The sequence below is a fragment of the Camellia sinensis genome, chromosome 4 (genome assembly GCF_055761805.1).
Source record: "Camellia sinensis isolate YWXY chromosome 4, ASM5576180v1, whole genome shotgun sequence".
NCBI lineage: Eukaryota > Viridiplantae > Streptophyta > Magnoliopsida > Ericales > Theaceae > Camellia > Camellia sinensis.
The window spans coordinates 110,376,604-110,448,692 of NC_138964.1; the positions used below are offsets into that span (position 1 = coordinate 110,376,604).

Sequence of the window (72,089 nt, forward strand, 5' to 3'; positions counted from 1 at the left end):
AAAAACACACAATCCAAAATTTTATTAAAAACACAAAAAATTTAAAAAAAAAATTTGAAAATAATTTTTATTTAAAATATAAAAATAACAGGTGCAAAAAAAATAAAATAAAAAAAAAATCACTGTTCCGGTCAACCAGCCGAACCTCCGGGAGGACGTCCAGGGGTATAATCGGGTAGACGAGTTTTCAAACGCAAGTGTGGAATTAATTTTTGAAAGTTGTATCCAAACAAAGGATTCACGTGAAGGGGTAGAATTATAGTTAGAACACTGCACCAAACATAGCCTAAATTTTCAATTCTAGCCTCACTATTTCACACAATAGGCTTGGATAATGATCTACATGCTAATCTATATGTTGTATAGTTAACAAAATACTCAATCTCTCTCCTATCACTACTATAAAAACATTGAAAGATAACGGTTAATCATGATCTTTCATAAACAATCTCAACTTTTTCTTTCTCACTAAGCATGATCTTTGAATGTGGGATTGTTTATGGTTACAATTTATCACAGTTTTTTAACCATAATCTTACCTCCAAAAAACTGTGATTCTATAGCGATCCTGGTTGCCCCTTTACTGTTCAGTTGTACTCCGGACTCCGTTCCGTGGAGTTAGTAGCTGTATCTATCTTGTTGTCGTCCTTTAAATCCATTCGTTTGAGTTTTGGGATGTGTTGGGCTTGGTTGTTACAGGTTGGTAGAGCTTTGGCTCCCATTGTTGCTGCCCAGTTTTTGAATGGTCCGCTCGAGCGGGTCATTTTGCGCTCGAGCGGGGTCTACACCCTTCCAGCATTTCGTGTCCCTGCAAAACTTCTGCAGGTGTGTTTTCTACGCTCAAGCAGGTTTCTTGCTCTCGAGCAGGTTGTGCTCGAGCGGGCTTGTTGGCGCTCGAGCGGGTAGTACCTTGTTGGTGAAAGTTCTGGGAGATGAAAATCTACGCTCGAGCGGACTGGTCTTTCGCGCTGGAGCGGGTGTGCTTTGCCTTTGTGTCTTGGCGCTCGAGCGGGAATTATTGCGCTCGACCGGACCCAGTTTTCTGTTCTTGACGCTCGAGCGTCCTGTTATCCGCTCGAGCAGGAGTGTCGTATATCAGTTGGCAGCAGGGCGTTTTAAAATCACTTTTTACACACTCTCTCTTACTTTCTAAAAACCCTTTTTGAGAGCTTCTCTCTCTAGGATCTCCCTTCTCTCTAGGGTTTGATCTAGTTAAAGTGTCCCCCTATCCTCCGGCCTTTGTAAAAAGTGTGTTGATCGTCGAGAGCTTCGTTTTGATCCATGGATCTTGGTATTTGGAGCATTTTGGTTTTCTTCAACTTCTTCGATTGAGCTCTAACTTCGAGGTAGGGATACCCTAGTCCTCTTTATGATCTTTGTCTTTAAATTTTGGCATCTTGATATGTTGGGGTTGGTTGGGTAATTTTGAGAAAGTTTGGGTCTTTGTGTAATTTTACAAAAGATGGGGTTTTATTTATAATCAAACCTATATGCATGTTTGGCATAGAGAAATGAGTTAGATGATGAACTATGGATGAAAGTGGAACCTTGGGGTTATTATATTAATTATGGGAAAATGCCCTAATTAGTTGGATAAATTAATTTGTATAATTAATTTTGAGAAATGAGAAATTGAATAGGAAATATTCAAATTGGAAAGGTATGGGATTAAAGGGGTGTAGTTGGATCATTTATCACTCACCTAGTTGAAATGTTAATATTTTATCCATTTGGTGCATTTATTTTCCGTTTAGAAATAACTGCTTTGGGCTATCGGTGGATGATAGTCTTGATTGTTGTAGACAATGCATGATGATTAGGCAAACTAAAACTAATCAATTGAGTAAGCCATTGAATATGGTGGTCAGTACAATACAGCACTAAAATGCGTATTGATTGATTGAATTTGTATATGATAATTGTTTCTATACATTGTATTGTGTGGGAGGAGATGGGGGATGTACTCCACGGTTTATTGAAAGATGGGGGATGGACCTCTAAACCGGATTGTGTGTGTGACATTGATACAGCACTACAATGTGTATCAAGTGTTGATTATGGAAGTGTTTACATTGATTTGATATAGCACTAAAATGTATATCGTTATCAATTATGAAGTATAGAAGTGTTTCTATGTTTTGTTGATACAGCACCAAAATGTGTATCGTTCGTATAGTATGGAAGTGGGTTATGTGTTATTGATACAGCATCAAAATGTGTATCCATCATGAATTTTGAAAGTGTTTTAAAAGATGAGTCTTATTCTCATTAAGTTATTTGGCTAAGTTTTGAGCCTTGTTTTCAAACTCAAGGTTGAAAAGAGATGAGAAAGGAAATGTGACATGGACTTAAATGTCATGAAACTGGAATGTGATATAAGTGAGTGTATCGGTGTTGACCATCTATCAACTGCTAATCTTTAGTCATTGTTCATAGCTGGTTTAGTGTATTTCTGATGGGCTGTGGCTCACCCTATATGGGACATCATTTTCAGGTACAGGTAGCATGCCACCTCCAAGGACATAGCTTGGGAGGCTAGAGGCAGGCAGACTTTTTGTTGTTTTGATTTTCTTTTGTTGTATTACACGTAAATTTCAAGCCAAGGGCTTAATATGTATTGAGTTAGTACTCTTCTTTTTGTAACCAAGTGTTAGCTTGGAAAGCTGTAAGCCCGTAGTGCATTTGCTTTTGTTGTTAACATCTAATACTTTTGTAAGAACTACTCTGATGAATAGAAGGATGTTTATTTCTCTTGTATTATCGCATGTCGAGAATGAGGGGTTTTATGTATTTTTTTGAGGGCGTTACAACTTGGTATCAGAGCGTACCGGTTTGAATACTTTAGGTACGTGGGAAGTGATTAGTATCACAATGGGTTTGTCTCGCTTCTTAGGGACTTATGTGTAATGTTTTATGCGTATGTGATAACATGTTTATGTGACTACTTGGGTATGGGATTTAGTTTCTAGGATGTTGATTGGATCCTTGGGTTTGTGTGAGTCTTGTTGGAAAAGCACTTGATCAATGCTGTTTCTAACCGGAACTCTAGTAACGCCTCGGGACTATCATTATCCGGAAATGAAATTCGTAAGTGCTTATGTGTTTATGTGCTTACGTGGAGTGAATTACAATTGTCCATGTATTAGGACGCGAGTGTTTAGTTTTGGCACACTTATGAATGTGCTAAAGTTCTTCGTTACCTTTATTAGGATGTCAGGACGAGGAAGAGGTGGTAGACGTGGCAGACGTGGTAGGCAAGAGATGCCTTTACCGGATGATATTCCAGCACAGCAGGAAGGGGTTAGCCAGGCCAATGTGGCCGAGCCAGCAGGTCAGGAGGCTATGGGCGCTTTAGCCCGAGGGATAGCCGATGCTTTGAGGGAGTCTATGGGTATTCTCAGAGCTGAGAATCCAGTTCAGACTCCACTGCAGGCCCAGGTTGTTGAGGCAGGGCCTTCCTTCTTGAAGAGGAAGTTCTTCCGGTCTAACCCGGACAAGTTTGTTGGGGTTTCAAAGGAGTCACTGAAGGCTGACGAGTGGCTAGAGCAAATGAGTAAGACGTTCGAGATGCTTGGCATCGAGGACGGAGCATTGAAAGTGACCTTGGCATCCTTCCAACTCAAAGGGGGTGCGGGTCAGTGGTGGAAATACATGAGGGGCTGTATTGCTGGCACGTGGGATGCTTTTGTGGAGGCTTTTCAGGAAAAGTACTTATCTCCAGCAGTCAAGGAGAAGTTGAGAGAGCAGTTTAGCCAGCTTTTTCAGTTGAGTTCTTCAGTGGCCGAGTTTGAGGCTTCTTTTACTAGCTTGTCTAGGTTTGCACCTGAGTTGGTGGTGTCTGAGGAACGCCGTTGCATCGAGTTTGAGAAGAGGTTGAGGCGCGGCGTCAAGATGAGAGTTAGAGGTTCTATAATCCGAGATTATGGGCGCTTGGTTGATGCTGCAGCCCATATGGAGATCATGATACAGGAAGAGGAGGGGCAGAGAGGCTCCAAGAGGAGCCAGGATGGTCAGGGTGCTGGCAGGAGAAAGAGAGGTGCTAACCCTCAGCAGTCTCAGGGGGGTGTTACTAGATTGACCTTTCCGGTACCGAGTGTAGGCTCGGGGAGAGATAATCAGGGAGATTTCACCTGTTACAAGTGTGGCTAGCTAGGCCATAAGGCTTCAGTTTGCCCACAGAGGGGAGGAGGTCAGAGTGCTGCTTCATCTTCAGCTAGACCGCAGAGCCAGAGTCAGGGCAGAGGCCAGTCTTTGTCTTATTATCAGTGTGGTCAGCCTAGGCACCTGAAGAGGTTTTTCCCACAGTTGAGTGCCACTTCGGGCGCGTCTGGTTCTAGGCAGACGCAGGGTTTTCAGCCAGCTCAGTCTGTGCAGGCCTCGAAGGCCAATCCGGGAGCTTCGTCGTCCCAGTCTGTGCAGCAGTCGTATGCTCCGAAGGGTGAGCAGGTGGATCAGGGGCCTACTGGGCGCGTGTATGCTGTTACCGCACAGGATCTTGTACCTATTCTGTAACGCCCTCAAAATAATAACAATAAACCCATCAGATAAGACATGCGTTTATATTTAAATTAACCGCATTCCTTTCATTCATTAGAATTCCATTACATAAGTATTACATGTTAATCTCATAACAAAATGCCCTACGGGCTTACAGCTTTCCAAGTTAATACTTGGTTACAACAAAGAGATCTAACTCGTTTACACATTAAGCCCTTGGCTTGAAATTACATGTAATACATCAAAAGTACAACGACAAAACTATGCCCGCCACTAGCCTCCCAGCTATGTCCTTGGAGGTGGCATGCTTCCTGTACCTGAAAATGATATTCCCATATAGGGTGAGCCACAGCCCAGTAGAAATACACTAAACCAACCATGGACAATGACTAAAACATTAGCAATTGATAGTTGGTCAACACTGATGCAATCACATAAATTACATATTTATGTCAACGACTTACAAGTCCCAATTACTTTTCATTTTTCCCTTTAACAACAGATAAGCATACTAGCTCTATCATCATTTCCACAGATATGTATAAAAACTATATCTCACATTCAGATAAGCATAAAAGCTATATCCACATTCTCAACAGATATGTATATCAACAATATCCACAGATAAGCATACAAGCTGTATCCACACTTCACAAAGATAAGCATATGAGCTCTATCTTCACTTCTCTAGACAAGCATATGAGCTCTGTCTACGGAGTTCATCCCCTATCTCCTCCAAATACCTATCCGGTTTAGAGGTACATCCCCTATCTTCCCCTAAACCGCGGAGTACATCCCCTATCTCCTCCTCTACACATAACGTATATAAACACATTGGTTCTATATACAATCACACAATACACACAATTAATGTATTCTATCAACCGTCAAGTTCCATGACACATTCCATTGATTAGTTTCCGTTTACCTAATCATCATGCATTGTCTACAACAATCTCGACTATCCTCCACCGATAGCCCAAAGCAGTTATTTCTAAAACAGAAAATAAATGCACAAATGGATGTTCAATCAACATTTCATTTCCTCATTTCTCACCAATTAATTGTCCCAATTAATTAAACAATGTAATTAGGCCATTTTCCATAATTACCATTTCAACCCTTAGGTCCCATTTTCATCAATGATTCAACAATCATTCTATTTTTCTATCCCAAACATGCATCTAGGTTTATTATGAATAAAACCCCAACTTTTGTAAAATTACACAAAAGCCCCAAACCTTCACAAATTTACCAAGCCAAGCCCAACATCTCAAAATACCAAAGTTTAAAGACAAAACCCATAGAGAGGAGTAGGTTATCCCTACCTCAATTTCGGAGTCCCAAAGGAGAAGACGACAAAACCCAACGTGCTCCAAAACCCGAGATTTTCAGATTAAAAAGAAGCCCTCGACGATCAACAACTTTTTTGTAAAGGCCAAAGGTGAGTAAATCACTCCTACTAGATCAAAACCTAGAGAGAAGGTAGAGTCTAGAGTGAGAGGCTCAACAATGGTGATTTTGGAAAAGTAAGAGAGAGAAGAGAAAGTGAAAAAGTGATTTAAAGAGTCACAAATTCGGGACTTTAACCCAGGTCTCCGCTCGAGCGTAAAACACCCCGCTCGAGCGGCCACTCACAGACTTCCGCTCGAGCGGCCAACCTCCCGCTCGAGCGCAGAATGCACTCGCCCAGCACTTTTGCAGAACCAGGCCTCCGCTCGAGCTCCCAACCCTACGCTCGAGCGTACAACGCTGCACAGGAAAATACTGAAAGGGTGTAATCTCCGCTCGAGCGCCAAAATCCCCGCTCGAGCGTACAGGCCAAAAATCTGGGCAACTAGTTTTGGTTTCTAAACTCAATCAACCTGTAACAAATCCGCCCAACACATCCTATAACTCAAATACGAAGTAAAAAGGATGCAAACAAGATAATAGTCAACTACCAACATCTACAGACACAAGTCTGGATCACTATACAACAAGGGTAAACCCGAGATCGCTATATATTCCATCAGTTGTCAGAGGTACCTTCTTGTTTTGCAACTCGGTTGCTAGTGTGTTGATTGATACGGGTGCATCTCATTCTTTTGTATATGCTGCATTTGCATCTGTTTTGGGATTGGAGTTGGCACAGTTAGCATCTCCTATTTGTGTAGTGTCACCTATTGGGGGTGAGTTGATTTTGAAACAAGGATGTAGGGGTTGTGATATAGAGGTCGCCGATCGTTGGCTTCCGTTTCCTTTTGTAGTTATGCCCATGTCAGGATTTGAAGTTATTTTGGGTATGGACTGGTTATCGTCATGCTGGGCTATTATTGATTGCTACCGCCAGAGGGTCACGGTTTGTACCTTGAGCGGGGAGTGTTTCCATTTCTTGGGGGACCGGGTTGGTAGTGTTTTGCCACCAGTGTATGATCTGCGAGGGCAGAGTGAGCTTAGTGGTCTACTTGCTAGCTTTTTGAGTAGTGAGCCCGGTGAGACCCAAACTGTGTTGTCGAGAGTGGTTCATGAGTACTCGGACGTCTTTCCCGAGGATCTCGTTAGTTTGCCACCTCATCGAGAAATTGAGTTCTCTATTGATCTAGTACCCGGCACGGCCCCGATTTCTATGGCACCTTATCGTTTTGCCCCAGCCGAGTTAGTTGAGTTGAAGGTTCAGCTCCAAGAGTTGCTGGATAAGGGCTTTATTCGTCCAAGTGTTTCGCCGTGGGGAGCACCGGCCCTCTTTGCTAAAAAGAAAGATGGTGCCTTGAGACTGTGTATCGACTACCGGAAGTTAAATCGGGCTACGGTGATGAATAAGTACCCTATGCCCCGTATAGATGATCTGTTTGACCAGTTGAAGGGTTCCTGTTGTTTCTCTAAGATAGACTTGAGATCGGGTTACCACCAGTTGAGGGTCAGGGAGGAAGATATTCCGAAGACGGCATTCTGTACGCAGTATGGCCGTTATGAGTTTCTGGTGATGCCATTTGGGCTCACCAATGCACCGGCAGTCTTTATGGATTTGATGAACCGGATATTCCGAGAATTCTTAGATCGCTTTGTGGTCGTTTTTGTGGACGACATTCTCATCTATTCACCTTCAGAGGAGGAGCACAAGGAACACTTGAGAGTGGTGCTCGAGTTACTTAGAACCCATAGGTTGTATGCCAAGTTTGGGAAGTGTGAGTTCTAGCTAGGAGAAGTCAAGTTCTTAGGCCATGTGGTTTCCGGAGAAGGGGTGTCTGTCGATACATCCAAGATTGAGGCAGTGCAAGATTGGGCACAGCCTAAGAGTGTGTTTGAGATCTGTAATTTTCTGGGATTAGCTGGGTATTACCACCGTTTTGTGAAGGATTTCTCCAGCTTAGCTTCACCGTTGACTAGACTTACTCGGAAGGGAGTCAAATTTGTATGGAATGAGACTTGTGAAAAGTCGTTCCAAGAGTTGAAAGTTAGATTGACCACCGCTCCGGTTTTGATTATTCCGGAGAGAGGGTTAGGTTATGTGGTTTATTGTGATGCCTCATGAGAGGGCTTGGGTTGTGTGTTGATGCAAGAGGGGAAGGTGCTACCCTATGGCTCACGTCAGTTGAAAATACACGAGAAGAATTACCCTACACATGACCTAGAGCTAGCAGTAGTGATCTTTGCCTTGCAAATCTGGAGGCACTACCTTTATGGTGAGAGATTCGAGGTGTTCTCGGATCATAAGAGTCTGAAATATCTGTTTACACAGAAAGACTTGAACTTGAGGCAGATGAGGTGGATGGAGTTTATTGAGGACTATGACTTTGAGTTGCACTATCACCCGGGAAAGGCCAATGTAGTGGCCGATGCCCTTAGCAGGAAATCCATTAGTGATGTAGCTTGTATAGCCATCCGGGAGTGGGGGGTGTCGGGTGCACTTGGCGAGTTTGATTTGCTTTTGGGCGAATCCGTTGAGGTTGCAGCCTTGTTTTCGGTTGTTGCGCAGCCTACACTCATGACTCGAGTGTTAGAGGCACGGGGAGGTAACCTTGAGGTAGAGTCTTTCAGAGAGAGGATTTCCAGCGGAAAGGTTGAGAAGGGTTTGACGGTGTATCCCGTCCAGAGTGTGAGATACCGGGACCGTTTGTTTGTGCCGGAGTCTTGCCGAGAGGAAGTACTCCGAGAGTTTCACCATTCACGCCTTGTGGTGCATCTAGGAGGCACTAAGATGTATCGGGATTTGGGTCGTCAATTTTGGTGGCGGGTTATGAAGAGAGATGTGGCAGTTTTCGTGTCTAAGTTCCTTACTTGTCAGCAAGTGAAGGCCGAACATCAGAGGCCAGCAGGTTTGTTATAACCCTCGCCTATTGCCGAGTGGAAGTGGGAGCATGTCGCTATGGACTTCGTTGTAGGTCTTCTGAGGACTCAGCGAGGTTGTGATGCTATTTGGGTGGTTGTAGAACGGTTGACTAAGTCGGCGCACTTTATCCCTATGCGCGTGAGAGATTCGGTAGATCATCTTGCCGACTTGTACATTCGGGACATAGTGAGGTTGCACGGGGTCCCAGTGACGATCGTCTCAGATAGAGATCCTCGTTTTACTACCAGGTTATGGCAGAGCTTGCAGAGTGCCTTGGGCACTAAGTTGACCTTTAGTACGCCTTATCACCCTCAGACTGACAGGCAGTCCGAGCGTACTATTCAGATCCTTGAGAATATGCTCCGGGGTTGTGTCCTTGACTTTAGTGGGACGTGGGAGAGGCACTTGCCATTGGTGGAATTTGCCTACAACAATAGTTTTCAGTCTAGTATTAGTATGGCACCATTTGAGGCCTTGTATGGCCGACCGTGTAGGTTTCCAGTTTGTTGGGCCGAGGTGGGCGATGCACCTTTGTTGGGCCCGGAGTTGGTGAGGGAAACGACGGAGAAAGTTGAGCTTATCCGTAGGAGGCTTGTTACAGCCCAAAGTCGTCAGAAATCTTATGCCGACCGTAGGAAGAGACCTTTGGTGTTTGAGGTGGGTGATCATGTCTTTCTAAAGATATCACCTAGGCGGGGATTTATGAGGTTTGGGAAGAGTGGGAAGTTATCCCCTCGGTTTATTGGCCCTTTTGAGATCCTTGAGAGGATTGGTGAGGTTGCCTATCGTTTAGCTTTGCCGCCACAGTTGTCCGGAGTTCATGACGTGTTTCATGTGAGTATGCTTCGGAAGTATGAGTCGGATCCATCGCATGTATTGGATTGGACCGACTTAGAGGTTGACGAGGATGCCTCGTATGAGGAGAGACCGGTTCGGGTCTTGGATAGGCAGGATCAAGTCTTGCAAGGCAAGACCATTCCCTTGGTAAAAGTTTTGTGGAAACATCACGGAGTGGAGGAAGCCACTTGGGAACGTGAGGCGGATGTCCGTGAGAATTATCCGGACTTGTTTGTTGATGTATAATTATGTATTGAGATTTTGTAATATTGTTGAACTTAAGAGCTTTATATATGTCTTAAGCTGTAAAACATTGAAAATGTTTTGGTTTAATGGAAGAATTTTGAAACTTGCCTCGAAACGGAAGTTTAGTGTAACATTGTATATGTTGAGTATATTGTAGAAATGGAAATGTATCATGAACATTAGTTATGACATGAAATTGTTGGAACTGGAAGGAAAATGCATAATGTTAATGCAGGTTGAAATATATGTTGTTTTGCATATTGTGAAATGCCTCTTGATAAGAGACGGAATGACCGGTAATGGGTCGAGTTATTGAATGTTGAGATGCAACATTGTTTAAATTGAGAAAAGAACTGTTTTCGAAAACTTGTGCTTAATTTCGGGGACAAAATTCTTTAAGGAGGGGAGGTTATAGCGATCTACGTTGTCCTTTTACTGTTCAGTTGTACTCCGGACTCGGTTCCATGGAGTTAGTAGTTGTATCTATCTTGTTGTCGTCCTTTAAATCCATTTGTTTGAGTTTTGGGATGTGTTGGGCTTGGTTGTTACAGGTTGGTAGAGCTTTGGCTCCCATTGTTGTTGCCTAGTTTTTGAATGAACCGCTCGAGCGGGTCATTTTGAGCTTGAGCGGGGTCTACACCCTTCCAGCATTTCGTGTCCCTGCAAAACTTCTGCAGGTGTGTTTTCTATGCTGGAGCAGGTTTCTTGTGCTCGACCGGGTTGCGCTCGAGCTGGTAGTACCTTGTTGATGAAAGTTCTAGGAGATGAAAATCTACGCTCGCGCGGACTGGTCTTTCGCGCTGGAGCGGGTGTGCTTTGCCTTTGTGTCTTGGTGCTCGAGTGGGAATTATTGCGCTCGAGCGGACCCAATTTTCTATTCTTGATGCTCGAGGGTCCTGTTATCCGCTCGAGCGAGAGTGTCATATATCAGTTGGCAGCTGGGCGTTTTAAAATCACTTTTTACACACTCTCTCTCTCTTGCTTTCTAAAAACCCTTTTTGAGAGCTTCTCTCTCTAGGATCTCCCTTCTCTCTAGGGTTTGATCTAGTTAGAGTGTCCCCCTATCCTCCGGCCTTTGTAAATGTGTGTTGATCGTCGAGGGCTTCGTTTTGATCCATGGATCTTGGTATTTAGAGCATTTTGGTTTTCTTCAACTTCTCCGATTGAGCTCTAACTTCGAGGTAGGGATACCCTAGTCCTCTTTATGATCTTTGTCTTTAAATTTTGGCATCTTGATATGTTGGGGTTGGTTGGGTAATTTTGAGAAAGTTTGGGTCTTTGTGTAATTTTACAAAAGATGGGGTTTTATTTATAATCAAACCTATATGCATGTTTGGCATAGAGAAATGAGTTAGATGATGAACTATGGATGAAAGTGGAACCTTGGGGTTGTTATATTAATTATGGGAAAATGCCCTAATTAGTTGGATAAATTAATTTGTATAATTAATTTTGAGAAATGAGAAATTGAATAGGAAATATTCAAATTGGAAAGGTATGGGATTAAAGGGGTGTAGTTGGATCATTTATCACTCACCTAGTTGAAATGTTAATATTTTATCCATTTGGTGCATTTATTTTCTGTTTAGAAATAACTGCTTTGGGCTATCGGTGGATGATAGTCTTGATTGTTGTAGACAATGCATGATGATTAGGCAAACTAAAACTAATCAATTGAGTAAGCCATTGAATATGGTGGTCAGTACAATACAGCACTAAAATGCGTATTGATTGATTGAATTTGTATATGATAATTGTTTCTATACATTGTATTATGTGAGAGGAGATGGGGGATGTACTCCACGGTTTATTAGAAGATGGGGGATGGACCTCTAAACCGGATTGTGTGTGTGACATTGATACAGCACTACAATGTGTATCAAGTGTTGATTATGGAAGTGTTTAAATTGATTTGATATAGCACTAAAATGTATATCGTTATCAATTGTGAAGTATAGAAGTGTTTCTATGTTATGTTGATACAGCACCAAAATGTGTATCGTTCGTATAGTATGGAAGTGGGTTATGTGTTATTGATACAGCATCAAAATGTGTATCCATCATGAATTTTGAAAGTGTTTTAAAAGATGAGTCTTATTCTCGTTAAGTTATTTGGCTAAGTTTTGAGCCTTGTTTTCAAACTCAAGGTTGAAAAGAGATGAGGAAGGAAATGTGACATGGACTTAAATGTCATGAAACTGGAATGTGATATAAGTGAGTGTATCGGTGTTGACCATCTATCAACTGCTAATCTTTAGTCATTGTTCATAGCTGGTTTAATGTATTTCTGCAAGGCTGTGGCTCACCCTATATGGGACATCATTTTCAAGTACAGGTAGCATGCCACACTACAAGAAAATCAAGTTTTAGCAGTGTTTTTTTTTTTTTGCAGTGGCCCGAAAAATGCTGCTATAAATGGGCTATTGTGATGGTTGTTGACCGCCATTACAAATAAAACTTTTAGCTACATTTTTTTCTTAAAGCGCTGTCATATATTTTTTTGTAGTAATGCTTTGAACACAACCGCTACAATAAGCCAAGAAAAATAAAGGCGCCAAACAAATTCTAATTTTGTGCTTATCCGAATTATTTTTTTTGGTGAATAACATATCAGAATCAATCCCAAAAAACCGTTCAACTCCTTGATTTCAATTTTGTGCCCTAGCCTATCAACACTTCTTTTACGAAGTATCATTGCGCCTTCGTTCATCCTCCACCGATGTATCGACGACGTCAAGCTACAGCACCACTGTGATTTCAAGGTCAGTCTGCTCTCTCTGTTTCTCTTTCTCTACCCCTCTCATTCTTCTGGTCTCTCAGTTTCTCTCTCTACCCATCTCTCTTTCTTCTAGTCTCTCAGTGTCTCCTTTTCTACTTTCACTGTCTTCGAACAAGTTTGGGTACTTGCCATTCCATTTATATTGCTTCTAATATCTCCAAAATTTCTCTATTTTGAAGGATTTCATGAACATCTTGAATGATTTTGATTTGGAAAAATAATTTAGAAAATAGATTGAACATATTTTGTATTATGATTATGATATTCACACATACACACACACATAATATATATATTTGATCATTTATGACATTCATATTTTTATGAATAGCACTGAGGAATCATTATGTATGCTAGGTATTTGACAAAATGCCACAATGGAGTAATAGTGCCTACCCTTTTCTTTATTGGTTTGTTCTGTTTGTTCTGTTTTTGTTTTTGTTGAGAAAATTGTTGTCCATGATTTTAACGCACAGTTTGTAATGTTTTATTGGCTTAATAATGTGATTAGAGGAAATTCAACATTTATGTACACCATTTTTTTGTTGAATCTAAAGACACAATTCTTGAAGGAAGTTACTAGCCATTCCCATATCACTAAAGACCTCTAGTGCTTCCAATATATGGCTTCTTTGCATTACATAAAAAATGTATTAGTATTTACTTGAAACTAACATGAACATGCATACATCTACCTTCTTAAGCTTTAATAGCCAAACTGAAACAACAGAAAGGAAGAGACATTTTCATAATATAGCATTCAAAAATCAAATTATGACATCCATTTTCTGCTGTCTAGGACCTCCATACAAACATTACAAGTCAAAACATGTTATTGAATTACAAGTATCCAAGCCCATGCTCCTTAAAGCATTTGAAGTAAGGAGCATTGTGGCAGTAGTTTCAACTGTAGACATTATGTCCGTATGCTTCCTTTTCAGCAAGAGGAAAATTAAAAAAAAATAAAAAATTAAGGAGAATAGAGAAAAATATATATATTAGTTGTCAACCTGATACATGCTAAGAAATATATCTAGGCCATCCTAAGAAATATTTAAGATTTTTTAGCCTTTTAGGGTATGTTTCCTTTTTACATATAAGAAGTTCAGAAATTTCTTTTGAACCAATCTCAGATTATTTTCAAAAATTTACATAAAGATCAAAAGTCCATGTTGATGCCAAAAAAAAGTACTTCAGAGCACAAACACACTGGGACTAAATCTTACAATTTATCTATATGCATGCACAAACACACTGTTGTTGTTATGTTTTAGTGTTGCAATGGAATTTTTTGTGACTGAATTTATTGCTAGAACAGAGAAGAAACAGAGCTTGCTTTTATTTTGTACACTGCTATATTTGGCTAGACTTGATTGAGCTTGCCCCACCTTTCATTCATGTATTGTTGATGTAATTGTAAGCTTATGATTTATCAATAAAGATCTTTTTCTTTTGTTGATTTAAAAAAAAATGCTCATTTAATTTGATTAATATGTTAGCTTTTTATTTAAAAAAAGTACTATGATGAGACAAAGACAGAAGCACAAAAAGTAGCTATTGCGCCTTTAACGGTTAACCGTGAGCACTATGTTGACCTTGTCATGTATTGGTTTTCAAAGGAAGGACAGGTATGCATAGATGTATGTTTTCTATCAAATAATACAATGTCATTATATCATTTTTTTTAAACATACTCCCTAAAAATGGGCCCATTAAATAAATAAATTGAACAAAAATTGATTTCGTGGTTTATGTCAAATTTGATAAAGGATGTTAAATGTCAAATAAGATTTTGATATTTTTCTTAGAGCTTCCAGCACTTTCTCACATGTCATTTTAGATTTACATTATCCTTAAACCCTTGAAGATGCTCTGACATTGTAAATAAACTGTTGACTTTTTGTGTTGATGGATAATGATTATTGACTGAATAATTGTTAATAATATAATATAATTGGTTGGAGCATAATGAGATAGATGTCACAAGTAACATCCTTGTCCTGAGTAGTCATCTCTTAAACAGAGGTTGCTACTATTTATTGAATGATGTTGTTGTATGATTTTTGGGTTCAGGGGATTTGTGGCCATAGTTGCATTTTGTTTGGCTCTATAGGGTGGTTTTAATTATAATGTATTTTTTTTGTGGTTATGTTGGTTGTGATTGTGATGTTTTTGTGTTAGGATTTGTTAGTTAATTGGTTCTGTATTGTAAAATTGGCTGATAATTAGTTTTTGGGTGGTTAGTTTAGCATTTGTTTGGCTTGAGTATTTCTACCAATTTAGTCAGGATTTGTTAAGCGCTGAAGTTATTTTACCTTAGCTCCCTCTTTTGATGTAATTATGTTCTACTCTTTATAACATCAAAAACATTTTCCTTTTGCTGAAAAAAAAAAAAAAAAAAAAAAAGGCTACCAGTGGTTTTCTTAGAGGTGTTAGAAGGTAAAAAAACATTGTAGTTCTATATATCGACACGTGTTTTGTAGTTTAATAATATTGTATTTGGAGACAATGACATATATATACTTCTTTAACATTTTTCATTTGAAGTACTTCACTTAAAACATTGGCCACCAGTGGTTTGTGATTTTGTGTGTCAACTCAACATATCATACCGGGTTTTGTATTTTTATTCTCTATTTTGACGTGCTTAAGATATATCTTTTGGATTTATGAGTGAAGGAACTTAGTACGACCAATAAGGAAAGTCGGCGAGAGCAAACAAGTGCACATACAGTAGGATTTAAAATTTATGCACAACATGCATATGATATGGTATTTCAAACTTCATTCCTTGTTTTATATTTTCAATTTGGTTAGTACATTGTATAATGATTTTATTCTCAAATGATATGATTGTTACATAGGAACAAAAAGATAAGATTGCACTAGATCGAGCAAAACTATATATACCGCTTCACAAAAAGGAAGGATGGGACACTAGTCAACAAAGAGGCAGCTACAAAAATTGTATGCACACCTAATAATTTACATTTTCAAAATTATAATGTGTTTGTGGCAAATAATTGCTCTTGCTCTTTGTCTTCTTCATATTTTTTTTTCCCAATTATGTTTTAGAAAACATTAGATGATTTGAAAACACTACATCTTCAGCCCCTTCCCTGCAGCTGCTAAGTATCAAGTGATGCCCACACCTGTTATTCATACATGCTCTGTCCTGTGTAGAATATTGCACCCCTTTTAGATTGTATTTTCTCCAAATTGCTATCCTCACTTTGACCAATTCTTTTAATTCATCCCAATCTACTTGCCTACCATTGAATAGGCAGTCATTTCTAGCCCCAAATTGACCACATCATTGCTAAGGGAACTAGTTTCCAAATTTTGAGAACCAACTGTTTGAATTTGGTGCCTACCCACCATTGAAAAAGCCCCTCTACAACAATGCTTTATATATATGTTTGTACCAGGTAAAAAAGAACTTCATTGATGAGAAAATCATATATAACATATGTTAGTACATCAATAAAAGGGGAGGAGTGTAAAGAGCATCATGTAAGCCAACATTATCGCAACTAGATTGACATCACGAGGCCTACCCAGTCATTTGTTAGCACCCCTCAACATTGGTAAGACACCAATAACAACTACCAAAAAATAGGGAAATAAAACAGAGCTACCACCATCAATGGAGCTTGCACAGCTGGTACTAAGCTATCTATCTATATATGGATTATAGCTTGTTGATTCTATCTGTTACTATATAAAGTTTGGTTCCTGGTAGTGTTGAATCAATTGTTATGTAGTTATGAAGGGTTATCTTAATTTTTTTGGTTAATTCTATTATTGATATTGCTTTTTTAAATGTTTGAATAATCAGAATCATATATATGTTCTAGTTCTTAGATTGAACATTAAATAAATTTGCTATAAAATAATTAATCCCTAGAAGATCAATCTTCATGAGTGTCTAGTGAAAGAGATATGGAGTAATGCTCCAAGACCAACAAATAATCACTCATCTATGTTGTATTCTGTGATTTATAGATTTTCAAATTGAAAATGATACTTATGCTCATTCAATCATTTTTATTGCAGGAAACAAGACAATATGAAAGCATCAAAATGGAAATCGTTTTTCATTGCAAGAAATAGAGCAATATGAAAGCATCAAAATGGACGTCATTACTCGATTTGAACATTTTTCATGGAGGTCTTTATAAAATGGCATCATGAGTAATACTTTTAAGTACTATTGTCACGTGACAACTTTATATGTACCTTTTGGATTATGGTGTAGCTATTAGTTTGTTAGAAACATTTGATCTATTTTGATATGAAAAACTTATGTAATGAGCCTTTTCATTAAGATGTTTTGAATATTTTGAGATTATGAAAATGCAAACTCTTTTACCTTTTAGAATTATTGAGTGTTGAGCTATTAGAATAACATAGTGCATTTATAGATATGTAATGGTGATTATGTAAGCAAGGATAAGTGGGCGACAATAATTAACGGTTAGCAAACCATTGAAAATTTCAATCTATATATTATTGGTAATTGAATAGTATAACATAGCCCATAATTGCGATTAATAACAGTCGCTACAAATAAAATTCAAAAAAATTCAATGGCTATAGCGACAATGTAAAATTGATGGAATAAAGTCAAAATATGGTAGCAGTTGACAAAATGTAACAAAAGCAAATGTTGTAGCAACAGTCAAACCGTCGCTATAAAGGTATATAAGCAATGGGCAAATTTGAGATATAGTGACGTTTACAACTGTCGCTACATCAATCGTCGTAAGAAAAATATTTGTACCAGCGGTTGAGAAAAGTGTCACAATAAACCTATGCTGACGAGGCTATTGCGGCGGTTTGGCCGTCGTTATTCAAACCGTTGGTAAAAGTGTGCAAGTTTTTAGCGACACTTTTTAGTACTTCTAGCGGCGCTTTTGGCCGCTGCTATATGTCAATTATTTTGTAGTGCCACCTCCAAGGACATAGCTTGGGAGGCTAGAGGCAGGCAGACTTTTTGTTGTTTTGATTTTCTTTTGTTGTATTACACGTAAATTTCAAGCCAAGGGCTTAATATGTATTGAGTTAGTACTCTTCTTTTTGTAACCAAGTGTTAGCTTGGAAAGTTGTAAGCCCGTAGGGCATTTGCTTTTGTTGTTAATATGTAATACTTTTGTAAGAACTACTCTGATGAATAGAAGGATGTTTATTTCTCTTGTATTATCGCATGTCGAGAATGAGGGGTTTTATGTATTTTTTTGAGGGTGTTACAGATTGTTTCTACAAAACAATTTTTTTCTAGTATTACTAATTTCAATTTACAAAAATAAATTGTGATAAATTTTGACTTTTTTTTTTTCAAAAAATGGTTTCATGAAATCTTTTGATGCTACCATAGCTACTATAATACATTCCTAATGATTTATTTGTCTAGTTTCAATATATCTCACACACCCCCCCCCCCCCCAAAAAAAAAAATGGGCATTACATTGAATCATGTTCTAATGAAGAACTTCAATCAAACAAATTTACTAACAGTTAACAAAAATTAACCCATAATTGATCAACTATAACTTTTCAAAGACAATTCAGAAATTCCATATTAAAACCACCCTAATCCACTCCATGAAACAACAAAACAAGTTGATAAGTTCAACAAATTAGGTTTGCATTTGCTTGTTAACAATGTAAATGCATTTTCGCTTCCTTCAACGTTACACTGGGTAGCCTGCAAGCAATAACTGTCACGCCCTCAAAATAAACCCACTATCTATATATCATCGACATGCAATATTTAAAGAACACAATTTATAAAATCATTCATCAGAGTAGTACTAAATAAAAGCATCAATGTAACATCAAATTAAATGCCCTATGGGCTTACATCTTTCCAAGCCAACACTTGGACACAAAATATGAGTTCTAATCTCAAATACACGTAAAGCCCTAGGCTTGAATGTTTACATGTACTAACAAATAAAAACAATTAATTAAAGATAGTCTTCAAAATCCAAAAGCCACATCCTCCCAAGCTAAGTCCTTGGAGGTAGCTTATCACCTGAACCTGAAAATGATGTTCCCATAAAGGGTGAGCCACAGCCCAGTAGAAAAATACTAAACCAAATATAAGCATTGAATAAAGCTATAGTATTCAATAGATGGTTAACCAAGATAATCAATTATGACTTAATACCGTTTCATGACACTAACGTCTAAGACATGTTTCAATTCCCATTATTATCAATATGGCTCAGAACCTAGCCAAACTTACAACAGTGAATTATATAACATATTCACATTACTCCCAATATCAACAACACAGATGAGACTCAGGCTCATATCAAAACACTTCATACTTCCCGTTTGATACACATTGTAGTGCTGTATCAATAACATGTAAAAACACTTCAATATAATAAGCACACATAATAGTGATACTAATGGAGTCCATCCCCTATCTCCTCCCAAACAAAATCCGGTTTAGAGGTCCATCCCCTATCTTCCCCTAAACCGTGGAGTACATCCCCTATCTCCTCCCACACAATATGCAAATGCAATGCTCAATCAATACACGTATTTTCTGTATTAATTCAATAGTCAAAATTAATGACTTAACCAATGTGATTAGTTTCAGTTATTCCTAATCCACATGCAATGTCTACAACAATCACGACTATCCTCCACCGATAGCCCAAAACAGTTATTTCTAGACTGAAAATAAATATATCAACAATTCAATAGGTGAGTGATTTAAATTATCCAACTACTCCATTTAATCAATAAATTTCTCAATTTCATGAATCTAACCAAATTCCCCAATTTCCTTAAATTAATTATACAAATTAATTTATTAATACAACTAGGGTTTTTCCCAAAATTATCCAAGTAACCCCAACATATCAAAATACCAAAACTTAGAACAAAACTTATAAAATGGAGTAGGAAATCCCTACCTCAAAGAGAAGAACTCAAATGGAGGAGATGACGAAAGTCCAAAGTGCCCCAAATTCTCTCTTTTTCAGATTAAAAGAAAGCTCTCGCGAAGCTCTACCTTTCTTCCAAAGGAACTAGGGTAGAAGACCACAAGAAATAGATCAAATCTTAGAGAGAAGGTGAGAGTAGAGAGAGAAACTCTCAAGTGGCGGTTTTTAAAGAGTTAGGGAAAAGAAGTAGGTCAAAAAGTGATCCAGAAAGTAAAATCACGGACTGATGTAGTCGATTCCCCGCTCGAGCGTGGAAAACCCCGCTCGAGCGTCAGACACAGACTCACGCTCGAGCGTGAAAAGAGACGCTCGAGCGTCGATTACACACTTCCAGAAGTTTTGCAGGCGATGGTATCCGCTCGAGCGTCAAACTCTCCGCTCGAGCGGAGGGACAAAATCAAGGGATCACGCTCGAGCGAAACAAAACTACCGCTGGAGCGGACGAACTGCAGAGCAAAGTACTGAGAGATGGAAAATCATGCTCGAGCATCAAAACTCCCGCTCGAGCGGAGAAGCAACAACGAAGGGCCCGCTCGAGCGTTAAAACTTCCGCTCGAGCGTAAAGGCCAAAATCTGGACATCACCTTTTGGTTTCAAAGTGCAACCAACCTGTTTTAAACCTGCCCATCACAACCCAAGACTCAAACACAAAAAGTAAAGGCTAGAAGTGATAATGATACAAAAACAAGTCCACGGAACCAAGTCCAGAATACAGTATACAAAGGAAGGGAAAACCGGGATCGCTATAATAACAATATTATAAAACAAATATTCAAATCCCAAGATCTGTTTTTCCCACCAAGGATCCTCTAGAGTGTTTTTTTCCTAAAGTTTCCTAAAGTGGTGTATTGTGTGGTTGAGATTTAATGTTGAAAAATTGATGTGACTTGTCATTAAATCACAACCACACAATGCACCACTCTAGGAAACTTTAGGGGAAAAAAAACTCTAGAGGATAACGTACAAAGATTAAAGGATGCATTTAACTTGCATTCGCTGGGGCATTTGAACATCAGATATGGTGTGTTATTGATCCGTTGGGAATAGATTATTTTGGTAAAAAAAAATGTTTAAGAGTGACAAAATCTTTTTTATACTTACAATGATATAGTATCATATGTGTCAATTTTGATTTGTTACAAATCCAATAATATATAGCCCAACTCCCTTGCCAAATCAGTATAGATGAATTATTTAGTAAAAAAAAATATTTAAAAATTTAAAAAATTGTGATTATTTCACAATTACCAAGTGCATCTAGGGCACATGATAAGCAGCAACCAATAATACTTTATTTCATGATTCTTGGAATTTGTTCAATTTTAAATAATAGGTTAAAAATACAAAACTACTACATGCATCTAATTTAATTAATGAATAAATTACACTTTGCATCCCTGTATTTTATACCAAATCTCATTTTGATCTCTACACATGAAATAGTGACAGTCAACTCTTGCACTTTTAGTCAATTGTCAATATCTTCCTTTTATTACTCTACTGTATAAATCTTTAATAAAAATAATAATTTAATAAGCACATGACTATGGAGTGTAATTTACCCTTCCCATTCCATTAATGGATTTTTTATCGATAAATCTCATTTAGAAGTGTTCTAACCCAAGAAATCCATGAAGAAAATTTTAAACCCACTTAGTCCCATGTATTTATACTTTTATTCCATAAAGTCTTTTTTCTTAATTTACATTATTTTCTTAGACTCTTATACCTTTATATTTAAAGTTGATTTTAATGTTGAGAGAGGAGAGAGAAGGGAAAGGACCAAGGCATAGGAAATTTCATACTCAAATTAAATACTATTGATGTTATTATTTTATATTATTATATAATGTGAATATATTTTTAATTGACAACATATTAAAAATAATGTGAACATTCTCCCTCATCTGATCTGAATGTTCACAACACCTTTTCAAAAAATTCTCTCTCATCTAATGTAGTGGTGTGAACGTTCACAACATGTGAACCTTTTTACTTTTAATTAACAATACATTAAAGTAACGGTCATTATATTTTTAATTGACAACACATTCTTATTCATAACATGTAGTGATGTGAACATTCTTTCTCATCTACCATAGTGATGTGAACGTTCACATTCGTATGTTTTAATATGAATGTTCACATCACGTAATTAACAACGCAATGACAAAAATTCATTTTAAATTAATGTGAATATAATGATGTGAATATTAATTTCAATTGAATGATGTGAATATTCACATAATGTAATTGACAATACGATGACAAAAATTCATTTCAAATTAATATGAATATAATGATAGTCAACATATTAATGCATGAGAACTACCAAAACATAATGACAATGTTATAGCGATCTCGATTTTCCTTTCATTGTTTATTGTACTCCGGACTCGGTTCCGTAGATGTGTGTTGTTGACTTGTTCTCATTTCCATCCTTTACTCTTTGTATTTGAGTGTTGGGTAGTGTTGGGCAAGTTTGAAACTGGTTGATTGTGTTTAGAAACAATTGGTTCATGCCCAGATTTTGGCCTTCACGGTCGAGCGGGGCTTTTGACGCTCGAGCGGGCCCTTTTTCATTCGCTCCTACACTCGAGCAGGATTCTTTAGTCTTCAGTACTTTTCCTGCAGGTCATCGGACGCTCAAGCGTCCACTTTCACGCTCGAGTGGGAACCTTCGTCTGCAGAACTTCTGGAAGTGTGCATTCGACGCTCGAGCGTCACTTTTCACGCTCGAGCAGGAGTCTGTGTCTAACGCTCGAGTGGGCGTTCCACGCTCGAGTGGACGGTGATGTGTATCAGTCTGAGATGAAGCTTTTTGAACCACTTTTTCGACCCACTGTCTCTCTCTAGCTTTTCAAAACCCTCATTTGACAGCTCCTCTCTCTAGAATACATCTTCTCTCTATGAAATCATCTAACTCTAGTGATCTTCCACCCTAGTCCCTTTGTAAAAAGTGTGAAGCTTGGCGTGGCCTTCGTTTCGATCCGAAAAAGTTGGTGATTGGAGCATCTTGAGTTTTGTCCTTCTTCTCCTTTGAGCTCTGAAATTTGAGGTAGGGATAACCTACTCTTTTCTATGAGTTTTGACATAGATGTTATGTATTTTGTATAGATGGTGTTGTTTTGGGGTTTCTGGGTGAGTTAGGGTTTTGAAATTGAAAGAGGGTTCTCTATTTTTGGGTTCCAAGTGTATGAGTGGTCCCTAAAATGAAGCTATGGTGTCTGATTTATGAAATTTGGCCTTAGGAGCAATATTTGAGAAAAAATGGGGAAAAGTCCTAATTTAATGTGATTAATTAATTTGTACAATTAATTTGGGAAAGTATGAGAACGTGAAATTGAGATGAAAATCATGAAATTGGGAAGTTATGAGATGGAATGGTGTAGTTGGATTGATTAATCACTCACCTTTGAAATTGTAGATAATTTATCTGTTTGATAATTTATTATCTATTTAGAAATAACTGCTTTGGGCTATCGGTGGAGGATAGTCTTGATTGTTGTAGACACTGCATAATGATTAAGTGAATTAAAACTAATCGATTGAATATGTCATTGAATATGACGGATGGAATAACACATTGAATATGTGCTTTGCTTGATCATTGTATATGATAAGTGTTTAAATACATTGTATAAGTATGTTGTTTGGGAGGAGATAGGGGATGTACTCCAAGGTTTGAGAGAAGATAGGGGATGGACTCCATTGATAATTGAGTTGCCCGGAGTGTCCAGGGTGAAAGTCCTAAAATCTTGATTACGTTTACATAACGTAGATGAACTGAAGTGTTGAAGTATTATTGATATAAGTTGTAGTCTCATATTAAGTGAATATGATTAAAGTATTGTTAACATGAGTTGTAGTCTCGTTATAAACTATTTGGATAAGTTGAGAACCATATCTATGAATTGATCTAGATAATGAAACGGAAAAGGATATATATATATGTGTGTGTGTGTGTGTGTGTGTGTGTGTATATCTGTATATATGGATTGATTAAGAAAGAGATGTATGTTTGTTTATATGAGTTAAACATTTATCAAATGCTAATGTTTTAGTTATTGCTCAAATTTGGTTTAGTATATCTCTGCTAGGCTTTGGCTCACCCTATATGGGACATCATTTTCAGGTTCAGGTGATATGCCACCTCCAAGGACATAACTTGGGAGGCTTAGAGGCTGAAAGACCTTTTGTTGTTATCTTCTTGATATTACATGTAAATTCAAGCCAAGGGCTTAATGTGTTTTGAGTTAGTACTCTCTTTTGTAACCAAGTGTTGGCTTGGAAAGTTGTAAGCCCGTAGGGCATTTACTTTTGTTGTCAACATGTAATACTTTTGTAATGAATACTCTGATAAATAGAAATATGTTTTATTCTCTTATGTCTATGCTTGTCGTGAATGTTGGGTTTATATGTATTATTTTGAGGGCGTTACAACAATCAATATTAAATATCAACATTAATAGAAGTAGGAGAGATTGAGGGTGCTTTGGTCTTCTTACCTCAAATAGGTCCTATTAGAATAGTCAAAAACAATATGGGTTTAATGGAATAAAACTCTTAGAAAGAGGATTTATCAAAAAAAGTTCCCATAATTAATAGATTAAAAATAGAAAATTACTAAATTCAAGAAAATTTAATATAATATTAAATATGCATTAATAATAAAAATCAATACTATCCCATTTAGGAAAATGAGTGGGAGCACTAATTAGTGCCACTACTAATGATGTGGCAGTGGGTCCCACCTACTGTCACAATGTTGTTGTGTTTTTTTTTTTTTTTTTTTTTTGAAAAAGTAGATGCCACATCATTAGTGGTTGCTTTAGAGCACCACTTTTAGTGGTCTCTAGCATTGCCCTCCTATTTAATAGAATTAGGGTGCCTATTGTCCTGATAAAAAATAAATAAAAAAAATTAAGGTGCCTATTGTACATGTCAAGCACTACTGGCACTATTGTGCTCACGGTGAGGCTCACTCCGATTCTTATTTCAACGATTGAAAGTATTTATTTTTTAGACTATATCGTGTACAATATACTTATAAAAAAATAAATTAATTGGATAACGATAACCCTTTAATCGAAACATATTTATATTTAATATTATATTTAAAATAACATTGAATATGCATTTTTATCAATAGAAATGTGTTTTGATAAAAGAGTTACTGTTCTTAGATCAACTTGATTATTTATAGATATGTTCTTCATGGTATGCACTAAAAAATAAACAGTTCGGATTATCAATATAAGACTCAGAGTGAGCCTCAAAGTGTGCACAATAGCACTTGCATGCTTGATGCACAATAGGCACCCCAATTCCCTATTTAACACATGGGTAATGCTAGGGATACCAAATTTTTTACCAAACAAATGATGAAATATCTTACATGAGTGTGGGGTCCATATAAGACATTTAAGTCATTTGTTTAATAGAAAATTTGAGACTTATAATATTTTTCTTAGAGTAATGCTAGAGACCCCAAATATTCTACCAAAAGTTTTACCAAATGTCTCACATGGGTGTGGGACCCACACAATGTGGGTCCCATGTGGGTCCCACACCCATGTGAGACATTTGGTAAAACTTTTGGTAGAATTTTTGAGGCCTCTAGCATTTTTGTTTTTCTTAACCACATCTTATCAAATACCCCAGAGACATTTATTAGCATTAATCATAATAATAATGGGCATTGCTAGACATCGGCTTCTTTTACTAGTATATATATATGAACCACACATTCCCATTCCCATTCCCATGTATATTGAGGTCTCAAAATCATTCTTGTGACAGAAGTCTACCATCTTTCAGGTATTTGTTTATGATTTATGGCATTATATTTTTTCCTAGTTAATAATTTGTTAATTTTAAATATAAATTTCTGTAACTTCCTTCAAATGTAAAGATGTTTTAGTCTGAATTCCAAATTAGAGAGTGAAAAATTAATTCAAGTAAGCAAAGCTGCATTTCACAACATCTCTCCCTACAAGTGTACTTTGTTAACAGAAAACGTTGTTAATTCATGCTTAATAGTTGTAAAATTAGTATATTTAAATCCATTTTTACTAAACTCATAAAAATAAAAATAAAAATTTATTGTATTTTCCTTCAATTACTTACAAATAATATACATTATTCCCACTTGCATTTTTTTTATATGGCAATCATTACTTTAAACAAATTATGCCTTGATTTTTGTATGTGCGTTTGTAAATTTACTCAATATTTCCTGTTTAATTTGTCGGTTCATTTTCATTGTTATTTGGTTTACTTTGGTTTAGTAGTTTGACATGTCTTTTTTACTCTCTTCATAATAGAATGTTGCTAACCATTATGCTCTATTTTTGGATCATTAAAATGAATTGTAATTCCATAAACTTTCATATGGAATGACTATTTATTTAAAATTGTGAAAGGTAATTCTATTTATAATGCATTTGTTATTATTTTTTTTAATCAAACAAATGAATGAATATTTTGATGGAATGATAATTTCATTCCACTTTAATCATTCCAATGAGTGAAACACTACCTAAGGAGTTGGCCCGGTTGTCAAGGCCGGGGAAATGGGGACGTGCTCTCTCTATGTTCTTAAGTTCAAATCTCCTAGCCCCAAGCAATTTTTTGGGTCAGTCCATACTTTAATTGGACCATTTGTTTGTAAACAGTGAGATTGGCGGTTACCAAGTTATCAAAAATAAATAAATAGTAATTCACTCTCGCACTCTTATTAAAATAAATTTAAGAAATTGATTTAAAAAAATAAATTTTACATAAATAATTTAATTAAAATAATATGACAATGACATTTTAAAATAATAAGTTACTTTGATAAGACTATCTAATTTTAAATGAATTTTCCTATATTATAAATTTATCACCTCATCGGTATAATTTTCTCCATAAAAAACCCAATCGTTAGCCATCAATCCAGTCAAATTGATATTTTCAGTTTTCAACTAAAATCAAATTGGAGTAATGCAAGAGATTGAGTTTTTAATTCATTACTTCTTAAATAAATTACTTCATTGGAAATAAATTTAATTATTATAATTTTAAGTTTTTTTTTTTTTTTGGATCAATATATAAGAGTTATTTACAACCAATGTATCAAGCCCAACTTCTCTATCGAAATTGAACAAGTGACGTCTATACAACTATTAGATTAAATATCCTAATTTAACTCTTCTTGGGGAGAGTTGAATTTACAAAGGATGAGAAGGCTAACTTCTAAAGGTGCTAATCTAACAACTAATAACTTATTCTAGCAAATAAAAAAAAAAAAAATTGTCATTTTTCTTCAAAATTGTCAATTTGAGTCAAATTAATATAATTTCAAAACAGATGTTTAAATTGTTAAGAAAAAATAATTATAAATTTTACTATGGTCCTAAAAATGCATATTTTGTGTCATATTGGTCTCTCAAGTATCAATTTTATCAATTTCGTCCTTTAATATTGTATGGTTATGTTTTATTTTCTTCATTAATGTTTCATGACCAAATTGACAAAATTAAAAACTTCAAGGACCAAAGTGATACGAGTGACAAGAAACACATACTTTAAAGAACATGTGTATATTTTATTACTATTCCGTTAGCTATTTAGATGGTACACTTAGAATTGGAACAAATTGACTCAAATTGAAATTTCAATAATGAAATTGACAAAATTAAAACTTGAAGAATCAAAATGACAATAAACGCATACTTTAAGGACTATTAATATATTTTGTTCAAAAATAAAATATGTGAACCTTATGTGTATAGATATAGTACGATTGTAATTTCATTAATTGCCTTAAATAATTATAGCATGATTGTTGTGATTTTGGATCACTAACTATGCTTTTTTATTATTTTCCAGATCATCCCATGGACGCACATGCTATTGTATTATTTCTCTGTGTATGCTCTCACCTTGTGGGACACAATGGAATTGAAGGAGACTGGAGGAGTTTAACTAAAGAAGAAGATTTGGAGTTGGAGGAGCGACTTAAGCATCTCAACAAGCCAGCAGTCAAGACTATACAAGTATTTATTCTCAACTATTATTAGAAACATTTAGACTGTGTTTGGATCACGAATTTAGATAGAGAAATGGAATAGTTAGGTAAAGTATAATTATATTTGATTCATTTTTCACTCATGTTTTCTATTTCCCTTTTCAGACTTATATATAAATCTCAAATCCAAACACAGTCTTAGTTCAATTTTGCTTTGTTTGTTTCATGGGAGTAAATTATATTTGATTAATAGACTTGCCATATTTGATGTTGATATTATCAATTGCATATCGTATCCCAGTTTGAATTGTTCCTGGATTGGGAAATTGGTCAAATCTTATCATATCCCATATCACACTAGACACAAATACGTAATGTAATGACCATAATGGGAGAATATTTTGGTGTTTTTACTAACACAGACCCTTCTTAATCTCTCATTTGGTATCTCATCACCTTACAGAGCTCAATAATCAATCATATATAGGGACAATCCCAAACAAACACAATCTCTATGTACGGCATGAGATCCTTTTGTCTCTAATGTGGAATGAATTAAATTTATACCAAATTAACAATAAAATGTTAAACTAATTTTTTTAATTAAAAAGTTATTTATTGGGTTAAAAAAATCTATCTCTTCAATTGTAAATCGGAACATAAAGTTGTTGACATCAACAAACTATTGTCTCAAATATAATAAATAAAAAATTTTGTTGAGCCGGTTTCATATGATGTCCTGGGATTAGTTTCGAGGATATTCTATTCCAATATTGTCCAGTTAAATTTTCTATGAAAATCAAATGGCAGAGATTAATAGGCATCTTAGGCCTAATATCATGGATGTCTTGAATTGCAACCATCTAATTTGACGTTATGAACTTGAGAACATAGAATATGGTATTATTATTTTTGCACAAAATTGTGAACAACCTTTCATGAGTTGAACAATTGTATATAAAAATTAACAGGAAGATTGTAACATTTGCAGAATAATTATGGAGATATATATGATTGCGTGGATTTCTACAAACAACCTGCATTTGATCATCCTTTACTGAAGAACCACACTTTTCATTTTCAGGTTTGTCTCCATACATCTTATCTCCAACACATAATTGAAGGCTACTTAATTATTTATTCAACACTTTACAAGCACAAAATAAATCACAGAACACTGTAGTTCGCACAATAAGTGCTGGGATTATTGTACATCCTAAATTCGAACAGAAGCATATCCATATGCATACTAAAGAGGAAAAATCACAAAGATTTGCATACAAAAGAGAAATATACTATGAATCATAGCGAGTACAACAATAAGACCAAAAACCTTTAAACTTTGACACCAATACCCAAGTCTTGAAACTCTACCCATTTCCCTACTTAAGATTAGTTGATTCCAGAAGCTACACGTGCTTACTTACTCACTGTCGTTGTCTCCGGAATTTTTTCATATCCCCAACATCTTTACAAACCCTCTCAATCTCACACCTCTACAATACTTCTTTTTATTGGCAAAGGTAATAATTGTATTGATCAGATCCAATAGATAAAATATAATTTTGGGACAAGCATCAATGGAGAGTGTAGAGAAGATTCATATTTATAGGCAAACCATAGAAATGTTAGTCCCATACAATTAATAAAACCTTACATATTGAATTACTAGTGAACTCTTGATTTCACAACCTAACCCAAAATACAGTATGGATCTTACAAAATTTGATACACGCACCCAACACTAATAACTATATGAGGCTCATAGAAAACAAGACATGCACGTACCCAACAGTAGAATCCAACTCTTGTGAGTTTACTGTAATCCATTATGTGATCAATTTATGTGCAAGTCACCTTTACCTTTTTCAAATTGAGTTGAATTGCAGATGAAGCCCACTTCATTACCTAAGAGATCAAGAGATCAAGTTTCCTCAAAAGTTAGCAAACCTCTACATATAGGACTAAAAGGCGGGGGTTGCCCGGTTGGAACAGTTCCAATTAGAAGAACTACTAAAGAAGATCTCATTAGAGAGAAACTTGATTCAAAAATAATGACTCATGCAGATGATGACACAGGTGGTGTTTATGTAAGTTATCCTAGTCAATCAAGATTATATAGCTTCACAATATTAGTTTTGCGCTATTGCTTGTTTTCTATATTTGGTTTTATTTGTTTCTATGAATCACCTTCTTGAATGAGCTAAACACACACATAAAACAATCTAATCACATTTGTTGATCCTATAAATTGATTTTAGTCCTCATTTTTTGAAGCTATATGTTTAGCCTCATCTTGTTGAAAGTTTTAGGCAAACTTTTGATAATAATTTCACATGCAGATGTGATTGTTTACATGGCTTGAATCTGCACAACCAAAAACACAAAACATTAAATCTTATAGTTAGGGCACAATGCCTTTTTTGAATGAAAAGAGGGGGAAAAATCAACAAAAAAAAGCACGCGCATACATATTTATGTTTGTTGGGTTGGATTTCCCTCGTATGCAGAGGATGGCTCAAATATTTGGTAAAGCCCATGTAAGTCTCAAGCCCACATGGAGAGATTACGGTAGCGTTTGGTTTACTTTTCAAAACTCATTTCTGTTTTTAAATCATGATTTGAATGTGTAACGCCCTCAAAATAATACATAAAACCCCACATTCTTGGCATGCATTGATATAAGAAAAATAAACAATTTTCCATTGATCAGAGTAGTACTTACAAATGTATTACATGTTGACAACAAAAGTAAATGCCCAACGGCTTACAACTTTCCAAGCCAACACTTGGTTACACAAAAGAGAGTACTAACTCATATCATATTAAGCCCTTGGCCTGAATTTACATGTAATACAACAAAATATAACACAAAAAGTCTGTCAGCCCCTAGCCTCTCAAGCTACGTCCTTAGAGGTGGCATACCATCTGTACCTGAAAATGATGTCCCATATAGGGTAAGCCACAGCCCAGTAGAAATATACTAAACCAACTATAAGTAATGACTAAAACAATAGCATTTGATAGATGGTAAACACTTATAAACCAGTTACATCACAATACAGTCCCATGACACTTGTGTCCATTTTACATTTCATTTTCCTTTACTTATCCGAATCACTTCATATACATGGCTCAGAACCTAGCCAAACAATTTAAATGAGATTACATCTCATATTAATAGTACATCCTCTTCAATTGGGATAACAACTCATATTAAACACTTCTTACTTCACAATAGATACACATAATTGTTGTATCAATTTCAAACAAAACACTTCCATACTTCATATATGATATATAGATTTGCTATATCAATACCTCAATAGATACACAGATTTGCTATATCAATGGAGTACATCCCCTATCTCCTCCCAAACAATGTCCGGTTTAGGAGTCCATTCCCTATCTTCCCCTAAACCGTGGAGTACATCCCCTATCTCCTCCCACACAACACCATGCATATAAACACATATCATATACAAGGTCAATCAATACATAAATTTGATGTATTATTCCAACCGTCATATTTGATGACATATTCAATTGATTAGTTTTAGTTCACCTAATCATCATGCATTGTCTACAACATTCAAGACTATCCTCCACCGATAACTCAAAGCGGTTATTTCTAAACAGAAAATAAATGCATCAAATAGATATAATATCAACATTTTCATAGGTGAGCGATAAATCAATCCAACTACACCATTTAATCCCATAATTTTCCAATTTCAATATTCTCAACTCAATTTCTCGTTTCCCAAAATTAATTATACAAATTAATTTATCATAATAATTAGGGCATTTTCCCATATTTCACATATCAACCCTAAGGTTTGATTTCACCAATACAACAACATTAATTCCATTTTTTTGTTGGTCTCATACACCCATAGGAGTTAATATTTTGAAAACCCCCTTTCTATAATTTACAAATCAATCCCTAACTTTACCAAAATTACCCAACAACCCCAACATATCAAAATGCCAAAAATTAAAGACAAAGCTCATAAGATGGAGTAGGGTATCCCCACCTCGAAATGAAGAGCTCAAATAGAGAAGATGACCAAAATCAAAGTGCTCCAAAACCAAGATTTTTCAGATTAAAACGAAGCCCAAGCCACCCTCTATCTTTCTTACAAAGGACTAAGGGTAGAAACACACTAAAACTAGATGAATCCCTAGAGAGAAGGTGTGTAGAGAGAGAGAGAGCTCGGATCTAGGGTTTGCAAAACAAAAGAGATGAAAAAGTGAAGTGTTTACCCGCTGTTGTCTACTGATATAACACAGGCTCGCTCGAGCGAAGGATTGGTCACTCGAGCGACCAGACACAAAGAACCCTCGCTCGAGCGAAGAAAGTCTCGCTCGAGCCAACAATTCGATGCTTCAGGTCTGCAACCCAGAAGCACGCTCGAGTGACAGAATGCTCGCTCGAGCGAAGAAACTCAAAACATACACCTCGCTTGCTCGAGCGAAGGAAAGCTCGCTCGAGCCAAGAAATGCATCTCTCAGGTCCAGAACCAACGCAGACGCAAGCTCGAGCGAAGGACTTCTCGCTCGAGCCACCAGACACAAAACTCAACTCTCGCTCGAGCGAACAAACCCTGGCTCGAGTGAAGGATCTAAAACACAGAGCTCGCTCGAGCGACAAAGTTCTCGCTCGAGCGAAGACACCAAAATCTAGGCAGCAACCTTTTGCTCCCAATCACACCCAACCTGTAACAAACCTACCCTACACAACCTATAATTCAAATAACAAGTATTGAAGGACGGAAACAAGATATAAACAACAATCAACAACACGGAACCTAAGTTCGGAATACTGTACATAAAGGGGAAAACCCGGGATCGCTATAACCTCCCCCCCTTAAAGAATTTCATCCCCGAAATTAAGTACGAGATTTCAAAAACAAGTTTTTCTCAATTTTCAATAATATTACATTTCAATGTTCAATAACTTGATCCATTACTGATCATTCCATCTATATTCAAGAGGCATTTCACGATACAATTTTCAACTTACACTATCAACATGCATTTCTTTCAAATCCAATAATTTCCATAACACATGATTCACAATTCCATATCATATTCCATGTTCATGATATATTTCCATTTCTACAACACATTCAACATATACAATGTTTTATAACTTAAGACACATTCAATGCTCTTAAAGTTTAACAACACAATAAAATATACAACATATGCTCAAACCTCCACAAATAGATCCGGATATTTCTCTCGGACCTCCAACTCATGTTCCCAAATGGCTTCCTCCATCCCGTGATGTTTCCACAAAAATTTTACCAAAGGAATAGTCTTGCCTCGCAAAACTTGATCCCGCCTATCCAAGACCCGAACCGGTCTCTCCTCATACGAGGTATCCTCGCCAACATCTAAGTCGGTCCAATCCAATACATGCGATGGATCTGGCTCGTACTTCCGAAGCATACTAACATGAAACACGTCATGAACTTCGGACAACTGCGGCGGCAAAGCCAATTGGTGGGCAACCTCGCCAATCCTCTCAAGGATCTCGAAAGGGCCAACAAATCGAGGGGACAACTTCCCTCTCTTACCAAATCTCATCAAACCCCACTTGCGTGATATCTTCAGAAACACGTGATCACCCACCCCAAATGCCAAAGGCCTCCTCCTACGGTCGGCATAACATTTTTGACGACTTTGGGCTGTAACAAGCCTCCTACGGATAAGTTCAACTTTCTCCGTCGTTTCCCTCACCAACACCGGGCCCAACAAAGGTGCATCACCCACCTCGGCTCAACAAACTGGAGACCTACAAGGTCGGCCATACAAGGCCTCAAACGGTGCCATACCGATACTCGACTAAAAGCTGTTGTTGTAGGAAAACTCCACCAAGGGCAAGTGCCTCTCCCACGACCAACTAAAGTCAAGGACACAACCTCGAAGCATATCCTCAAGGATCTGAATAGTACGCTCGGGCTGCCCGTCAGTCTGAGGATGATAAGCCGTGCTAAAGGTCAACCTAGTGCCCAAGGCACTCTACAAACTCTGCCACAACCTCGCAGTAAAACGTGGGTCTCTATCTGAGACAATCGATATTGGGACCCCGTGCAACCTCACTATGTCCCGGATATACAAGTCGGCAAGATGATCTACCGAATCTCTAACGCGCATAGGGATGAAGTGCCCCGACTTAGTCAACTGGTCTACAACCACCCAAATAGCATCACTACCCCGCTGAGTCCTCGGAAGACCTATAACGAAGTCCATAGTGACATGCTCACACTTCCACTCGGCAATAGGCAAGGGTTGTAACAAACCCGCTGGCCTCTGATGTTTGGCCTTCACTTGTTAACAAGTAAGGCACTTAGACACAAAAACTGCCACATCTCTCTTCATTCCCCGCCACCAAAACTGGTGACCCAAATCACGATACATCTTAGTGCCTCTCGGATGCACCGCAAGGCGTGAATGGTGAAACTCTCGAAGTACTTCCTCTCGGCAAGACTCCAGCACAAACAATCGGTCTCGGTATCTCACACTCAGGTCGGGATACACAGACAAACCCTTCTCAAGCTTCCCACTGGAGATCTTCTCTCGGAGGGATTCTACCTCAAGGTCACCTCTCTGTGCCTCTAACACTCGCGTCACAAGTATAGGCTGTGCAACAACAGAAAACAAGGCCGCAGCCTCAACGGATTCGCCCAGAAGCAAATCAAACTCGCCAAGTGCACCTAATCTCCCACTCCCGGATGGCTATACAAGCTACATCACTAATGGATTTTCTGCTTAGGGCATCGGCCACAACATTGGCCTTTCCCGAATGATAATGCAACTCGAAGTCGTAATCCTCAATAAACTCCATCCACCTCCTCTGCCTCAAGTTCAAGTCTTTCTGTGTAAACAGATATTTCAGACTCTTATGATCCGAGAATACCTCAAACCTCTCACCATAAAGGTAGTGCCTCCAAATCTTCAAGGCAAAAATCACAGCTGCCAATTCTAGGTCATGTGTAGGGTAATTTCTCTCGTGTATTTTCAACTGTCGCGAGCCATAGGCTACGACCTTCCCCTCTTGCATCAACACACAACCCAAACCCTCTCGTGAAGCATCACAATAAACCGCATAACCCAACCCTCTCTCCGGAATAATCAAAACCGGAGTTGTGGTCAATCTAACTTTCAATTCCTAGAACGACTTTTCACAAGGCTCACTCCATATAAATTTGACCCCTTTCCGTGTCAATCTAGTCAACGGCGAAGCTAGCCTGGAAAAATCTTTCACAAACTAGCGGTAATACCCAGCTAATCCCAAAAAACTACAGATCTCAAAAACACTCTTAAGCTGTGCCCAATCTTGCACTGCCTCAATCTTGGATGTATCGACAGACACCCCTTCCTTGGAGACCACATGGCCTAAGAACTTGACCTCCCTAGCCAGAACTCACACTTCCCAAATTTGGCATACAGCCTATGGGCTCTAAGCAACTCAAGCACCACTCTCAAGTTTTCCTCGTGCTCCTCCTCAGAAGGTGAATAAATCAGAATGTTGTCCATGAAAATGACCACAAAGCAATCTAGGAATTCCCGGAATATCCGGTTCATCAAGTCCATAAACACTGCCAGTGCATTGGTGAGCCCAAAAGGCATCACTAGAAACTCATAGTAGCCATACCGCGTACGGAATGTCGTCTTCGGAATATCTTCCTCCGTAACCCTCAACTGATGCTAACCCGATCTCAAGTCTATCTTAGAGAAACAACGGGACCCTTTCAACTGGTAAAACAAATCATCAATACGAGGCATAGGGTCCTTATTCTTGACCGTAGCCCGATTCAACTTCCTGTAATCGATACAAAGTCTCAAGGCACCATCTTCCTTTTTAGCAAAGAGGGCCGGTGCTCCCCACGGCGAAACATTAGGGCAAATAAAGCCGTTATCTAGTAATTCCTAGAGCTGAATCTTCAACTTACACAACTCGGCTGGGGCAAAACGATAAGGTGCCATAGAAATCGGCGTCGTGCCGGGCACTAGATCAATAGAGAATTCAATCTCTCGATGAGGTGGTAAACTAACAAGATCCTTGAGAAAAACATCCGAACACTCACAAACCACTCTCAGCAATACAGTCTGGGTTTCATCACACTCACTACTCATAAAGCTAGCAAGAAGACCACTAAGCTCACTCCGCTCTCGCAGATCATACACTGGTGGCAAAACACTACCAACCCGATCCCCCAAGAAATGGAAACAATTCCCGCTCACGGTACACACTGTGACCCTCTGGCGGTAACAATCGATAACAGCCCGGTATGACGATAGCTAGTCCATACCCAAGATAACATCAAAACCCGACATAGGCATAACTACAAAAGGAAAAGGAAGCCGGCGGTCGGTGACCTCTATATCACAGCCCCGACACCCTTGTTTCAAAATCAATTCACCCCCAACAGGTGATACAACACATATACGAGATGCTAACTGTGCCAACTCCAGCCCCAAAACAGATGCAAATGCAGCAGATATAAAAGAATGGGATGCACCCGTATCAATCAACACATTGGCAACCGAGTTACAAAACAAGAATGTACCTCTCACAACAGATGGAGCAGGTACAAGATCCTGCGGTAACAGCATACACGCGCCCAAAAGGTCTCTGATCAACCTGCTCACCCTTAGGAGCAAAAGACTGCTGCACAGACTGGGATGATGAAGTTCCCTGATTGGCCCTTGAGGCCTAAACAGACTGTGCTGGCTGAAAACTCTGCGTTTGCCTAGAACCAGACGCACCCGATGTGGCACTGAACTGCGGGCAAAACCTCTTCAGGTGCCCCGCCAGACCACACTGATAACAAGGCAGTGGCTGACCTTTGCCCTGACTCTGGCTCTGAGGTCGAGCCGAATATGAAGTAGCTCTCTGACCTTCTCCCCTCTGTGGGCAAGCTGGAGACTTGTGATCCAGCTGGCCACATTTGTAACAAGTAATGTCTCCCTGACTACCTCTCCCAGAACTTGCACTCGGCACTGGAAAGGTAGATCTAGCAAAACCACCCTGAGACTGCTGAGGGTTAGAACCGCTATATCTCCTGCCATCACCCTGACCATCCTAACTCCTCTTAGAGTCCCTCAACCTCTCCTCCTCCTCATGCATCATAATCTCCATATGTGCCGCAGTGTCCACAAGACGCCTATACTCCCGAGTCATAGACCCGCCAACTCTCATCTTGAGCCCGTGTCTCAATTTCCTCTCAAACTCGAGACAACGGCGTTCTTCTGATGCCACAAGCTCAGGTGCAAACCTAGATAGACTAGTAAATGCCGCCTTAAACTCGGCCACTGATGGACTCAGCTATTTTAGCTGGCAGAACTGATCTCTCAACTTCTCCCTGACAACTGGAGACAGAAACTTCTCCTGGAAAGCATCTACAAAAGCCTCCCAAGTGCCACCAATACTGCCCCGGATAAACTTCCACCATTGACCCGCGTCTCCTTTCAGCTGGAAGGACGCCAAGGTCACCTTCAAAGCCCTGTCTTCGATGCCAAGCATCTCAAACGTCTTCGTCATCTGCTCGAGCCACTCATCAGCCTTAAGTGGCTCTTTCGGATCTCCCAAAAACTCATCCGGATTAGATCGGAAAAACTCCCTCTTCAGAAAGAAAGGCCCTACATCAACAACTTGGGCTTGAACTTGATTCTCAGCTCTGAGAATGCCCACGGATTGCCTGAATGCTCCTACTATTTTGCGGGCTAAGGCACCCATGGCCTGCTGACCCACTGGCTCGGCCACATTGGCCTGGCCAACACCCTCTTGTTGCGCTGGAACATCATCCAGTAAAGGCATCTCCTGCCTAGCACGCCTACCACGTCCTCGTCCTCGTCCTGACATCCAAATAAAGGTAACGAAGAACATTAGCACATTTATATATGTGCCGAAGCTATAACACTCACGTCCTAATACATGGACAACTGTAACTCATTCCACGTAAGCACATAATCACATAAGCACTACGAATTTCATTTCCGAATAATGACAGTCCCAAGGCGTTTCTAGAGTTTCAGTTAGAAACAGCATTGATCAAGTGCTTTTCCAATAGGACTCCCAGAAACCCAAGGATACAATCAACATCCTATAAACTACATTCCATACCCATATAGTCACATAAACATGGTATCACATAAGCACATAACATTATACCTAAATCTCTAACAAGCGAGATGAACCCATTGTGGTACTAACCACTTCCCGCGTACCCAAAGTATTCGAACCCGGTACGCTCTGATACCAAGCTGTAACGCCCTCAAAATAATGCATAAAACCCCACATTCTTGACATGCATTGATATAAGAAAAATAAACACTTTTCCATTTATCAGAGTAGTACCTACAAATGTATTACATGTTGACAACAAAAGTAAATGTCCAACGGCTTACAACTTTCCAAGCCAACACTTGGTTACACAAAAGAGAGTACTAACTCATATCATATTAAGCCCTTGGCCTGAATTTACATGTAATACAACAAAATACAACACAAAAAGTTTGTCAGCCCCTAGCCTCCCAAGCTACGTCCTTGGAGGTGGCGTACCATCTGTACTTGAAAATGATGTCCCATATAGGGTGAGCCACAGCCCAGTAGAAATATACTAAACCAACCATAAGCAATGACTAAAACAATAGCATTTGATAGATGGTTAACACCTATAAACCAATTACATCACAATACAGTCCCATGACACTTGTGTCCATGTTACATTTCATTTTCCTTTACTTATCCGAATCACTTCATATACATGGCTCAGAACCTGGCCAAACAATTTAAATCATACTACATCTTATATTAATAGTACATCCACTTCACTTGGGATAACAACTCATATTAAACACTTCTTACTTCACAATAGATACACATAATTGCTGTATCAATCTCAAACAAAACACTTCCATACTTCATATATGATATACAGATTTGCTATATCAATACCTCAATAGATACACATATTTGCGGTATCAATGGAGTACATCCCGTATCTCCTCCCAAACAATGTCCGGTTAAGGAGTCCATCCCCTATCTTCCCCTAAACCATGGAGTACATCCCCTATCTCCTCCCACACAACACCATGCATATAAACACATATCATATACAAGGTCAATCAATACATAAATTTGATGTATTATTCCAACCGTCCTATTTGATGACATATTCAATTGATTAGTTTTAGTTCACCTAATCATCATGCATTGTCTACAACATTCAAGACTATCCTCTACCGATAGCCCAAAGCAGTTATTTCTAAACAAAAAATAAATGCATCAAATAGATATAATATCAACGTTTTCATAGGTGAGCGATAAATCAATCCAACTACACCATTTAATCCCATAATTTTTCAATTTCAATATTCTCAACTCAATTTCTCGTTTCCCAAAATTAATTATACAAATTAATTTATCATAATAATTTGGGCATTTTCCCATATTTCACATATCAACCCTAAGGTTTGATTTCACCAATACAACAACATTAATTCCATTTTTTTGTTGGTCTCATACACCCATAGGAGTTAATATTTTGAAAACCCCCTTTCTATAATTTACAAATCAATCCTTAACTTTACCAAAATTACCCAACAACCCCAACATACCAAAATGCCAAAAATTAAAGACAAATCTCATAAGATGGAGTAGGGTATCCCTACCTCGAAATGAAGAGCTCAAATGGAGAAGATGACCAAAACCCAAAGTGCTCCAAAACTAAGATTTTTCAGATTAAAACGAAGCCCAAGCCACCCTCTATCTTTCTTACAAAGGACTAAGGGTAGAAACACACTAAAACTAGATAAATCCCTAGAGAGAAGGTGTGTATAGAGAGAGAGCTCGGATCTAGGGTTTGCAAAACAAAAGAGATGAAAAAGTGAAATGTTTACCCGCTACTGTCTACTGATATAACACAGGCTCGCTCGAGCGAAGGATTGGTCGCTCGAGCAACCAGACACAAAGAACCCTCGCTCGAGCGAAGAAAGTCTCACTCGAGCCAACAATTCGAAGCTTCAGGTCTACAACCTAGAAGCACGCTCGAGCAACAGAATGCTCCCTCGAGCAAAGAAACTCAAAACATACACCTCGCTCGCTCGAGCTAAGAAGTGCATCTATCAGGTCCAGAACCAGACGCAAGCTCGAGCGAAGGACTTCTCGCTCGAGCCACCAGACACAAAACTCAACTCTCGCTCGAGCGAACAATCCCTGGCTCGAGCGAAGGATCTAAAACACTGAGCTCGCTCGAGCGACAAAGTTCTCGCTCGTGCGAAGACACCAAAATCTAGGCAGCAACCTGTTGCTCCCAATCACACCCAACTTGTAACAAACCTGCCTAACACAACCTATAATTCAAATAACAAGTATTGAAGGACGGAAACAAGATATAAACAACAATCAACAACACAGAACCTAGGTCCGGAATACTGTACATAAAGGGGAAAACTCGGGATCACTACAGAATGCAACTTGTTAACCAAACATATTTTTAAAATACAACTCCAAATTACTTTCCAAACTCCTTGCTTTTCTTTTCTTTTCTTTTCTTTTCTTTTATTATTAATCAATTAATTAATCAATCACTTTTTTTTTTCTCATCTCACCTCTCACCTCTCACATTCTCTCACATTTTTTACATTAATCAATCAAAAAAATAATAATAATTACAAATCATTCCAAAACTATTTTCAAAACTCATAACTAAACAAATTTTCTCTTTTCAAATCATGATTCAAAAACTCAAAACTCAAAACTCAAAACATAACTTTACACTCAAATTATAATTTTAAAATTAAACCAAACGGAGAATTTTTTTGCTTGGTTTTTGGCACATGTGTGTGAGGAGACAAGAACCTTCTCTACTACCCTAGAGAGAGAGTAGAGTGCAACCACCAAATAGAGAGGAAAAAGGGAGCCAAACAGTTTTTTGATAAACTCTGTCCAACTTTGATCGAACAGTTCGATCATCCGATTGAGCTGAAATTTGGAAGGCGAGTTCACACTAAAGGCTCTAAGATCTGAACTGTGGAGATTAGATTTGGAGCATTCTGAATTTGGTTTTCTGGCTCGTGAATAGTACCTTGTTTTTGTGAGATCTTTCTTAAATTTTGTAACTACTTCTTTGGTTGCCAAGAAAATTTATTTGTAGTCGTTCTTGATTGTTTGCCTCCAGTTCTAACTAGAGAGAACTCTTGTACGCCCATTATTCTTTGATAGTGGAGATATTTGATGGACTATGGTCTCGTGGTTTTTTCCTTCTCACAATGGGAAGGTATTCCACGTAAAAATTGCTTTTGCCATTTTTTTTTTTTTTTTGATCGGCAACTTGCTCTTGTCTTGTTGTGTGATTTTTAGATTTATTATTTTCAGATTATAAATATTCTCACAATGGAAAAGGTTAAAGGGAAAATATAAAAGTAACACATGTTTTGGATTTTTATTACCCAGTATGCCATAGTTGAGACAATAGATGGTCCAAACGAATACAGTGGAGCGTCAGCGGTGCTTAATGTATACCAACCAGATGTCATGGGTCAACAATATAGTGCAGGGCGAATGATGATTCAAAATGGGCCTGATAGCTTGCAAGTCGGGTGGAGGGTAAGTTGATCTTCTTGCTTGTTGTAAATTTAACTTCTTACTTATTTTACAAAGAATTTTCACAAGTAAAAACTAGTTTCACATAGACAAAAGCATTTGTTGTTGTTATGTTTTTGGTTTGTCTCAGGTGGATCCATCTTTGTTTGGTGACGCACGTACTCGACTATTCATATATACAAATGTAAGTATCATCGCTTTTTATTGCATATTACTTGATTGACTATATTTTCTTAGCAACTCTTACAATATATTCGTATATGTTTGTCTACCAAACAGGCAGGTCAATCTCATTGTTTCAATACAAATTGTCCTGGATTTGTGATTGTGGATACAGATATACCTCTTGGTTTAGTAATTGGAGAGGTCTCTATACCTGGAGGGACACAGGTTGAGATGGAAATCTACATCTTGCAGGTAAAATTTGAAAACTTTTAATATACATGAAGTCCACACCTAGACCACCGTATTGGCAGATCACAAGTTCCCAAGTCATGCTACCATTGTGTCAAATAATTATTACAGCAATAATTATGAAACAAAAATCGTAATTAAGTAATTAGTGGTAAGGAAATAGAATTTGCGTTCTTCTGTTCAATTATTCAATTTTGATATCCATGTAAAAATATACAGGACCTAGCTAATGGAAACTGGTGGCTTGGAGTTGCGAATACCAATGTTGGATTTTGGCCAAAGAGAATACTTGGCGACGGATTAGCAAACTTAGCTTCACATGCTGATTGGGGAGGAGAGGTATTTAGTCCACCGGGCACCCCGAAACCTGCAATGGGGGGAAGTCATTTTGTAATTGAGGACATCGGATATGATGCATACTTCAGGAATATTGCACTTAAGAATCCAAGTGGAGGGGATATAAATCCTCAAACAAACGAGTTTACAAGCAATGGAGAACTGTATCAAGTGTTTGATGAAGGATACCATGGGGCTCAGTTTGGGCATGTGGTACTATATGGGGGCCCTGCAAGTTCCTAGAAGGAGAATACAAATTTGGTACTTTTAAAATTTCATTTTGGCATGGATTAATTATGTAAAACTGACCACCCCTTGTCCTTCTATATATATATATAATTGCATGTGCCTTGCAAAACTTTTATTAAGACTCAAGTGCTATTGTTTATGCTTGGGGTGATGCACAATCCAACCCTTTTAGCTTTGCAAATTTTAATCTTCTTGACTACAATGTCATCGATTAAAAATTTTGGATTATTCAACAGGACCTACTTTGAACATTTAAGGGTGCTAAGCCAATGTAATTGGAATTACCCACAATTATTTGTTTATTTATTTATTAGTACCCACACAGAGATTGTTTGAATATGATTACCAAAATTTGCTTACATACATTACGATCTTAGCAAATCATTATAAAAACTCAAAAAGATAAAAATAAGATAAAATAATTTGATTTTGTTATTTCATGGCTTAGCAAGACTCAATATACAACAAAGGGAAAAAAAAAATACCAAATGAAAAATAAAGCCATTAATCAATCCAAATTAATCTAAATACAACAAATTATCATTTAAATGTTACTTTTCTTACATTTTTAACAACAAAAATACCAAGCTTATATAATCAAATTTATCTATCATATCATTTTCAATGAATAATTTAGTTAACTGCAATATAGATTTGTCCAATTAATAATTAAACATCAATCTCTTTTTTCTATTGTTTAGTAACTAGTTGAATTATTTTTTGAGGGGCCTTTAACTGTGGTTTGGGCTTTCCATTACGTGGGAATTTAAAATTAAAGCAATTAATAATTGTGAAAATTATAATTCAGTGGGATAATTATATGTAAATCATAAAGTATTATGACCCAGCGGGAAAAATTTCATAGTCATACCTTTTAGTAGAGCCTGAAGCGAAGAATCTCGTGGATAAATCACGTGCTTCCAGGATGTGAACAACCAACCCAGCAGTGGAGTGATACTACAAAAGGAGTATCACCCACACAAGTCACAATGCAGAAGCTCGATCGTTCTCATATGGGAGGGAGTTAGAGAGAGAGTCTAGGAAAAAAGGTTATGGGTAAAAACCACATAACGTATCTGATATCGATATATTATTCCATCATATCATTGAAACTTTTCACACCATTACTTTTAATTACAATTTTCCCCTTGATTATACACCTAAGGTTCATAATCTATAAGCTTAATCCAGAAATTGAACCGCAACACTTCAAACCCTAAACCGCCAATTTCCATGATATAACACTATATGCTCATAAAAGGAGATTTTGTATTTATATAATCAAAATACCACAAATCTATCTATAAATGCAAGTATTGAAGAAGAACTAGGATCCCTACCTGAAGAATCGAGCAAAAGAGCAAGCTTTGATGAGATTCCTTCATAAATCCGAAATTCCAATCGGTAGAAAATGTTGATCTTCAAGCCTCTTCACTTTCTTGTAAGGGATCTTGCCCAAAACTTAGAAGAATGCAAGATATTTGGGGTCAAAAACCTAGGGTTTTCGGACCTAGGGTGAGAGGGTTGAAGAGAGGAGATGAAGATGCAAAGAATGATCTAGAAATTCCTTGTTAAACTTGTTGAATTCGCACAGTCAGCTCGTGCGTCGATTTCCACGCTCGAGCGTATCTGCTTCCAGCACAGATATGAAAACTTCAAACAGGTATAACTCTCTCATCCGGACTCCGTTCTTGGTCGTTCTTGTGTCCAAATCAAAGCCCCGGAAAAAAGCTTTCCAATGGCTCTAGCCTCACATCCAAATTCAAAGTGTGGAAAAAGAAAAGGGAAAAAGAGTCACGGTTGTTCGTAAAAAAAATTACCCGAATTAAATTCTTGGTTCACTCTTACTTTACCATCATATTACCACTTTGATCAATGCCCCAAAATAAAACTAGGAGGCTCCAAAGACAATAATAAAAGGTCAAAAACAATCCCACTAATCCCAGAAAGTCAAACTCAACCAGGCAGACCGCTCGAGCGCCCAATCTCGTGCTCGAGCGCGCAGACGAACAAAGCCGACCGCTCGAACGACCACTCCTACGCTCGAGCGGGAATTCACAACTCTCAGAATTTTGGACAGACTGCAAAAATACTGGAAGCCTCACAAGTCCGCTCGAGCGTCAACTTCCCCGCTCGAGCGGAGGGAAAAATTCTGAATTGCTACAACCTTCCCTCCTTAAGAAATTTCGTCCCCGAAATTGCATCCGTTCTCAAAACCATAACAAAACACAACAACAAACCCCAATCTAATAACAAGGCATAACAGTAACAATATATATATACCTATCAATCTTTAACATCATTCAATTACACCTCATAACAATTTTAAACCCAAAAGTACAAAGTGTTACAGGCTTTCGATTGAATGAAATGTAATGTAAAAAAAAATTACCCAATTGATCTCATTGTCAAAATCCAACACCCTCCTCTCCTCAAGTTTATCTAGAAACTTTGTCTCTCTTGAAAAGGAGGAAGCTCTATATTTTGAGGCTTATTTCTATTTAAGTAAGAAGAGTTGTCTTGAGAGATTGTCACTCATACATATTCAAACTGAGAGTATGTTTCATCTGGTGGGAAAGATATTCCTCTGCCCTTGCCAAAGCAAACTGGAGTCCAGATATTATATGTATCCCATCAGTCAGCATCATCACCTGCAAAACACATTGGTAAAATAAAAATTATCTTAAGTCTTCTCATGCAAATTACAAACCTCCTTTGTTGTTGTTATGATTGCTATTATTATTATTATTATTATTATTCATTTTCTGGATGGGGGGGGCAAAGATCATAATGCCAATGCCAAAAGTTAAGAAGACTTACATGCCCGTTATGTGCGAAGAAAATGAAGCAAAGGCTCCAAACTTTCTTTATTACGAAAGATGATTAAAGATAGGTGATGATAGAGAAATTGAACCACATTGCCAATGGAAGATGACTAAGTTAGTCTAGGAACTGTTGTATTGAACAGCTCAAAATCAAGTTCAAGCACATAATTTCCATTGTACCTAGACCAGGTTCCAAATTCCAAATTTTAATTATACTTGTGAGAAATTAAATATGTAAAAAAGGCAGTAATTATCTATGAGATTCTGGTCATTTATCAAGTACGTCACATCAACCAAGGAAATTAACAAATTCATAATCATTAAACAATTTCAAGAGAGGTTCCTCATTCCCCATCCACAAGTTCTTTGAAGCAAAGATATTCTTGAACAATTAATTGTTCCACACTCAGTTCATACACATTGACACGAACAATTCCCAAACACCAAGTCTACTATTGTGACAAATGAGGGTAGAACTATAGCTTCCTGCAATTGCAATGTATTAATCCAATGCGCAAACAAAAAGAATCTGAACAAAATATAAACAAATAAAGAATTCATATGTGCCATTGTTCTACAAGGCTTCCAATGAATATGAATCTGCCACGAGAAGCATAATGCAGGTGGGACACAAAATCAGCACCAAAGACAGAAATGAGATTATTCACTGGAAAAGTAAAACATTGACATTTAAATAAGCATTAAAAAGATGATTCGTCTTCTTTTCCGTGTGCATTAACAGACTCAGTTTATGCTGCTAAACAAAGCATCTTCTCTTGCCAAATATTAAATAAGAGATGTTAATTTCAATGGGCATCATCTAGATAACTAGACCTTTGCGGATGTTAATGTCAAGTAGGAGTTTCTCACTATTGTCTCCTCCATCCTTGGATGGTAGTCACACTTGCAAACATGGATTGTTACCTCAAATTGGAGAGAAGTCTCTTCTATTACATGGAAGGGAACCATTTATTACGAGAAGCCTTCCTTCATTTATCATTTTTCAAACTGCATGAATCTTTCCCTAATATCAACAAAAACACTATAACGCAATATGTACATGGTATATACCCTGAAAAGTTGGGCTTATTTCCCTTACCTATGCTGATAAAAATAGAGGAATTAAGATGGAGAGTTGGGAAAAATGTTACTGGTAAACCGAGACACCGGTTGGTCTCTTCGATAAATCCAATTGGAAATAGAAAATGCTGGAGATACCTCTCCTTCTATTCAACTGCTTATTAAATATTATCAACATTCAAGAATTCAAATACCATAAACTAACATAATTTCGTAAATAAAGGAATCCGAATCTGAAACTAACACCCTTTCACACTCGTACACCCATATCTATATTCACCAAGAATCCTATACTAAAACTAATACTATTGTCATAAAGACTTACTTTCCTGCTGGAGTAAAAAATATCCAATTGTGACTGACATTCTATAACAATACATCTAATAGGAATTATACAGGCTCCTAGTTTGCAAGGTAAAGCAAGTGACTTCTATATCCATAGTATAAACACATTTGGGATTTCATCTAAATGGAAAAATAAAAATAAAAATCATCCACTTATAGCAACATTAGAGGTTAAATAGTGTGCATAATAACAATATCATAAAAATATTTCTGTATAAATATAGGTTGAACAAAATTCAGCTACTTATAACAACATTAGAGATTAAACAAAGTTTTCATTTTGTCACTTGTTAGTACTATCTGTAAAGCATAAGTATATAGGTTGAGCAAACATTTTGAAGCAAAAGCACCCAGAGAAAAGGAAAACTAGAGGATAACCAATCCCCTCATCAAACTCGCATCCATATATAAGCTGGTAGAATAATGAAGGTGAAGCTTTCACAAGAATATTTAATCACTGTGAAGCTCATTTAGATTGAGGGTTTCATATATATATATATATATATATAACCCCGAAAAGGGAACATGTGTGGAGAATGTATGGATTCGAGGAGTCGAGAAGAAGGCAATAGGCAAGTTATGTTAGGCTTTTCATGCTATCAATTAAAAGTGGATAAACTTTAGTTAAAACTTTTTTAATGATTGGGTATAAATATAACAGTGAAATCATGTGATGGTACCACTAAATAATGTGAGAGTTCTTACATCGCAGTTGCAAAGATTATATAGTTCAATAAGCAAGAGAGACAATAGTTGTTTACTTAATCCTAAATATACTTACAAGATTTAATTGGCTAGTGATACCATGATAAATGATTTGTAATTAGAAAATTTAAACAGAAATAGCTTAGAATAATGTATCCATAACATTTTTAAAACTATAATTATAATAATGAATGTTTTGATTGAAAATAAAATGATCACATAAATTCTATTTGTATATTATTCTATCATAAAATACATTATTTGGAGAACTATTAAAGAAACAGTATTAGAAACAACAGAAACTTATGTGTTGTCCATTGTCAAGGCTATTCAAGGGAGCGAGTATTTGCTATCAGATTTTGGTCATCTTGTGCGAGAGATTGTGGAGGCAAGCATGGGCTGCAGTGGAGCCATTGTTGTCATGTGGCAAGTCTTTATTGGGCCACATCATCAACAGCACGAACAGTATCACTGTTGACTGCAGCAAAACCAATCACCCTTCTTCTTTTTATTTTTTTTTATTTTTTTGGGTAATATAACCAATCCGTACCTAGGTAACCTGTGCAAGCTATAACTTCATAAATAGCTAAATCAACAATGATTCATCCCCTTAAAACTAGAGCTCTAATTGAGCTCTAGTGATGTGAAGAAAAAAAAATCACATTAGATGGGGTCCACATTCAAATTAGAGCTATTAGAGCTGTCTCTCTAAATGGGGCCACACATAAACAAGGCCAAACATTATCTTGCTCACACAAATAAGTCCGCATCCAATTGGAATAATTCATAGCTAATTTTTTTTTTGGGGGGGGGAGGGAGGGAGATCGGGAAAATTATCAGAAAGTCCTATATGAGAATTAGTTACTCCAAACAATCCCATCAATTTTCTAATACACCGATAGGTCCTCTTTCTTTTAATAATCTTACCATGAGATCCTATTTTAAATTTTGGTATGATTTGGTTGACCTTTCTACCCTTCCTCATTGGGGGATGCCATCTTAGGGAAGTTGAATCCAATTTGAAAAATCTAGAAATCCACTAGATGTTGATTTGTGATTATGTATCAATTTTAAGTAGAATATGACAATCCCAATCAAACAATCAAACAATCAAGACAAAGAAACACAACGATTTAACGTGGAAAAAACCACAATTGGACACCTCCAACTGTGATCAAAAAACCACGGGCAACAGCCACAAGAACAATCCACTAAGAAGATTTAAAGGAATTACACAGGTATACTCTCAATTACCTAGCGAATCCACAACGCCTAATTGAACCAACCTTTATGTGCCTCTTCCAACCCCATCTTCACCACGGAATTGTCTTTCTGATGAGCCACTCCGAATTCCACCAAAGCTTCAGGCTCGAATTCTTCAGAATCCACAACTGAAGAATAACTCTCTCTTTTGTAGAACAAAACAAACCTTTGATGTACTCTCTTTAGATCATGAGTTGAATACTCAATAAAAACATCAAAGAAAACTCCCAAAGTATCCCCAGATATAAACCCTAGAACCCAAAAAGAAGATCTGGAGAAGTTATCCTAAAATCTGACCCAACACGCGAATTTATAGAATCTGTCCCGCGATCTCCGCTCGAGCTCAACACAGCTCGCTCGAGCGGACTGACCAAAAACTGCGTGCGAACAAACTGAGATGCGCTCGAGTGTAGCAGCATCCGCTCGAGCGTAAAATCACACCTTCCAGTATTTTTACAGGCGACTGCAGAGATGCTGAGAACTTCCAATCTCCGCTCGAGCGCCCTTTGTCCCGCTCGAGCGGGAAGGCTAAAACTGGAAAAACTGGAAAAAAATAACATGATCGAACAGGCAACTTTGAATGCATTTTTGCATTTTGCTTCGGGGGCGCTGCCCCCTGGACCCCCGCGAGCTGACCGGGCAGCTCGATCCCCGTCATAATCAGCGAAGTGGCAATCTTGAACGCTTTATCATCACAAACTTCTCTGAAAAGCACAATTCGGGTTGGATTCGCATCTAAACACTCATAGCCTCACTGAACTAAAAAGTGCGAATAAAATTACAACTCAAAGGAGTTTTGTCAAACGGGATTGCCAAGAAATAAAACCTAACAATCTCCCCCTTTGGCAATGTCGTGACAAAACACACCTAACAAATAAAATCCTAAACACCCCAACCCATTACAGCCAACAAAAGCCAACTTCTTTCTCAAGGTCATGATCTGCAAAACAGCTATTAGTGCCACAATCTCCAAAACAACTATTAGTCCCACAAGAGTATATGAAAAAGCAAGAGACATATGACACGATTATCTTGAAACATGAGATGGAAAACATGAATAGATGAAAACTAAGACTCATGAAAAACAACTCTCAAACAACACAGGCAAGACCATAAACCACACAAGCAATGATATGACGATGTAAATACCATGAACATACAAGAAGGGTAACCAGTGCATAGCAACATGCAAAACATATAGCCAATCTCCCTTACCAAACATATCAATGTGTTCATGCTAAACAACTCCCTTACCAACCCAAATCAAGATGAACCAAACTCCCCCTCACTAAAAGCAACCACAAACACTGAAAAACAGTGAACAAGAAGAGAACGACAAAAAATAATATGGTGGAGCAAGCAAGGACTTTCAGATTTGTACCTTAAAACACACAAGATTATCCAAGAAGCACAATTACTAGTAAACACAATGTGCACAGTCTGTAGAAAATTCCTCATGAAAGAAAGTGATGCATTATGTGAAAAGCATAGATCCCATGATAAAAGTGTGTGTGTGACTCTTGGAGTTCGACAAATACTAGATTCAATCCTAGTAGTGATATGAAAGCTGGACCTCCGACAAGAGAATCTTAAGCACGACAAAGGAAAGTCAAACCACTAGGAATCAAGGGGTATTTGGTGAGTAAAGGCGGAGGCTCCCCCTCAATCAATGAATCTTTTTTTTTTTTTTTTTTTTCACACATTTTTTCTTTTCTTTCTAGTGCATATTTTTCCTTTTTCTTTTCCTTTTTCTTTTTCTTTTTCTTTTTTTTTTTTTTCTTTTGCACAATCATTGGCGGCTGACACGCTCAAGAGTATGGAAACCGAACCAGAGAAGCATGGATATAATAATGATGGCCTGGTTGGTGACTCTGAGGTAGCCTTTTCCTCATGGCTGGACTGCAAAGAATAGAGGGGAAAGCCATGGAGGTGCAAAAAAATGGTAGGTGGTTAAGAGACTCAACATCACCCATGATATGCTAGTATAGGTCAATTCCTCTAGAAAAGCAAAAGATACAATGCCAGAAGTCCATAAAAAAATAATCACTAAGGCGGAAGACTTCCAAAATTTGCTAATCCAAGAGTGTGTACAGAATGAGACATACTAATCAAAAAACACACACTCCAAAATGAGTAATGACCACAGAAAGCACACACATATTAACATGTAATGGATTTTCTCATCAATTCCAATATGTACCAAGGACCACTCAAAAATTTCAAGCTTGCAAAACCATACTAAGAAAATCTTTTTGGAATTTTTCTTTTTTTTTTTTTTTTCAAATTTTTTTTTTCTTAACCAAAGCAAGACAAAAAAAAACAAACAAGCACACATTAAAAGACCCGAAAAAAAACACACAAAAACCTATAAACTTAAAACGACCAAACAAATTAACACAAGTCAAATTTTCTTACCCAAATCTTTTTGGTCTTAACAAAATCAGGTCTAGCGGTCTTGGTAAGTGTCGTGGTGTAGTGAACACCCTCATGAATCTTGGTATTCCGCCTAGATATGTAAGGTTGTCTCCTAACCCAAAAAGTATTCAAATTCCTACCCTTTTGAGACACTCTCCCATGCAACTTATAACAATAAGGGCGAATATGACCATGCATGCCACAATGATGACAAATAAAAACAGGGTGTCCAGAGTGTACCTTCTTTTCTTTTACCTTATCAACTCTTGGAAGTTTGAGAAGTCCATCCTTATGTTGAATTTTTTGTTCTCTCTTTCCTTGAGTTCTTGTATCATGAGATGTTGAAGCACTCTGTTTTTGCTCTTTCTTACCACCAAAGCCAATGCCACTCTTGTCGCAACTCATTTGTTGAGACCCAATGATATCCTCCAAAGTCTTTGATCCTTTGTTCCAAAGACCAATGGTAGCCATAGCACACTTGAGCTCTTCCTCTTTCTTGATCATTAATTCTTCCAAAGCAACTTGTGACATCTCGAGAGATTCAATCTTTTCTTCATACATGGCATGGGTTTGCAGCAACTCATTCCTCTCTGTCTCACAAGTCAATAATTTTGCACAAAGAACTTGTCGATCATCAGCTACCTTGATGGCATTAATCCTGGCCTCGGAAATCTCTTCTTTAAGTTTGACATTCTCACTTTCACATGCTTTGAGTTTCTTTGTGAGTTTGTCATTCAACTTGAATAGGTTAAGAGACTCCTTGTACAACTTTTCATAAGCTTCCTCAAGCTCTTCATGATCACTCTCCGAGGATTCATTATCAGTGGTGTTCTCAACTGACATCTTCGGAGACTCTGTTTGTCCTACAGTTTCAGAAGCCGCCATGAAAGCAAGGAATTGCTTATGTCCCTCTTCGCCTTGATCATCGTTGTCACTATCATCGTCATCAGATTCTGACTCATCATCCCAAGTGACAGGGAGGGCTTTCTTCTTCCTCAAACGAGTAGGGCATTCTGAAGCAAAGTGGCCAAATCCTTGGCATTCATAGCATTGGAGTCTTTCAGAGTTCTCTTGTATCTTTCCTTTCTCCTTCTTGGCTATAGGATTAATTTTGAGTTTATCTTTGCCTTTAGATTTATGAGAATGAGTAGATTCCAAAAGATTAGGATTCTTTTTCAAAAAAGATTTTTTAAATTGTTTAACAAAAGCAGCCATAATCTTGGAATCTATCTCGCAATCCTCATCAGAATCCTCTACCACTTTATGAGCACTACTATAAGCAATAGTATCTTTTTGTTTCTTTTTGAAATTCCTATGTGCTTCATAAGTTTGAAGGTTTCCAACCAACTGATCCAGCTTGAGGTTGTCAACATCTTGAGCCTCCTCAATAGCCGTAACTTTTGGTTGGAACCGATCGGGCAAGGATCTCAAAATTTTTCCCACAACTTTGGATTCTGGAATTTTTTCACCTAAATTGAAGCTGGAATTTACAATGTCACTCAACTTCGCATAAAATTCATCAAAGGTCTCACTATCTTTCATTGAAAGGTTTTCGAAACTAGATGTGAGCCTTTGAAGTTTTGAGCGTTTAACAGAAGGAGTGCCCTCATGAATAGTTTGTAAGATATCCCAAGCCTCTTTTGCGACTTCACAATTACAAATACGACTAAATTCTTCAGGTGTGACAGCGCAAAAGAGAGAATTGATAGCTTTACTATTCCAGCTACTATTTTGGTAATCAGTTGTGTCCCACTGATCAATTGGTTTGGGGATTGTAACTCCATCAACAGTAATTGTTGGTTCAGTCCACCCATTCATGACGGATTGCCAAACTTTTTCATCAATAGATTTTAAAAAAGATCTCATCCGAGCTTTCCAAAAAGAATAATTGGATCCGTCAAGTAGGGGTGGTCGAACCATAGAATTTCCTTCACGAATTGTATCCATTATCACAAATCAAACAAGATCTCGTTCTAAAAGAAAATATTTTTTTTTTTTTTTAAAAAAAAAAAAAAGAACGACCTGCTCTGATACCAATTGAAAAATCTAGAAATCCACTAGATGTTGATTTGTGATTATGTATCAATTTTAAGTAGAATATGACAATCCCAATCAAACAATCAAACAATCAAGACAAAGAAACACAACGATTTAACGTGGAAAAAACCACAATTGGACACCTCCAACTGTGATCAAAAAACCACGGGCAACAGCCACAAGAACAATCCACTAAGAAGATTTAAAGGAATTACACAGGTATACTCTCAATTACCTAGCGAATCCACAACGCCTAATTGAACCAACCTTTATGTGCCTCTTCCAACCCCATCTTCACCACGGAATTGTCTTTCTGATGAGCCACTCCGAATTCCACCAAAGCTTCAGGCTCGAATTCTTCAGAATCCACAACTGAAGAATAACTCTCTCTTTTGTAGAACAAAACAAACCTTTGATGTACTCTCTTTAGATCATGAGTTGAATACTCAATAAAAACATCAAAGAAAACTCCCAAAGTATCCCCAGATATAAACCCTAGAACCCAAAAAGAAGATCTGGAGAAGTTATCCTAAAATCTGACCCAACACGCGAATTTATAGAATCTGTCCCGCGATCTCCGCTCGAGCTCAACACAGCTCGCTCGAGCGGACTGACCAAAAACTGCGTGCGAACAAACTGAGATGCGCTCGAGCGTAGCAGCATCCGCTCGAGCGTAAAATCACACCTTCCAGTATTTTTACAGGCGACTGCAGAGATGCTGAGAACTTCCAATCTCCGCTCGAGCGCCCTTTGTCCCGCTCGAGCGGGAAGGCTAAAACTGGAAAAACTGGAAAAAAATAACATGATCGAACAGGCAACTTTGAATGCATTTTTGCATTTTGCTTCGGGGGCGCTGCCCCCTGGACCCCCGCGAGCTGACCGGGCAGCTCGATCCCCGTCATAATCAGCGAAGTGGCAATCTTGAACGCTTTATCATCACAAACTTCTCTGAAAAGCACAATTCGGGTTGGATTCGCATCTAAACACTCATAGCCTCACTGAACTAAAAAGTGCGAATAAAATTACAACTCAAAGGAGTTTTGTCAAACGGGATTGCCAAGAAATAAAACCTAACACAATTTTTGGAGCACATTTTCATTACTCCAATGTAACAACATAACACACTAAAAAATTTTAGTGTACTTATAAAAAATGTAACACTACACCAACGTAGCACTAAAAGACTCCTCCAACACTGTAACGTAACACACCAAGAGACTCCTTAATGCATTTTTTCCAAACGTAACATTTCAATACTTTAACGTAACATACTAAAAAATTTCTTATTGTAGTTTTTACAAACATAACACTCCTCCAACGTAATACATTAAAAAAATCCTCCAACGTAAAAAAACTCTTCAATGTACTTTTGACAACCGTAACACTCCAACGTAACACACTAAAAGACTTTTTGATGTACTGTTTCGAAATGTAATACTCCAACATTACACACTATACTAAAAAACTCCTTAGTGTACTTTTCACAAACGTAACACTTCTACAACGTAACACACTGAAAAACCCCTCCAACGTTGCACTCTACACTAAAAAACACATCAATGTACTTTTCACAAACGTAACACTCGTTCAACGTAACACACTAAAAAAACTCTTCAAACGTAACATTTCAACAACACTCTAAAAAACTCTTTAGTGTACTTTTCCCAAACGTAACACTCCAATCACTACTAAAATTTCAGCTTTTTGTAACGGCAAAATGCCATCGCTAATACTCTTAAAGCCATCGCAACATTTTTACCTTTTGCGATGGCACTTTGCAGTTGCTAATAATGTTTGAAATTTCTTGACTTTTTGCGACGGTACTATTTTACTGTTGCTAAAAATATTATTTGAGACGGCAAAAAATGTCATCGCTAATAGTCTTTTTTTTTTTTGCAATGGCAAGAACATTGTTTTTGCGATGGTGTGGTGCCGTCGCAAAAAGTATTAAAAATATGAAAAATGTTATTTTTACGACAGTGTACTACCGTCGCAAAAAGTATTAAAAAATAATAAAATTTCTATTTTAAATAATAAAATTTCTATTTTTTGCGACAGTTTAGTGCCATCACAAAAAGTAAAACCTGTAACAAAATCAATAAAAATATTAAAATTTTCTGTTTTTGCAACGATGTAGTGCCATCAAAAAACATCCTGCGATAAAATTATTAAAAATATTAAAATTTCTCCATAATAATTGCATAATAATATAAAAATTATTGTATAAAAATAACAATTTCTCCATAATAAAATATTCTTCCATTCATAATTACACATCAACAAAATTATCTGACTACATAATGTTCCATAATACATATATAATATTTAAATACATGATTTTGTTCATAATTCAAAATAACATAAACCAAAATTAAATGTTTTTCTCAACATTCTTCGTAGATAACAAAAACAAGAGTTAGCCACATTCTCCACAGGCATGCATTCCACAAGAAGCACGCTCCTATATGGGAAATATCTGAAAAATAAAAATAAAAATAATTAATAACAATATAATTATGTGTTAATGTTAATTACAAAAAAACATAAAAATTTAACTACTATAGCATCAAATACAACATTTTTATGTATACAAACATAATATATGCTACACAACAAAATGTAATCTACACCTTTATGCTACACAACAAAATGTTCATTAAGAAAAGTTCTTACTTGCAAGTCATTGTCTAAGACATACTTGTCTCACAGTCAGCACAAATCAAAAGAAGCAACTCCAAAAAAATAATAATAATAAATATTTTTAAAAAAAAAAAACACAGGAGTATGGATAGCATTTCATGGTAGCTGAAATGATTAGAAACTTCAGTGAAGTACCATATGGATAGCATTTCACAAGTATCTATCTTTACTTTCTATGTGAAATATAAATTTGACTTTTCTAAGACAGAATGAGCAACAAAGAAGAGAAAAATACAAACTACCTCTTTGAAGTGCCATTCCCAAATGTGATTGAAAGAGATGATATAATAAAGCAAATATATTGTCTTTATCAAACAAATAATAAGAATCATAATAATGAAAAGACACATGCAGATAGTTGGCGTAAATGGAACACCCAAGTGTGAATATCATTGATGCCCCTAGTATCATAAAGTTCACGGGTATTAGTACATGGAGAATTTGAACAAAAGAAAGGTACTTTGCAACTACCTAGAGTCCGGAAAATTTGAAGCTTTTTTATGGCATGTTTTGGGAGATAAGATTTAAAGATATAAAAAGGTTATCCATACATGACTCCACACTTGACGTCAATATTAGGGGATAAAGTGATTAAAATGTGAGTACGAACTACCAAAACGGTGAAGAGTAACAAGCCAAAATATGAAGATGTAACCAGAAAATAGAGGAAAATAAGATAATATTAGTAATAAATACTTATCATTCAAGCTGTTCAAGTTTAAATTAACGATTTTGTTTTTTTCAGTAGCAGGTATCCTATCTTTGATGGATTTCAATGTGACTCCAACATGACAAAAGAAAGTAACTAACCAAATAATGACCAGTAAGAGACTCCCTATGGGGGCTTGCAAGTTGCAGCAAAAAAACAAAGGTTACATTTTACAAAGATTTTAATGCAGACTAAAAACAATCTCACACTTGAAACAACATGCTGATCTCACCCTTTCCCAGTAAGAACAATAGGACAAACCAATGCAGTTCACACAAACTAAACTAGTCCAGTAACGCCTGCATCATAAAAAACATCCATTAACCAATTACAGAGTTTAGTATTAGCATAATGAAGGATCGTGCCCACTACTATACCCAATTCTAACAATATTAAGCTTCATCGGTTGGAACTCATTCATCCAGTTTGTAATAGACTGAACATTTTCTCAAAAATTTTCACATGTAAAAGACACTTTCATCTGAATTAAGCAAATCAAGTTAAAAGCATACTTTGTTACAAATCCCTTGGTTGATAATATTATCACATTGTGTCTATGGGGTTGCCATAGTCAAAGATAAGCGAAGATGAAAACAAGCAATAGGCCGAATAATTACCGGACCTCATCCTCACACCATTTGAGTTGTAACAGTCACAAATTATTATTCTAAGAAAAAACCAAATTTCCCCCTTTCTTGTTATCAAGTTAGTCTCAAATGTAATGCATATCAAAATGTACTTGTATTTATGCTTGTGTCAAGTAAAATTTCAGCGAAGAGGGACAAAGGTACTCACTTTAAACCACCAATTTTACACTACAAAATGCTTAACACTACCGAATGACCTCGCAACCTTACTCCAATATTTGTAATGCCTCTCTTTGTCCCTTGAACCAAAGTCGGGGTCTGCTTGAAAGAATCCTTGCCCATCTCAAAACAAACAATACTAATCGAATGGAGATTCGGAGTACAAATCTCCAGCGACTCTACCTCATTCTGAGAATAGAAGTTCCAAAGCGACAACATCTTCAACTTTGAAGAACATATCTTCAAATTATGTATTCCATAACAAGACACAAGAACCAAAGTCTCCAAATTCAAACGTCCCGAATTCAAATTCGAAACCACCTTGTTTGTCAAGAAAACCTGATCGAGATACACTGATTGAATTGATGCGAATTGCATGGCAGACAAATTACCCCGTAAAATTAGGTTACCATCACAGAGTTTCAAAACCCTAACTATAGCGATCCCGGGTTTACCCTTGTTATACCGTGATCCGGACATGTGTCCGTGGATGTTGGTAGTTGTTTATTATCTTGTTTGCATCCCCTTTATTGGTATATTGAGTTATAAGATGTGTTGGGCAAGTTTGTTTCAGGTTGGTTGTGTTTGGGAGCCTAGTGTTGCTGCCTAGATTTTTGGTCTTTCGCTCGAGCGAGGAGTTTGTCGCTCGAGCGAGAGTTGAGTTCGTGTCTGGTGGGTCGAGCCAGAGTGGCTTCGCTCGAGCGAGCGCTTGCTCCTGGTTCTGGACCTGAGAGTTGCGTTTCCTGGCTCGAGCGAGCTTTTCTTGGCTCGAGCGGTCTGGTTTGTTCTTCGCTTGAGCGAGAGGTCTGTCGCTCGAGCATGCTTCTAGTTACAGACCTGAGAGTTTGAGTTGTTGGCTCGAGCGAGCATTCTTTCGCTCGAGCGCACTTTTGAGTTTCTGGCTCGAGCAAGAGCTTCTTGGCTCGAGCGAGAGTTTTCTGTGTCTGGTCGCTCGAGCGACAAAGGCTTCGCTCGAGCGAGCGTGTTTTATATCAGCGGACAGTAGCAATTTTAACCATCACTTTTTCACATCTTTTTTTGATCAAACCCTAGATCCGAGACCCTCTCTCTCTAAACTTATATTCTTTCTAAGAATTGATCTCCCTAGAGTGTGAATCTAGCCTAGGGCTTTTGTTAAAAAGATAGAGGGCGTTGAGAGCTTTGTTTTAATCTGAAAAAGTTTGGATTTGGAACACGTTGATCTTCGAGTCTTCATCTCCTTTGTGGCTCAAACTTCGAGGTAGGGATATGCTACTCCTCTCTATGGATTTTTGTCTTTAAATTTTGGTATTTTGAGATGTTGGGGTTGGTTTGGTACTTTTGTGAAAGTTTGGGGCTTTTGTGTAATTTTACAAAAGTTGGGGTTTTATTCATAGTAAACCTAGATGCATGTTTGGCAAAGAGAAATGAAATAAATGTTGAATCATTGATGAAAATGGGACCTAAGGGTTGAAATGTTAATTATGGGAATTGACCTAATTACATTGTTTAATTAATTGAGATAATTAATTGTGAGGAATGAGGAAATGAAATGTTGATTGAATATCCATTGTGCATTTATTTTCTGTTTAGAAATAACTGCTTTGGGCTATCGGTGGAGGATAGTCGTGATTGTTGTAGACAATGCATGATGATTAGGCAAACTGAAACTAATCAATGGAATGTGTCATGGAACTTGACGGTTGATAGAATACATTAACTGTATGTATTGGGTGATTGTATATAGAACCATTGTGTTTGTATACGTTATGTGTAGAGGAGGAGATGGGGGATGTACTCCGCGGTTTAGGGGAAGATAGGGGATGTACCTCTAAACCGGATAGTGTTGGGAGAAGATAGGGGATGAACTCCGTAGATACAGCTCATATGCTTGTCTAGAGAAGTGAAGATAGAGCTCATATGCTTATCTTTGTGAAGTGTGGATATAGCTTATATGCTTATCTGTGGATATTGTGGTTATACATATCTGTTGTAGAATGTGGATATAGCTTATATGCTTATCCGTGAATGTGGATATTGTTGTTATACATATCTGTTGAGTATGTGGATAGAGTTTATATGCCTATCTGTTGAAAAAGGGAAAATGAAGGGTAACTTGGACTCATAAGTCGTATGACATAAATATGTAATTTATGTGATTGTATCAGTGTTGGCCATCTATCAATTGCTAATATTTTAGTCATTGTTCATGGTTGGTTTAGTGTATTTCTACTGGGCTGTGGCTCACCCTATATGGGAATATCATTTTTAGGTGCAGGTAGCATGCCACCTCCAAGGACATAGCTTGGGAGGCTAGAGGCGGACATAATGTAGTCGCTTTACTTTTTGATGTATTACATGTAAATACAAGCCAAGGGCTTAATGTGTATGAGTTAGTACTCTTTTGTTGTAACCAAGTGTTAACTTGGAAAGCTGTAAGCCCGTAGGGCATTTTGTTTTGATGTTAACATGTAATACTTATGTAATGGAACTCTAATGAATAAAAGAATATGGTTAGTTTATATGTAAATGCATGTCTTATCTGATGGGTTTAATGTTGTTATTTTGAGGGCGTTACACTAACACAGCTATTTCTTAGGGTAGAGAAATCGAAGACATATAAGCAAACAATGACCAAATTGTGGGTAGTCTCCATTGATAAAGAAGTCAATATCGAGCACCGCTGCGCTGTGATTGACGGCGTAGTGAATCCATGAGTCGATGTGAGAGAAATAGAGATATTCACGGAAGTCAAACTGGAAGCAGAGCATAAGGAGGGGAGAGAGGGGTTGCCAAAAGATTAGGGCTTGGTCAACGAAGTTGGTGAAGAGATGACGGGTGTCGGAGGGAAAGTCGGAGGGAGGGAAGAGAGGGTAGTCGAAGTTAAGAGAGGAGAGAGAGAACCAGAGGTTTCGCCATTTGTGAGAGAGACAGGTAGTTCGAACGGCATCAAGAGTGGGGAGAAATGAGAGGATGAGGAGGAGGATGAGGTCTGGGAAGCCATTCAGGCTAGGAATGGTAGTGGAGTCACCGGTTGTCTCCGCCGCTCGCCGTCAATCGAGAGAGAGAGGGGAGGTAAGAAGAGATAAGGGATTTTTGGGTTTGAGATTGGGGATTTTTTGTTTTGGGGGGGGGGGAATGGGGAAAAAAGGGGCATGAATAAATAATAATAATTTTTTTTAGGGTCAGAAATAAAATTTAAATAATAAGATAACGTTGTTTAACTCTTCTTCTTTTTCTTTTTCTTTTTTTTTTTTTTTTGCGATGGAGGTTGTCGTCGTCAAAAAAAAATTATTTTTTGTTAAAATATATATTTTTTTGTAGTTAATGAATTTTTTTTTTAAATTTCTTTTTTTTTTTAGTTACTAACATTGAAAATTTATTTGTTTCATCTTTATTTTAATGAAAAAAATATTTTTTTTATTTGGTAGAAGTAAAAGTAATATTTTAATGAAAAATATTTTCCATTAAAATAAAAGTTAATTTTTTGTGGTCAATGAAAAATATTTTTCTACGGTCCATTTTTTTTTTGTTATTAAAAATCATGAACTAATTTTTTGTGGTAGAGGAGAGGGAGCGGCTGTAGTGGTGAAGGTAGTGGATAAGAGATGATGACGGTGGTGGTGGTGGTGGCGAAGGAGATTAGTGGTGAAGTTGTGGTAGTGGTAGAGTAGATGGAGTGGCAGGGGTGAATGAGACGTAATGGTAGTAGTAGTGGCAGTAATAGTAGTGGTGGTAGTGGAGTGGTGGCAATGGTAGTAGTAATAATGGTAGTCGTAGAGGTGAAGTGGCGACAGTGATAGTAATGGTGGTAGTGGAATGGCGTTTGCAGTAGTGGTGAATGTGGTAAAGGGGATGGGTGGTGAGAGAGAGAGAGATGAGTAAGAGACAGATAGATGAGAGAAAGAAAGAGAGAGACAGAGAGAGACAGAGAGAGAGACAGACAGACAGACAGAGTGATGAGCGAGAGAGAGACAAAGTGGTCGCTAAAAGTGCATTTTCTTGTAGTGGATAGATAAATCGAGAGAGAGCTCAGTAAATAGAGAAGACGGAAAGGAGAGAGTGAGCAACGCGAACACAGTGGGAGAGAGAGAGAGAGAGAGAGAGAGAGAGAGACAAAAAGATAAAGAGATAGAGAGTGAGAGACAAAAAAAGAGACAGAGAGAGAGATAGAGAGAAGAGAGATTAGCGAGAGAGACATAGAGAGGAGAGAGATGAATGAGAGAGACAGAGAGAGAGATGAGCAAAAGAGACAAGGAGAGAAAAAAGATGAGTGAGAGAGAGAGAAAGAGACAGATAGACAGAGAGAGAAGTGTAATGAGTGAGAGAGAGAAAGAGAAGAGAGAGAAGAAGATAAAAAAATGGGTGAAAAGATATAGACAAAGAGAGAGAGAAAAAAAAAAGAGCGAAAAGAGATAAATGAGAGAGAGACAAAGAGAGATGAGCGAGAGAGATAAAGAGAAGAGAGAGAGATGAGAGATGAGAGAGATAGACAGAAGAGAGATGGACGAGAGACATAGAGAGAAAAAGAGAGAGAGACAGACAGAGAGAGAGACAGACAGATAGAGAAGAGTGATGAGAGAGAGAAAAAGAAGAGAGATAGAGACACAGAGAGAAAGAGAGAGACAGACAGACAGAGAAGAGTGATGAGTGAGAGAGAGAGAGAGAGAGAGAAAGAGAGAGAGAAGAGAGACAGAGACAGAGACAGAGAGATAGGAAGAAGAAAAAATTGGTGAAAAGAGAAATGTTCAAAAGAGTAAGACGACGTCGTTTTTTTTTTTTTTGTGATCGAAAAATACCGTTGCATTTATTTAAACCATTTTGTGACTATATATATATAAAGTCATCTCAAAGTCACAATATATATATATATATTTTACTTTTTTTTTGTGTGCAACAATACCTATTACGATTGCAAAAAGCTCTTCTTCTTTTTTTGCGACTGCAGCTGGTACCGTCGCAAAAACTCTATTTTTTGCGACAGCAATTTCTGCCGTCGCAAATACTCTATTTTTTCGCAACAGCATTTTATGCCGTCACAAATACTCTATTTTTTGCGACGGCAAGCTGTGCCATCTCAAAAAGTCACATTTTTTTTTGCGGCGGCAAGTTGTGCCATCTCAAAAGGTCACATTTTTTGCGACGGCTTTTGCGACGGCAAATGTGCCGTCGCAAAAAGTCATTTTTTGCGACGGCAAATGTGCTGTCGCAAAAAGTTCCGTCTTTTAAGCCCATTTTTCTTGTAGTGAATGTTACACTAGCACACTAAAAACCTCCTTAGTGTACTTTTTCCAAACGTAACATTCTAACGTAACTCCTCAAATGTAACATTCCAATGTGACAGGCAAATGAGTTATTACACATGCAAAAGGACTAAATGGATCACAAGAAAAAATATGAGACTATATGAATCATAAGTCCAAAATATGAGACTTATTGGTCAATCTCCCAAGAAAATCATTTTTTTTTAATTTTTTTTATCTTTAGTGATTTTTTTTTAAAAATAATGTTAACTTTTTTTTTACTTTTTCGATCCGTCTTATCAAGATGAATCTAAAAAGTATGTACTCTTGAAAAATAGTATAAAAAAAATAAAAACCAAAATAAGTCAAAAAATATTGCTTATTTTGATTTATTTTGCCTTTTCTGAATTTTTTTTAAAAAAATTAATATCCTGATTTGTCTTGTCGAATGGAATCTAGAAACCTAAATTTTTTTTTAAAATAACTTTTAAAAAAATTCACTAAAGACAAAAAAAAAGGAAAAAAAAAAAAAAAAAACCTTAAAAGGCACTTTCCAAAACACACATAAATAGTGAATTCTAAATAAATACTACATAATGAAATATACGTAGATAACCTGAGTTTTGTATAAGCTATAACTACATAATAGTCAAAAGGAAAATAAATTTGCTTACACATTTTTTTTTTTTAATGTATGTGAACAATTTATGATGAGTTTTAATAAGCATTCTTAAGGCACTTGTTAAGAATGTAATAAATATGAGTAGTTACTCCCATCCCACTATCATAGAAAGAAACAATGATTATAAATGTATTATATTAAATAATATGTTTTTTCTAATGGGATTGAAATACCCTTTTAAACATTTTTGTTTAATTTTATCTTTTTATTATTATTATTTTTTGAAAAATAATATATAAGTCCACTTTTTAGATCTATTTTTTAGATCTAGTGATGTGTCACGAAGATAATTGGTTGATAATTAGAGAATATTTAATTATCAACCAATCATCTTATTGACACATCACGAATTGAAATACAGATAAGCAGATGGAATAACAAACACCAAAATTTGAAACATTTGATTAAAATATTTGATTAAAATTGAAAATAACTTACAATTACAATCGTTGCAAATGCAAGGATCTTTAACAGGTTACAAGAGGTGTTGATTCTCACTCAGAACTCTCTGGTTTTTCTAAAAACGAAGAATGCCTGAATGAATACATTTGATTACATTATATAGAAAGAAAATTAACTATGCAGCATGTGAATGGGTTAATTGATTGAAGGCAGCTGGCAGCATTGGAGACTGAGCAGGCTGTCAGTTGCTTTCAGCTGATTGATTGAACAGTTGAGCAGCTTTAACAAAAGTTGATTGAGTGAACAGTAACTTTCACTATTCATGACTTTCGGTGGAACATGTGATTAGAGTAATCAATATAAATATAAATTGGCAGCTTTTCTCAAAAGAGTATTGATTGAAGCTAATTTGTATCTATATGGAATCCAAAGTTGATTAGAGGTCATACGGATCCTGAGCATCCTGAAACTCTGGACCATATGGGTCATGATTAATTGAACCTTGTGAATTGTCTGAACTTTCTTCTGGACTAGACTTTTGGGCCGGTGCAGGAGGTTCATCATCAGACATTTCATCTTTTAATTGGGCTTGAACCTGGTCCATGAGGAGATGGGCCATTTGAAGCAGTTGATCACTGGCTGATCCAGGCTTAACCTTGGGCTTGGATGGAGCAGCCTTTGATTTATCTTATTTGGGCTTTGATTGAGCTTTGGGCTGAGTCGATACTGCGGGAGTTTTAGACTTAGCCTTGGACTTTGATTTATCAGTTGATGAAGCAAATTTTGACTTGGATGATTTGGGCTTGGAACTACTAGATGAGGGGCTTCCAAGATTGATTGGAGGAAGACTGGGACTTCCTTGGGAAATGGTAGCAGTTGGGGTCTGCTGGGCTTTAATCATTGCAGGAGTAAGAGCACATTGATTAATTGGGAATTCAGCTTGGACAATTTCAACAATGCGGTGAGGAGTGAACTTATCCCACCATTTAACAAAGTGTTGCCGGATAATTGTATCATCAGAAATACCATAATGCCATTTAAATATCCAAGGGATTTTATACTTAGATATAAAAATTAACAATAATGGAAATTTCCTTTGATGAGGAGTAAAAGGGAAAACAGTAGCAAAATAGTTAATTTGTTCTGTCAGAATATCAGGAAAGATATCTGAAATGGCACCATAATGAGTCTACCATCTCAGAAACCAAGAAGGTAATTCTGATTTGAACTTTTGATCAAATTGAATGAACCAGGAGTGATTGAAGGTTTCATTTTGGTACAAGAAGATCTTGAACCAAGCATTAATGTAATCATGGTAACTGTATTGAATAGAATGACCAGGTAATTCACGAAGCTGATAAGGAGGACCCCATTCAGCTAAGGAAACAATGTTGTGAATATAAATAGAATGATACAGAACCTTGCTAGCATAGGTTCGATCATAAATGGGTTTAGTCAGAACTGATTGATGATTGACCAAAATGTCTTTATCAAAGGTAATTGTTTTTTTTGGATGCATAAGAGCAAAATGCCATCCAGGGCCAAAGAATGATTTAGCAAGATCATGAACAGTTTGACTCTTGGGATGACTAGGTTCTTTGAAGAACAGGTTAGTGATGGTTGATTTAACATAATCAGATCAAGCAGACCTGATTGGATTAGCACGAAATAGAGTAATTGAGACTGCTTGGCTGGGTGAAGCAAAAGGATCAGTAGCCAAAGCAGAAGAGTAATTAGGTCTAGGAATGTTACCGAGGACTTGGTAACAGTTAATCATTTCAATTGGATGGTATTGAGTTACTAATTCCAAAGGATGAATAAATGGAGGTTTATCAGAAGATAGGACCAAAGCCTTGGAAGGAGGCCTTGGGCGAGACATCTGTATGATCAAGAAACAAAGGTTAGCAAAGATTTAGCAACCACTAAGAAGATCAAGATAATTTTGATGGTGATTCAAACAATTGTAATTATGAGCAAGTAAATTACAACGAGCTTGAATCTGATGGTAATGAATGTATTGGGCTCTTTTAGCAGTTTTTCTGGCTAATTTGAGGCGGTGAATACGATAGGTAAGTTGTTTAATCAGGGTTTGGAAATAGGTAATTCGAGATTTATGGTAGGCAATATGTGGAGTAGCACTCATCCCTTACCCCCCCTGTAAAAATTCCTGTGTAAGGAAATCAGGAATAGAATTTTGACAATCAGGAATATAAGTAATTTCAAAATCAAAAATACTTAAAATAGATTGCCAACGAGCAAAAATTTGCTTACTAGCAAGATTTTGAACATCTTTTTCTAAAACATATTTAGCAGATTTGCAATCAACACGAAGTAAAAACTTTTGATTTAAAATATCATCTTGAAATTTAGTAATACATAAAACAGTAGATAAAATTTCTTTTTTAATAGTACTATAATTTAATTGTGCTTTATTCCAGACACCAGAATGATAACGAACAATTTGTTCAGATGATTGAGGAGTGACTTTCTGAAGAAGAATGCCACCATAACCAATTTCAGAAGCATCAGTTTGAATAATTTTGAATGAATTCTCAGTAGGAATACCAAGACAAGGAAGAGTCTTAACATATTGTTTGACTTGTTGAACAATAGAAGTATGAACAGAAGACCAAGGAGGAGGATTATCCTTTAACCTATCAAACAGAGGTTAACAGACTTTCCTAAGGTCTTTATAAAATTCAACAATGTAATTAAGGGAACCTAAAAATCTTTGTAATTGGGTTTTATCAAGAATTTCATCAGGAAACTTAGACGCAAACTCAATAGAGCGACTAATGGGTAGAATAGTATTGTGATGGATATCATAACCTAAAAATCTAACTTTAGTTTGGAACAATTTAATTTTAGGAGCAGATATGACTAAACAATGACTTTTAATTGTATAAAAGAATGCAGTTAAATGTTTCCAATGTTCATTAATTGATTTAGAGAAAATTAATATGTCATCGATGTAAACAATAGAAAAATGACTAAATGGGTTAAATATGTCTTTCATTATATTTTGAAATTCACTAGGAGCATTTTTTAATCCAAATGGCATGACATTCCATTCATAGTGACCAAATGGTGTGGTGAAAGCAGTTTTATATCTGTCTTTATGATGAATTTGAATTTGCCAAAAACCACTTTTTAAATCAAATTTACTAAAAATAACAGCTTGACTAAGTCTTTTAATCAAATCTTTTTTATTCGGAATAGGATACCTAATCCATTCCAACACAGCATTCAATGGTTTGTAATTAATAACTAATCGAGGGACACCTCGTTCTAATTCAGCATTTTTGTTAACATAAAAAGCAGGACAAGACCATGGTGTTTTGCTTGGACTGATTATTCTATTCTTTAATAATTCATTAATTTCTTTTTTACACATTTCAAGTAATTCATGATTCATTTGAATAGGTCTAGATTTAGTAGGTATTTGTCTTTCATTAAAGTTTTTAATATATGGTACTGTGACTACATGCTTTTTCCTATGCCAAAATGCAGTAGGTAAACTTGAACAAACAGTTGTTTCTAATTTTAATTGAAATTCATTAAATTGAGAAATAATAACTAGATCAGTTAATTGTTGATCAATTCTCTTATAATTAATTTCTTCTTTGAGAAAATTTAAGTGTCGAGTTAATCTATTAATAGTGTGAGAAATAGAACAATCTTTTAATTGATTTAATTCTAGCATTTTTGGTGGAGATAAGAATTGAAATGTAACAGGTTGACCTAAAACATGAGTAGTTATTCCTTCACTAGATGTAGTAAATGGATATAATATATAAATAAATGGTGTGCCTAAAATGATTTTATCAGTCATATTTTTAACTAAAACAAATGAGGTTTTGAAGCAAACATTATCTTGACAAACATGAACTTTAGGTAATTTATATTTAATATGCATTTTACTACCATTAGCAAAGGTTAATTTCTCATGACATTTTTCATAATATGTAGTAGGAAGTAAACCTTCTTCAATACAATTTAAATCAGCACCAGTATCAATTAATGCAATTAATTCTAATTCAAAATTGTTAATAGAAATTTTAATTTTTGAATACCATTTTTGCATATAAATTTTATTAATGAGATTTAATCGTTTATCTTCAAGATTATGAGATTGAGAACGATTATCAAATAATAAGTTATCAGGATTTGTATGATCAGAATCATGTTCAAAATGTTCAGATTCATGAGGAGATTCATTATTGTTCTCTTGGAAATTATCTAAACTTTTATTAAGCTTTAGTGTAATAATTTCATCTTCTAAATGTTTATCTTTACTTTGTAAATCTTTAATAGTTTGTTTAATCTGATTGATTTCATGTTGTAAATCTTAGAGAGTAATTTCCTTTTGTTTGTTTTTAAATCTTTCTAAGGTTTTGGATAAACTAATTGGTTTATCAAACTTAGGTTTTGTAGTATGATTGGTTAATAAAGATTTCAATTTATCAGTATATTTCTTTTTTAATTCTGGATCGTCAAGACGACTAATTAGTTCAATAAGAGCAGATTCTTCTTGATTTTGTTTAGTAAGAACAGTGATTTGTTTAACTGGTTTACAACAAACATCATTACATCCTAATGTAATATTAGCATCAGAATCTTCACTAGGTGATTGGTCAGTAGATGAAGTATCAGGATTATTAGAAGAGGAATTATTAACAGATTGATTTAATTGAAAGATTTCAAATAATTGATTTTTGGATATATCATTGATTTGGAGTTGATTAACCTTATCCTTTAATTTTTGTTTCTCTTTACATTTATTAGAATAATGACCTTTTTTACCACAGTTATAACAAGTAATATCTTTATTAGATTTAGATTTTGGATGTGATTTTTTGTAATATTTCTTTTTGGGTTTCGTATAGAATTTATCATTTGATTTGGAAGATGAATAATTCTTTTTGTATTTATTAGAATATTTGTAGGATGATTTATGTTTATGTTTAGAGTGTTTGTGTGATTTTCTACGAGAAGGTGCAACAGGAGGTAATCCATATTGTTCACAGAAATTTCCTAATTCATATTTAGCTTTGTGTTTATCTTTATTAGCTTTTTGACTAAGTTTTAAATCAATACACATTTTTAATCCTTCTTTTTGAATTGTGCTAATTATATCACCATAAGTTAAATTTTCATATTCAATAACACCAGTAAGTTGACTAAGAACCTCTCGAATTTTATGAGCAAAGAGGCTAGGTAATCCATTAATGAATTTTTCTTTCCAAAATGACTTAGTACAGTCTTCTCTTAACATAACTCTAAAGGTAAAGACATCTTTATACCATCTAAAATCACTTAAGGTTGGACATGTAAGATTACTAAGTTGATCATGTATGAGAGAACAAATATTAGTAGGGGTACCTACAAAATGTCTGACTATGGTATAGATTAATGTATTAATTTCATCAGGTTTATAATAGCCAATAGTATAGCGATCCCAGTTTTTCCTTCCTTTATTTATCGTATTCCGGACTAGTTTCCGTGGTTGTGTTGTTGTCTCATTCTCATTTCCATCCTTTACTCTTTATATTTGAGTCTTGGGTTGTGTTGGGTAGGTTTGAAACAGGTTGGTTGTGCTTTGAAACCAAAAGTTGATGCCCAGAATTTGGCCTTCACGCTCGAGCGGGGCTTTTGAAGCTCGAGCGGGCCCTTTGTTGTTGCTTCTCCGCTCGAGCGAGCGTTTTGACGCTCGAGCGTGAATTTTCATCTCCCAGTATTTTTTCTCTGCAGGTTTTCGTACGCTCGAGCGGGAGTTTTGACGCTCGAGCGTGATCCATTGATTTTTGTTCCTCCACTCGAATGGGGAGTTTGACGCTCGAGCGGGGACCATGTCTGCAAAACTTCTGCAGGTGTGCAATCGATGCTCGAGTGGTGCTTTTCAAGTTCGAGCGTGAGTCTGTGTCTGACGCTCGAGCGGGGAGTTCCACGCTCGAGCGGGGCGACTTTTATATCAGTCCGAGTTTTGACTTTTTGGATCACTTTTCAACATCCTTGCTCTCTCTTACTTTCGAAAACCACCATTGGAGAGCTTCTCTCTCTAAAACCTCACATTCTCTCTAAGAAATCATCTAGCCCTAGTGATCTCCCACCTTTGGGCCTTTGTAAAAAGTGTTGATCTTGGTGTGGGCTATCTTTTGATCCGATAATCTTGGGATTTAGAGCACTTTGAGTTTTCATCATCTTCTCCGTTGAGCTCCGAAATTTGAGGTAGGGATAACTACTCATTTTTATGATCTTTGACATAAGTATTTAGTCATTTTGATTTAATGTTGAAGTTGGGTGATTTTGGGTGTTAGGGTTTCAAATGAATAAAGAGGGTTTTTTGTTATTTTCACTCCTAAATGTGTAATTGGGTCTTAAAATGATAGTATTGTTGTTATTGAAGTTATTTTGGGCCTTTGGGTCAACATTGAGAAAAGGGGGAAAAAGCTCTAAATTGTTATGACAAATTAATTCGTGTAATTAATTTGGGAAATTATGGAATTATGAAATTAAGTTGGAAATAATGAAATTGGCATAAAATGGGATGGAATGGTGGAGTTGGATTTATTAATCACTCACCTTTGAAAATTGTCGATAACTTATCTGTTGATGAAATTATTTTCTGTTTAGAAATAATTATTTTGGGCTATCGGTGGAGGATAGTCTTGATTGTTGTAGACAATGCATGATGATTAGGCAAACTAAAACTAATCAATTGAATATGTCATTGAATATGACGGTTAGAATAATACATCATGTTTATGTATTGATTGATTATGTATATGATATGTGTTTATATACATCGTTTTGTGTGGGAGGAGATAGAGGGTGTACTCCACAATTTAGGAGAAGATAGGGGATGGACTCCTAAACCGGATATTGTTTGGGAGGAGATAGGGGATGGACTCCATCGATATAGCAAATATGTGCATCTATTGAAGTATTGATACAGCAAACCTGTGTATCATATATGAAGTATGGAAGTGTTTTATTTGAGATTGATACAGCAATTATGTGTATCTAATGTGAAGTATGAAGTGTCTAATTTGAGTTGTTATCTCAATTAAAATGGAAGTACTGTTGATGTGAGATGTAATCCCATTTAAATCATTTGGCCAGGTTCTGAGCCATGGTTATGAATTGGAAATGAATTAAGTAAAGGAAAGAAAAATGATACATGGGCATATTTGTCATGTAATTGAACCGAATCATGAGTTGATTTATGTGAATTAAACATTTATCAAATGCTAGTGCTTTAGTTATTGCTCATATTATGTCTAGCATATCTCTACTAGGCGTTGGCTCACCCTATGTGGGACATCATTTTCAGGTTCAGGTAGTATGCCCCCTCCGAGGTCATAGCTTGCATGGTTGTGGGAGTTGAAGACTCTTTTGTTTATTTTTGTGTATTACATGTATATCAAGCCAAGGGCTTATTTTGCGTAGAGTTAGTACTCTCTTTTTTGTAACCAAGTGTTGGCTTGGAAAGTTGTAAACCCGTGGGACATTTACTTTTGTTGTCAACATGTAATACTTTTGGATTGAACACTCTGATGAATAGAAATATGTTTATTTCTCTTACATTTATGGATGTTGTGAATGCATTATTTATGGGTTTATTTTGAAGGCGTTACAAATAGTTTCATCAAAGATAGGTAGATCATTTTCATCTTTTTGATTAGCATATAAGATTGATTCTCGTTGATCATCAGTAAGGTATTTTTCCCACAAGATTTGAGCATACCAGTAAAACCAGAAGTAATTAATAACACAATTTCAGCTTGAGTATATTCAAGGTAATTACTGAGATAACTATTTGTAACCATAGAGAAATGATTTAATTTTTGAAGGATTTGATCTTCACTGAGACCATCTATATTCCATTCGTATAATCGTTTAGCAGAAACAGAAAATTGATTTGAAAGATTAGTTTCTTTGTATTGGAGATCAGGAGGAGTAGGTCGAGAATACCAATTTTTGGTAGTTTGAGGATTAACTTTAGGATAATGAATTTTATTTAGAGTAGAAGATTGAAATTGTTGAGCTAATTGATTTATGTCATTATCAATTGTATCAGTGTCAGATTGATTAGAAATAGTATCAATAGGTTGTTGATTTAGTACACTAAGACCTTTATCTTTAGATGGTGAGGCGATTTCAGTTGTAGATAATTTGGTAAGTATTTGTTCGATAGCTTTAACAGTAGAAGTATCATTAGTAACTAAACTAGTTCTTTTGGATCGATTACTAGGATGATTAAGCAAAGGTTGATCTAAAGATTGTTTAGTAGAGGTAATATTTTTTGAATCTAATTGTTTACCAATTGTTTTTAAACATTGATTAGTATAATTATTCTGTTCAATAACTTTTTTAATGTCAGGGTCAGTACCAGGCAACTTAAAAGAAGAGGCTGGGACTTCAGAACCTTGATGATCAATAATTATATTTTCGAGGGGAGGATGACTAGAACTAACAGAAGTAGTTGGAGAAGTTTTCCATTTATGTTTTGTGATTGTATTAACCTTTTTGTAATAGTTATCATAATATTCAAATAAAGGTAATTCCATACTATATTCAATCATAAAATCATACCATTTTCTAGTTATTCTAGATTGTTGAGCAGAATCA

General features: G+C 36.7%; 1 protein-coding gene across 1 annotated transcript; it reads left to right on the top strand.

Annotated features, from left to right (window-relative positions):
- Positions 1-3,891: 3,891 nt before the first annotated feature.
- Positions 3,892-42,261, top strand: LOC145823966 (protein neprosin-like). Its single transcript, XM_082923545.1, has 9 exons — positions 3,892-4,036; positions 27,509-27,675; positions 28,639-28,731; positions 29,537-29,674; positions 39,336-39,398; positions 41,119-41,271; positions 41,399-41,452; positions 41,548-41,685; positions 41,902-42,261. The coding sequence occupies exons 1-9, from the start codon at positions 3,892-3,894 to the stop codon at positions 42,259-42,261; spliced, it is 1,311 nt and encodes a 436-aa protein (XP_082779671.1).
- The last annotated feature ends 29,828 nt before the right edge of the window (positions 42,262-72,089 follow it).

Coding starts and splice junctions, on each gene's coding strand:
- LOC145823966 (XM_082923545.1), top strand. CDS start 3,892: ATGAGAGTTAGAGGTTCTATAATCCGAGATTATGGGCGCTTGGTTGAT. Junction 28,732..29,536: donor ACCACACTTTTCATTTTCAG/GTTTGTCTCCAT, acceptor GTTGAATTGCAG/ATGAAGCCCACTTCATTACC. Junction 29,675..39,335: donor GAACTACTAAAGAAGATCTC/ATTAGAGAGAAA, acceptor GGGTATCCCTAC/CTCGAAATGAAGAGCTCAAA.